The following is a 72,089-nucleotide window of genomic DNA, read 5'->3' as shown; positions in this document are numbered from 1 at the left end:
AGAGAAAAAAAAGAAACAATAACAGAACATTTTCAGAAATTGGATTGTCGTTATCTGTAATAATACAGGAGGCTTATCTATTGTGAAAAGAGCAAGCCTGGTTCTAATGTGGCATAAATATTTGCATGATAATAAGGTTATATATTTTAGATGAAGACAATGTATTGCTCACAAAGAAGAAGAAACAGCTGTGGCCATCCTTGGGAAAACATGACTTTCTAAATGTGACTTTGTGCATGTCCCAAGACTCTACAGCTACTTTTCTTTGAAAGTGCATTTACTGTTACAGTGCAGTTGCCATTGATTCCAGACTCCATCCAAACTCTGAGGGTGGCAGAATGGGTATGCAAGAGTTGTTAAGTAGCTTTGATCTTTCAGAATAAGTAAGGAGTCCCAAATGCAGAACACAAAAATAATGCCTTTCTGTCTCACTGCTTTGTGTTACTAACTGGAAGCCTTAAAAATTAAAAGGGCTTGTAAATCACCAAATGTATAAATATATCCACCAAAGAGTTTTATTGCACAAATTATTCATTTGCATCCCAAAATGAACTAGGTGGTGAACTTTCAAAGATCTCTTTTTTTTAAATGTGACTAAAAATTCCAAAAGAGCAGCAAATTGTATTGGTTCTAAAGCAGTGAAATTAAAGTGAACAACATACTGCATTGCTTATAGTGCTGATCCATTATCAGTATAAATGTTGATTGCTTAGGTTAAGAGGTCCACAAAACAAAGTGGCAGCATCCCCAGCTACTATAAACCGTTACAGGGATGTTTATGGAGTTAAACACTATTTCCAGCAGCTGAGGACCTGGATACTCTTACTTAAATACTAACCTCTGTTATTCTTAGGATAGAAAAGTTAACACTTAAAATCTCTAAGATGAACGCATTAAAAGGATCATTGAATGTTTACATTCCTTGATCTAGATTATTCTCAGAACTTACAGAGAACAAGCCTTTTGAAGGACTATTTGAACTACTGCTTTTGATATACTTCTGCTGGTCCAGGACAGATGGTTTATACTGCACTGCTAGAAATATTTTGTGGTGTACCATGTATCTTATGTTCTATGTAAGTAGCCTCTAAACAACTGCCAATTGTCTAGAAGTATAAAATCGTGCACGGGATCAGAGCACTTACTGCATCCAGCCAAAAAAACCCCCATGTCATTTACAGTCTAGAAACCAGGAACAATTGTTCACATGTCCCATTTTATGAGTCAGCAAGGAAAGTGAGAGTATCAGTCTTAGCAGACTCAAAATTTAGATTCAGGCACACAATCTAAACCTAAACCAGAATAACATGCCTAGCCAGCGAATGAATTGTGGTTGGTTAATCAAAAGCCAATTTAAAGTGGAGGTGAATTGTGGCTCAGTTGCACTTCATGGATATGCTCCCACAAATTCTTGTAGCGTGTAGTCCTACCTTTACAAATCAGCTCTCTGTTGCATGGAAGCATCCTCAGATTGCTAGGCATGACTTGTCCACATACATTCTGGAAGACTGTCTGTGGAAAACGGTGGGCTTTCCAGCACAAATAGTTGGATTTTACAGTGTGTAGCTGGGCTGTTATATGAAAAAATATGCCCACACTCAGCATTCAATGGGCAAGAGTAAGTATGGAGTAGAAAAAAGGAGAGGTTACAGAGTACAGGGAAGAGATAGAAAAGGAAAGTTGAATGAATTTTGTTCTCTCCCCAGAGTGCCAGGTTCTTATTTCAGCAGCTGTCTGCCACTCAGAGCCTCTTTTGGCTCACTTACTAGCATAAAAGCTGTCTGCAATAGCCAAGCTGACTTCATGCAGAAAAAAGGTGAATAAAAAATAACTGTTATGCTAAGAACTATTGCTGAAAGGATTCTATAGGGCAGAAACAGACAAGATGATTCAAGTCAGCCAGAGAGGGAAAATTTAGGAGATGGATACTATGCATTTTCAAGAGTTTAAAAACAAATTGTAGCCTTTTTTTTTTTTTTTTCCCTCATTTCATTCCATGTATGTCAACTCCTTTTACAAGGAGATAGTATTTTTTCCCTGTACAAGATAATCTTTGTGGTCTGTTTTTAACTGTAAAAACAGAAAACCAAACTAAATCTGAAACGCACACACCATATTCTTAGATCACAGTAACATATGCCAGGGAAAGAAGCAGTAGACCATCGCTGTATTTGGATGAAGCTATAAAGCCATAAGCACTGGCTTTGAAAAACAATTATACTTAACATTTCTCATCAGTAAATCTCACTAGACTAAGGCAGAAAATATCATCCTCCTCATTTAATGATGCAGAAATTAAAGCATGGGGATACAGGTATGCCTTGTGCAAGGTCACTGGCAGAACTAAAAAGAGAACACCAATTTCTCAATTCCCAGCAAATGAGCTCTTAACTAGGCCCACCGCCTCCTTATCTAGAGCGAATAAATAAATAAATACAATAGTATAAACAAAGTCCTCGGTAGTTCAATTTTAAGCAATCAGTATGAATTATCCATTAGGACTCTACAGCTAGGAATTATTCCTTCACATTATTTGGAGAACAACGAGAAGCCATGGAAAACATAAGCCACCAGCAAACAAATTTGTAAACATTGCATTATGGAAAAGAAGGCCACATTAATAAATAAGTATTATCCACTCGGTGGTGGTAAGTAGCTTATGAGTTAGATGGGATGGTAAATATGGTCTCAGAAAAGACAAGCTAAAAACTACACTGCTAATTAAAGTGTGAACTGTAGCATTAAGCATTTCCCCACTATCATTGTCTTTTCTCATCAGCCATGTTTATGTCTGAATTGCAGTAGATCTGGTATAACTTTATGACTGGGATTTCTCAGCTGTCCAAGAGAATTGCCTGTCCAGTTCCCTTAGCCATTAGGAAAGCAGGCTGTGTACCACTTCCCTTAAGAAGTTCCACAAAAAAATATAAAAAAAAGAACAAAGAATTACAAGAACTGAAGCCCTTAGCTTTACGATAGTCTCATTTTAACATCTTGATAGTTAAGACAACTATAATCTACCTTTTTTCCCCCCCTTTTTCCCCCACTATCTTGAACAAAAAGGCAAAAAACCCCACACAACAGTGGTGTTAGATTTCCCTTTGATTCACTAATTCTGAAAAAAAGCTCAGAAATTTTGAAAGGCTTTTCCCATCCTCTAACCTCCTTTTTTTTTCTATTGTAAGTAATCATGTAAGCTGAATATTGTAAGGTTCTCCACAGATACTTATTAGTGTGTATGTGTCTCAAGTTGGAATACAACTCAGCAACAGCTCAGCAGAACGCAGCAGATGTGATGGGAGCAGTAAACCTTTGGTAAAGCTTTGCTCACTTGAGTGGATCAGTGAGTTTCTGAACCTCTTCTGAGTGGCTCAAGTCTCAGCTTTAAGTGGTGGTAAGAGGACAAAACCATTTTCTCTCTCCTCTGCCACGCACACTTCGGTGTGAGCTCAGTGAGTGCCTGTATTTGCTGAGATTCTTGTCACTGGTGCCAATCCCAGAAGACCCCACTGAAGCCACTCAGGTGTAAAGCTAACAAAGGTACTCTGCAGCTACACCCGAATCGCTCCGATTTGGCTGTACCCTGACACCTTTAAAAGCCTTGTGTCAGCTTTGCTTTGGTATTACGTTGTTTGTTCTTTTGTGATTAGAAGAGAGTTTATGTAGTCATTACATTTTCACAGTTCTCTCAAAATTTCCTGTTAATTTTAGCTGTCCAGCTAAGATACTGGCAGGTACCAAGTCACTAACAAATCCCTGGGAAGAAGGAAAAAAGTTTGTAGCATGGGAAAAAACTGCCTCAACTCTAATTCTTCTGCCTCTCAGATGAGAGGCTCTCAGAACAAAAATCAAGATGCCTTAAAATAGACTCTGTCATATTATCAGTGATCTCAAGGGGATTTTTTTTCCAGGCTTTTGTATGGAAATAGGTCTTATCTCAAGAGGAGCTAACTGCAACAGGTCTATATACATTAGCTGTGCCTTTTCCAATGCAGACAGCATTCTTAAAATGGCTGTACTGCCTCCTACTCAGAAGATAATTGGTGCCTAACACTTCTGGCTCTGGGGAGCAATGTACATGCAGGGTGAGAAAAGAAGATACAAGGAATCTGTGTTGCTAAGATGCAAATCTATACTTGTTCTGTTGCCATAAAGAATCCTGACGTCGTATTGCAGACACTTTGTAATGTTGGTATAATTTATACTGCAAATACGGATTTCCATTATTTCAATCTCTAAATGGTAGTGCCACCTTCCTTTTTAAGATCAGCAACAATGATTAATTCATTTTATTTTTTAAAAAAAAAAGAGATAAAAAAGATTTGGAAATACTGCAACTAGCTCTACTCTTCCAAACTTCACCCTGATTACTTTTTCAAGCATAGTGCATTACCAGTGGTAATATAGATGCATGCACGAGTAGGGTAATAATCAGAGATGAGAACCAAATTCTGAATACTTCAGTTACCTGAACATCTTTAAAGATAACAGAGGTGCATCTGGACTGCAATTTCATCCCTCCAAATGTTTAACAGCATGTAACAAAAGCCCCTGCTGTACTCAAATGGGGGCCCTCTGTGTTTATGATCTCAGGAAGAAAAGCAGTTTCATGATGTCTTGTTTCTCAAACCTCACTCATAGTCTTGAGTCTATTTGGTCTTTAGAATGACTGCATCTCCGATTGCAGCTTCAACATTTCTTTCATTCAAAATGATCTATTCATCTGTATTCATAAACATGTCAATCTTCTGGTTCAAAAAATCCAACCAACCCTCCAATAACAAATAAACAACAAAAACCCTCTCATTAATCCACCTCCCTCATTAGCTAGGATTAAAAACCTTAGTCAAAATGACTGGCCTTGTGCCCAGAAAAGCTATGAGATCAATAATCCAAACAGACTTAATGATCCTCTTACAAAAGAATAACTTTTGTACTTCTCCTACAGAACACTTTGAAAAAGTGAAGGGAAAAATACAAGAAATGTCACATCATCTGCATAAGTTAATTTATCTGTTGGTTTGAAGCTGTACAGTTCGGGGAGAGACTTTGGGAAACAGGTTTTTTTTTTTTCTTTTCTTTCTGTTAAATGACATTTACTGTCTGCAAAAACAGTAATATGAAAAATCGCAAACTGTATCACTGATTAGCCTGTAAGAGCCTAAGAAGTTTCATTAATATTTCCAGTATCTCATTTCACTCATGAGCAGTTTAAAATTATGGCATTTATATTCTTATACAAGATCAGTATTCTTTAAGACTTTTGTTTAGGCAATTTAACTTGTTGGTATCCTTATTTTGACACTACTAATTACAGCTTCTAACTTTAAAAAGCTTGATTTTTATTTTACAAACTCAAGTGTTGATGGGAAGAAAAACAAAACCAAACTAAACCCTACTGTATAGCTCTCTATCAGCACAAGAAGGTATTATAAAAGGCCAGTGCCTTGGACCGAAGCAGGCTATAAACTCCACAGGGAACATTTCTCTCATGGACAGAATGGAAATGTCTTGGGGTAGAGACTGGCAGGTACTCAGCAGAGCATCTATGTTGCACGTGGGTGTGCTAGAAAATTATCAGGCTGGGCTGACTGCAACTGTGGGAATTAGCTATCTAATCAGTGCTCGTCATCTATCCTCTCTACAGTTACTGGGAAAAAAGCAGGCATATCTGTAGCCCAATTCATGACATATATTTTGTGAGGGAATAAATCACCTTTGAATGGCTTGGGTTTTGCTATTTACTCTAGAGACCCTACACAACCAGTTTGAGTCTTAAATTTTAGTAGCTAATTTTGGCAAGATTAACCTATGCTGAAGACAGCTCGCTGAAATTACAGTAAAGTGTGATGTGATGCCAGGAGTTTCAGATAGCTCATCCATTTATTCTTACTCAGAAATGCTGCTTGCATAGCCAGGGCTGGCACACACGAAATCCTGCGTGAAGCTGAAACGCTGTTTGATCTTATGCTTCTCTCCTCTGCTCAACAAGTGGAAGAGGGAACAGCTATGCAGACCTTCTTCCAGTGTGGCTCCCAGGTATTCCTGGGATCGGGCATCTCATTTCACATGGGGCTACTCAGCAACATCACGGGACGAGGTAAGGGCTGAGCTCTCAGTGTAGGAGAGACATCAACTCCCTTCCAGGCTGAAATAGGTCCTCCAGAGCTAGTTAGGCAAGAAAAGGAGAGCCCAGGGGGACAAATACGAGCGGAAAGGTTGGGGCATTACACGGCGAGGACTTGGAAAGCAGATAATGGAGGTGAGATAGGAACTTATCAAATGCTGGAACCTGTAGGGATGAAATCTGATGGAAGAGAGAGACTGCAGAAAGGAGGCCTACCGACAGGCGTTCAGAGTGGCTCTGCAGCAGACTTGAGAACCCGGATAGAAAGTACAGATCCTTTTGCAAAAAGCGCCATTTGTTTTGTGGGGAGAAAAAAGGAAGACAATTAACCTATTATCCTCTGGGTGTGTTCTGTTGCTAGCAAAGATCTATCCCAGCAAAAATCTATCCCAGCAGATACATGTCTGCCTAGGAACCATAGGGCAATCTGGGCACAGTAGTGTAAGGTTAGCATCTCTCTCCATTTTGCCATTGAAGTTACTTATTGAAATCCAGTTTCTAAGACCAGTGCTAAACTTTACTTCATGTTTAAACAGAAAGATCTCTTCAAAAAAGTATTCATGCACTGGAAGTGTACTGCCCCTCATCTTCACTGGAGATAACTGCATAGTTTTTAACAGTGCTTCAGTCTGCACTGTTACTGTTTCTGTAAAGGTCATGATGTCCACTTTCACAAAAGAAAACTTACAAAGAAAGAAAACTATTTGCATCCCATTTTCCTGAGGGAGAAAATACTTTGCTAACCTGGTTACATAATTTTCACAGTTCAACTTTTCAAACTATGAAGGAAAATTTTTTCAGACTCATTATCAAGCCACTACTGAGGCAAGCAGCTCTCTCCTAACAAGCAGCAGCTTCCAGGGCTGCACAGCTAAAGAAATGTAGAGACCTTCTACACAGCAGCTGCCGACACACTTTCCCTGTTAAACAAATCTCCTTAAGCGTAACTGAAAAAAATCTCCTTCTCTCTCACCTAGACGCACTATGAAAAGAATTGCTTAATAGATGCCAGCTGAAGGGTATAAAAACAAACCTAAAAGATCTACAGCAATAATGAGTTTTAAGTTGGTACTGCCGATGCAAAATAAAATCTAGTCACTAAATAAATTCCACTAGGAGAGCTAAGGAAATGTAAAGCAACAGCAACCTCTGTAAAATATGGCTGTGCTACCAATGCAAACATGGTAACATGCAAACATGTGCACACAAGGCAAACTCTGAGACTGAAACAGTAAAAACCACCAGGATAAAGTTACTAAAAGAATAAATTCCCTATCTCTGTTGTTTGCAAACACTAGAAAATTGAAAACGTTTTTGTAGGAGAAATTAGCATTTTTCTGAGCAAAAAGCTTGTAACTGATTCTGGCTCACTAGAGAATAATAAATAATAATATCCTAGCTGCTAGAGTGCCAGATAGGTCATAGTACTTATTTTGCAGGCAATACTAAAATCATACCTGGAAAGAGTTAATAACTTTAAAATAATACTTATACTTTTCTTAGGGTGTCAGTAATAAATGCTTTTAATTACCCAGGGAACGGAGCCATAATAACACAATCACTACTGGAAGCTTTCAAACAAGTACCTCACTCAAAGATGGATGCTATTGCAGTCAAACGTTCCAAGTTCAACTAATGTGATACCATTTCGCCTCCTTCTTGAAGTGAGACCATTTTGAAGTCTGATTCTTCAGTAGCTCATTGTAGCACTTCAGTTTTAAACCTGATCTAATGAACAGCCATAGATGCTATGGACTCTAAACGTAAAGAATTGACATGTTAGCATATTAATGGACTCAGATGTCACGTAAATGATTAGAAGACAGTTTACTGAATGACTCAGATATCTGGCAATATACACGCAAAGCCTCTTTAGCTCTTAAATATAAAGCAACTTCCTTTTGGCAAAGTCCTGATTAGAACAACATAGATTGTAGTTATTTATAGCTCAAATGCTATTGCTGAAAATTTCTCAGAGTTGTAGATACTGTATTATTAACTATAGTAAAGCTCTAAAAATCAGTCAGCAGAGGCCACTTCAATCTCCGCATGATAATAAAGGATTATTATGTGCAGTAACCTATTTATGAAAAGGAAACAGTGTGCTTCTTTCAGACTCCATCAATTGCTTTAATAAGGAATTGAAAAGCCTGGCCTACTTTATATGCAGATCACCATCCCAGTTGCATAAGGATTTACAATAGACAAAACAAAACTGTTTTTGTTGTAAATAAGGGCTGTTTGTTTAAATTGCACAATAATGTTTGCATCTAAAAATTATTTAGAAGCTAATAAGGCTTAATAAAGTTTGACTGTATACTTGTTAATAAAAATGGTTTCAATATTCTCCAGGAAGGAAATGTAAATTGAAGGTGGTAACATAAAGCTTGAAGTAAAACAGGCCTGGGTTAATGGGAAAGGAGACGACTTACTGCGTTTGTTCACTGATGGGCTTAAGAAAACCAGTGTTGAGAATGGAATTCAGTTAAAACATTTTATAAACTTTAAGATAATGAACTTAGCAGTTTGCTCTAGTAGATTAAAATTATTGCAGTATTACTTTTGCTTCAGAGACTGAAACTTGACATAGTTCAGACCAGTGAAAGTTAGTGTGATGCACATACCGATTTCTGCTACCTTGATTCGGAGGACTCCAGAGACCCAGGTTCAAGTTTTACCTTTGGCACTGGTTCATTTGCCTGTATGTTAATAAATTTAATGAGGTGTGGGATGACCCCTGCTGGTGTCCCTGCTTATAAGAAAAATATGTATCTGGCAGGAAAAGGACATGTTAATTTCAGTCCAAAAAAGTTACAAATATAAACTCTGTCATAAAATGTATAAAAATACCTAATTTAATGCATAAAATGAGTAATGTTCTCTTAAGTATGAAAATAATCTTAAACCACTGAACATTACTGTGTTAGAGCTGCAATGCAATGCATTAAGAAGGACATTAATTGTTCAGTTCACTATGACATTGTGTTAAACGTCTTTTATTAATGAGCTGTTACTCCCAGCTGAGGCATTTGATAACCTCTAGTATGATGCTAAATCCTCTCAGTGAATCACTCTAAACAAACCTAGAGGGAAAAAATACCCCAATAATTTACATTTGAGTCTGTACGGTCCTACAACTAGAGTCATTTAAAGAAGGGCAGCTTTCCTATAAATCAAACTTTCTGATTTAATGCAGCTGACATAGATCTATTTTACAATTTTTTTTTTAATTTCAAAAATACAACACATTAAAATAGGTTCAATTTATCAAAGCTAAGAGCAACAATTAAGTAATAATGTACTTAAAGTGCAAAGGCACTTTAACACAAAAAAGTGACGCCCAGTGGCTATACTTGGTAATTGAAACAGCAGTACTGTATATTATTATTTACAAAAGAAAGTCATAGTCCAGGAAAAAAGATCTTTGGAGATCTTCTACATAATACATTAAGTTTCCACTTTGAAATGAAAAGGGAAAAAAAACCCAAAACAACAGAAAACCCAAAGACCCCCTTCCTCATTTCCTTCCAAATCAAAAAGAATTATGCAAGATCTATTACAGAAACATACATTTGCAGTGACAGTTCCTACAGAAGGGTCAAAAGGAGAGAGAGATAGAAATAACTTAAAGGGAACGTTGCAAAAGCAACACCATATCCCGGCTATGCTGAAAGGGTTCCATTTCTCTCTCACTCCCTCTCTAATTTAAAAAGTGGAAATGTTGGGAATGCGACAGGTGTCATCAGCATTGAGTTCAGACTCAATCAAATCTGATGCTGAGCTCATTTAAAAATTCTCCTTTATCTCCCACCTCCCCCCTCACAGCTGACTGATTGCAGTTTGTTTTTCCAGAACTTCGAGGTAGTCTGGTTCTGTTTGTAGCTTTCCTTGGAGTAAAGGATGCTCGGGTTTAGACTGTTCTGCAAAATATTTCCTGGGAGTTCCATACAAAACAGTTTTATTTATCCTGTCCTGGTTTTGGCGTCTTGATTCATATGAAGGGGCAAACTGCCTTTTGGGTAAGGTGCAAAAGTTATAATGAACTAATCCTCCGGTGGGGAGTTCCTTGACCCTTTCTGCAATATTTTGATACAGAAGCTCTGGTTCCCTCGGCGAGGATTGCTTCTCCAGTAATTCAGCTGCACTGATTGTAAATGCGAGACTGGCGGGGTCTTCCTTTTTGTGGTCAAGATTGCTATAGCTAAACTCATGGAGATTCCTGTAATAGGCAACTGGATCCCCTTCCTTTTGCATGTAGATTGGGTTTTGGCACATCTGTCCAACAGGAGGGGGAATGTAGTTATAAACATGTCCTTCAGTTTTATCGTGGGTCTCAGTGTTGTAAGACCCGTACTGGAGCTGAAATGAACTTATATCTAAATTGTTTGCGCTGCTGGGCATGCTTTGCACCCCCTTCCGGCGCTTAAGGACAAAGACAAACAGGCCTGCCCCAAAACAGACTGACAAAATAAACACAACCAGCAAGCCTAAAATTAAGACAGACAGCGGAACTTCGGTGTGTATTTCTGGGTAGGAGCTGGGCGAGACACCAAGGAGATGGGGTGTATCCGTGTTCTGGTTCATGGAGAGGAGAGAAGAATCTGACAAATTGGGGTTATCTGGGCAGATGGCTTCTTTGCTCAGGAATTTCAGATGCTCTCCAGAGTGCTTGGTGGGAGACTCACATATGACTTCATTGATAACTACGGGGGGATTTGACTGCTGGTTGTTCTGGTCAGTGACTTGCTCTATCCAGTTCCTCAGCCCCAGGATGTCACATGTGCAGTCCCAAGGGTTCTCCTGAAGGTCTATCTGAATTAGAGCTGAGAGCTGGTCCAAGACTCCTCTCACAGGCAGATGTGAGAAGTGGTTGTTTCTGAGGTTGAGTCTGGTGAGGGAAGTGCCGCCAAAGACGTTGTCAGGCAAGGATCTGAGCAGGTTGTTATTGAGAAATAACAGATGAAGATTACTCAGAGCATCAAAGGTGCGTGGCAGGATCTCCTTAATGACATTGTACTCTAGGTAGAGATATTGCAGGCTGTGCAGCCCGTCGAACATGGATGGGTATAGAATCTCAAGGTAGTTGCCATTAAGATAAAGTCTACGTAAACTTGTGAGGTTTGTAAAGGCACCTTCTTGTATCACTGCAATTCTGTTATTTCCTAGATGTAACAAATCCAGAGAGCTGTACTCTGCGAGATCGGTTCTATAAATGACTTGCAGATAGTTACTGGTAAGGTAAAGTTTCTTTGGACTGGTCGGCCTAGGGTGGAGATCGGAGATGTTACTTATCTTTTTCTCTTGGCAGTTCACATTTAAGCCGTTGTCTGAGCTCTGCGAAGTACAGATGCAGCCAGATGGGCAGGTGATGGGCACAGGAGACTTTGTCTGGTAAACCATGATAGGTCCGAATATTTGCCTGTCTTTCGACACAGTCACACGGGGTGTGGGGCGGTTCCTAGTTTTGGGTGGCCGGCTGGCTTTTGGGGCTCTGGTGGGACTGATGGCAGCGTTGGCTGTGGGCGATAGCCTCGAGGTGTGCGGGTCTGAGAGGACAGGGTGCTTCTCCCTCTGGTTTGAATCACTGGAGCTTTTCCTAGGGCAGAGGTCCTGCCTGGTGAGCTGGGTCACATCTTTCCCATGAAGCCTGAAGGGGGTTTCGCAGACTATCTCGCCGACGAACACGGTGATGGTGTCTAGCCAGGCCTTGAGCGGCAGCAAGTCGCAGGTGCAGTTCCAAGGGTTTTCCTCCAGCTGGATTTCCATGATGCCTCCAATGTGCTCCAGCACCCCAGCAAAAGGCATCATCTTCAGCCGGTTCCCCCGCAGGTCCAGGTGAGTGAGGAGCACGAAGCGGAAAACATTGCTGGGCAGGGACAGCAGGAGGTTGTCATTGAGAATCAGCACCTTGAGCTTGTTTAGCTTGCTGAAGGCCCCCGCCTCGATGGCACTGATGTAATTATAATCAGCCTGCAGGTACTCCAGACTCTCCAAGCCCAGGAACGTGTCCTCCTTCAGCACTTCCAGCTTGTTGTTATTGAGGTGCAGCCTCTTGAGGGTGCGGAGGCCGCTGAAGGCCCCTGTGCGGATCTCCTGCATGTCGTTGTTGCCCAAGTGGAGGGTCACGGCGTTGGAGTAGTTGACGAACTCATTGGGGAACAGGCGGGTCAGCGCGTTCCCGTTGAGAAACAGCTGGTAGATCTTGGACGGTGGCGGCAGGAGGAGGCTGACGGTTGTAAATCCTTTGTTTTCACAATTAATGTTCAGCACGTTCTCCTTCTCCTCACAAGGGCAGCGGCTCTTGCTGCAAATGTCTTTGGCAGGTTTGCGACTCTCTGTCCGCGAGATCCCAGCCACTGTTAACAAACTGAGCAACCAAACACCCTTCAGCATCTTTATGCGCCGTCGATCCCCGCTTCGGTACCTACAGTCAAACCTTTTGAGACAGGTAAGGAGAGAAAGAAGAAATCCCCAGTGAAAACGGCCGGGAGCAGAGGCTGCCAGGGGAGGGGAAAGCAGGTTGCAAGGCTGCGGGGGGAGGGGGGCGGCAAGACAGCGACTTGCAAAACTCCTCCGAAATCCCCCCGGCTCCTCCACCCCTCCTTTTCCTCTCGGAAGGCGCCAGCGGAGCTGCCGTGGGGGAAGCCCCGTCGGGGAGCTCCCCGAGAACCGCGCTGCCCCCGGCGCTGCCCGCCGCCTCCGCCCGCCGCAGCAGCCGCCCCCGGCCCGGGGCAGCCCCCGCTGCCGGCTCCCCGTCACCGCCAGCGATTCGAAACCGGGCAGGGAGAATCAACGCTGGCAAAGCCACCCCGCCCGCCCGCCGGCTCCTCGGGGCTCCCCGTGCCTCCCCCCTCCCCACCGCGCGCCTCTCGGCTCGTACCTGCTCTCGGGGCGCCCGAGGGGGCAGCGGGGGCAGGGGCAGGGGCCGCCGCCGAGTGCCGCCGCGCCCCGGGAACCAGGCGCCCGGCGGCGAGAGGCATCGCCCGCCCCACACCTCAGGAGGAGCCCGGCCCGTCGCGTCCCGTCGCGTCCCGTCCCGTCCCGGCGGGAAGTTGGGCCGGGCGGGGGGCGAGGAGCGGCGGCGGCGCCGCTGCGGGAGCGCGGGCGGCTCTGCGCGGGGCGCGGCGCGGTGCCGCGCTTTTGCCGGCTGCCCCGCACGGAGCCGCGCTGACGTCACGACGGGGGCGGGGGGGACACGCTTTTCCCAGCCCCCCCCCCACCCCCCCCGTCCCCCCACCCCCCGGTTCTCCCCTCCCGGTGGCTCCGCTGCCGGCTCGGCCGCTCGTCGCGGGAGCGCCCTGACAGCACCTGCAGCCGCGCCCGGCGCAGCGCGGGCACTCGGACCCGCGCAGGGGGAGAAGGTAACAGGCGGATTTACCTGGCTCCGGAGAATTTTTGGCCCCCCCAGTCCCTAAATCCGTGGTCTCAAAATCGAGCAGCTTTTTCGGCACAAGCCAGGCGGCCAGCGCGCACACACACACCGCACACACACGCGCACACACCGCGCACACGCACACACCGCACGCACTACACACACCGCACACCGCGCACACACTACACACACCGCGCACACACTGCACGCATCGCGCACACCGCGCACACACCATACACACCGCGCACACACCATACACACCGCGCACACACTACACACACCGCGCACACACTATACACACCGCGCACACTGCGCACACGCTACACCCACCACACCCCGCGCACACTACACACTCCGCGCACACGCACCCCACACACTACACACACGCACACACTACCCCCCGCGCATCCCCCGCACACGCGCACTCCGGCCGGGGGCGCAGGGCGCTGCCCAGCCCGGACCTGCCCGCAGCACCGCTCCCCGCTCCGCGGCAGCACCCCCCGCACCCCCCCGTGGGTCCCCGCGCGTTCGGGGCAGTGGAACCCCCTCCCCGGGCCGGACCGGCGGGTCACGGCAGCTCCGCGTCCCTGCGCGCTCCCCGGCGCTGAGCAGCCCAGCCCGCGTCCAGCGGGATCATTCCCACCGGTCCCGCTGCCAAACGGCGACGGCGGGGCAGAGCGTTTGGCCGCCGGTAAAAAGAACGAGCTGCCGGAGGTGGGTTACTGTGACTGCGATTAAGCACCATGCGCGGGGCACACATCTGATGGGAAAGGATGGCTGCTCTTGATCTCTGGAAGGTAAAACTTCGGGGTCACACTGGGGAAAAATAATAATAAAAAAAACCACTCCACAACGAATTTTTAAAGTGCTAATGTGGCAGGGTGCGTTATTACCAGATTTTGACAGGGAACTATACACACTCCACTTAGTCTTTAGAGCGTAGAGGTTCGCTGCCAAAAGGGTGCTGGGCTTGGCAAAGGTGGTACTGTCATCTTGTGTTCTTTAGCCATGACGTGTCAGAGCCCACATTTTAGGAGCAGGAGAAATGTGTTTTCTATTCTTACGGGAGGCTTGAGATGGGGAAAGGTAACACACAGGTGCCTTTGCAGCGCTGCTGGGCAGGAATAGTGCTGGAGTTTGTGTTGGGGAGTGGAGCGGCTGCAAGTTCCCTATCTAAAATTTGGAGAGGTTGGGGAAAAAGCAGGAGCATCCCACACTGGAACATGTTTTTGGTGTGGTGCTGCATGAATTTCAACAAGACTGGGATTCTGAAACGCACTCGGAGCTGCTCCATTGCTAAGTCTCTTTATCCAGCTGAATTCAGGAGTAAAAATTGCTAGGATCAGGAAAGATGTGTGTAGCAGATCTGGGGGTTTACAACACCAATACAACAGCGGCCAGATTATTATTCTGCAAGATTTTTTGCTTGTTTTCTGCTTCAAACATTAAGAATATGGTGTTTGCTCCACTAGTTACAGAACACAGCCAGTCTTATTTTTGGATCTTTCTAACACAGTCTAGGGGCATCAGCCTAAAAAGAGAAGGTAAAAGTAGACCTGGGTTGATTTTTTTTTGTTTTGTTTTTCTGAAGGGAGCATATTCATGCACACCCCTGCCCCACTAACACACGCACAGAGGCACACACACGTTCCTGTAACCTACCTTCAACACGTCTCACCTGAGCAGCCCTGCACGGCGTTGCCAGCACTCACAGGGCTTGCTCCAACACAGCAAAAGCTGAAGGCAGAAGTAAGCCCAGTGCATTTTTCTCTCATCTCGCAGCGTACATTTGTTTCACGTCCGTGAGTTTCAGTGACGTGCAGCTTTCTGGTGAGCAAGTATCATGGCCTGGAATTGGCTCATGGGACAACATATACTGTCCCACTTGCCTGTGTTTACTAGTACGTAGGAAATGTGTTTGTGGTAACAGCTGATGCTGCCTTGGAAGGGAAAGTGTACGCATGGCATGCCTCAGCAGTAATTACCAGATTCATGTGGGATGGAAGGAACAGCATGTTAGGGGATTGCAACAGTAATAAGACACAGAGATGATACTGATTCTATTACACTGCAAATGCATGCGTATAATAACTGCTGTTGTAGGAGGAGGAACAAGGATTTAAAAAAAAAAAAAAATACAGCTTTTTATTTAGGAACAAAGTCATGATTTCTCAGCATGCCCGAAGTGTTTTATAATCCTTTCAATTAAAAACAGAGTATAAAAGAACAGCTTTTTTCCCCCCACCTGTTTTACTGTCTTTTTATTTTGCATGTTGAACGTGGGAACATTTTCAGGCTGTGACTATCTGGGAGCCTCCAGGAATGGAAGGCCAGGAGGCAGGTTGATAGAGCAGCCTATGAGGGTTTGGGAAAACTCAGTGTTACGCCTGATTTGTAAGCATGGTGAAGGTTTCTTTTTTTCCCAAATACTTTGCTGTGTTCCCTCATCCTCCTTTTTGGAGCAAAGTTACGAAGACTGAGTACAGATTCAGGAACTTGCAGATTCATAGATTATAAGGGAACCATTGTGGCTTTTGGATCTTGCATAACCCAGGCCATCAGCTAAACTGGAATTAATTCCTGTTTAAACTAGATCAGACTTCATAGGAAAAAGAAAAACAAAAAAACTGAGAAACCAATAACATCCAGGCGTATTTTAGCCATTTCTTATGATGAAAATCTGCCATAATATTTGGTAAATTGTTCCAATAGCTTTCATCTCCCACAGGTAAAAAATTGTGCTTTCTCTACAACTCTGCATCTGGCTACCTTCAGTTTGAATTTTTTATCCTTGTACTATCCTTGTCTGCTGGCTTAAGAGCCCTTAATTTTCCCATACCTGTTTCCCACGGGAGCACTCCCAGACTGCTGCAGAGCAAGTATGAGCTAAATATTTGCCTGATACCAGCCTTAACCACCTTAAAATTGTCTGTTAGTCCTGTGCTGGTACATACACCAAAGCAGCTCTTGGCTCCTGCATGGTCCTAAAGCCACCACTTTATCTACTGGCAGGGGAAAAAAAAATCCAGACCACAGCATGAAGCATAAGCACACAAAATTTGGCACAGATGATTACGCTTCCTACCTAGCGCACATCATGCTGTTGTCCTCTGTGAGGGTAAATATCAAGGAGCAGAATAAGTCTGGAAAGGTGGAGATCATTTTCTTTCCCCACATTGTATCTGCAGATGGATGCTAAACACTACTTATGCATTTTTACCTATCAGTTTCTGTTTGTGTATAAATGAAGAAGGAGCAAACATATCCACCAAGTCTCATGGAATGAAGAAAAGGCTGCAGCAGGAAACTAAGCAAAAATCTCTGTGAATTGGATGGAGGTCAGGTTTTAAGTTTTACTGATCATTAGAAACTACCAAGGTAGCCTGGGTGCTGGTGGTGGGTAAGGAGGGATTTATTAATGTAGTATAAATAGATGCCAGTATTGATTTTTGTGAACAAAACATGATGACTGATGTGGTGAAACAATGAGAATGTGTAAATTTAGCTATTTAGTGATCTTATGTGTTCTTCATCCTGTGATCCTGAACTACATAATATGAGATGCCTACTCCTTGTCAGCTTTAGATAATCATCATTACTATTCAACAAGTACCCTATATTCTTGTTTTCCAAGGGGATGTTTCTCTTTATGCTCTCGTGTGTGTATGTGTGCCTATTTGTAGCTAGAGACATTCTCTCTCCCTGAGCATGTACTTTTCTGGAATATTTCCTGTACTGTAAGTGGGATATTTTTGTGCCTCACTTAAAAGTCATTATTAAGGAAATAAACAGTTTCCAGATTTAGCAGTGAGCAGTGTGCAAAATAATTGTTACTTATAATCCAAGGTTTTATCTCATCCAGCAGCACTGGGAAGTATGCTGTAAAGGAAGGGGTGAGAGAGGAGGCTCTGGCTTTCGCTTGCTTTCTTTGGGCAAGGGCTGGGCAAGGGCCGAGTGGAGGAGGCTGAGCGTGAGAGACAGGGAGGAAGGAGCTGGGGCTCTGCCCTCCGTGGCCCTGGCGGGGATGCGACAGCGAACTGGTGCAGTGCATGCCCAGGAGAGGCAGAGGAGAGAGGTGTTTGTGATGAAGTCTCGGTGGATGAAGAGCCGGTGGACGTGCCAGTCTGTGGGCAGAGGGGCATTGCTGAGTGCCAGTGCCTTCTGAGTGCGTGGGGTCTGCTGAGTTGCTTTTTGCTGGCAGTCTGTAATTGCCTTTGCTATTACCTGTAATGAATTTCATTGGTTTCCAGATACATTTTTTAGCTCCGTTTCCCCCAACCATTCAAGCATATGGAGAGCCATGGGCTACTTCAGAATATTGTTTACTGCAACTTCATGACTATCTACTGTATAAATAAAAGAATTTAATGAACCATGACTTAAAATCAACATGCTTTGTAATTCTTCCCTCAGTTGCTGCTTCCTGCAAGGGCTCAGACCCTGGCCAAGGATACATATTTTTGAGACCCATTGTCTAATTACAACATAATTTTTTGCAAAGAGGCTTTGCCGTGATTTGTTTCAGTATGTCTGGGGTAATCTGTGTTGTAACAGCACAGCATGGTTTTACACTGGTGGTTCAAAACTCAGCAGTAAAACTATCAATTTCTGATGTTTTGTATCATTAATGCGGAACCCTAACTTTTGAAAAATAAAAAACCAATTTTGTGAGTTATAATAGCAGTAATATTGGTTTCAGCAGGAAATGTGATAGAGAAGCTGTCTGTCAGAAAGCATCCTAGGTAGCCTGTGCACTGGGGATACTGATAGACTCACCACTACGTAATTAAGATTGCACTTTATTTTAGCTTTAGCCCAATTTTTTTCTTTGTTGCATAGAAAAACAACCCTGCCCTCCCCTTGTACCCCCCCCCTTTTAGCATAGGACCTAGCAAAGTACTGTAAGACAGTTGATATTTATGGATGTGTTCATCCTATTCAGCAAAGTAGTATGTCTGATCCAAAGCCCTTTGGTGTCAGTGAAAGGACTCCTACTGATCTCTGTGGGATTTGAATCAGATCTTTGAACAAATGTTCAACTTAAAAGCATACACTTAGGTCTTAATGAGTGGGTTAAATATTTTTCGAAGTGTTTTGTTTCATCGGGTCAATGGGTCTTTGCTAGGAACAGTGAGATGAATCTTCCTGATGATGTTGCTGAACATCAAGAACAACAAAAAAGTTTTTTTCCATCCTTAAAACAACAATGGATTTATCGTTCCATTAATTTCAAATGTGTGAATGTCTACACTAATATTTACCACTACCGTTTATAAATGCAATTTTTCAGATTTCCTCAGGGTCATAATCTATGTGTTACATACTGTGAGTGTTTTTCACTGGAAATGTCCCATCATGCAAGCACAAGTGCAGATGAGCGTTTTTAGTAATTCAGAGAATCTCAATGAAATGATCAGGTTTTCTTGTTTTACTGAATGGACATGCCTTAGTAATGGGGCTCATATTTGCATAATGCAGTTGATGTAGGGGTATGATGAATGTTCACTGTTGAAAGTCTGGTGGGTTGATGTGAGAGGTTTCTTCCCTTTATTTGTTAGTGGTAAAAGAAATGTAGTGAAATCTCTTCATATCATTATTTTTATGACAGTAAAGTTGAAAGAATCCAAATCCCACTGTGCTAATGACATATCTAGCAATATGCAAGGAGCAGGAGCAATGGGTGAAATTCAGTCCTGGGCAGAGGGCCAGCCCAGAGTGATTCATCATGAAAGCCCCCAATTAAGACCTCAAAACAGTGCTTAAGTGGGACTCCAGTGTCCTATGCCTTGAGCTGGCTTTCTGCAATGGTGTTGGGGGGAAAGTTCCTCCAAATGAATTATTCATCATAAATAATGCATTCTATTAGTTTAGCCACTTTTTCTTGATTCCTTGAATTTATTTAATTGAAATTACTCACCAAATAATTTCTATGAATAATCATGGCCTGAGGATTATTTTTGAGCAGTTCACAGTGAGCATTTCATATTCCACATTCAGAATGAGAGCCGTGTCATTGAGTTGTCATTATGCACAGAGGTCACATATTTCTGGGTTTGCTCCAGAAAAAAATGACATGAGTAGAAAAAAACCCAGTATTTTTTCAGACTCCACGTGTTCCCAAAAATTCCTTCTATTAAGTTCATTCCTTGAGAGGTTTGTGAACAGTTGCTGACTGAAGGAAAATTTGGGCAGTCATTGGCTTTTGTGCTTTTCACCTGGTTTCTAACAGAAATGTAATTGTGCTTTTTGTATGTACACAGTATGTGTATATGTCTGGCTGTCAGCCAAGGTCCCCTCCTTTCAGAAATATTTTGAACCAGATTTTAGTTTCCCACTTCTTCAGCAGAAGTACTGAGAATTGTGTCGACCAGATGAAAGGTTGCAGCCTGGCCTCATTGTGTTGGTCTGACTGAGATGGAGTAAATTTTCCCCACGGGACCCTCACAGCGCTGTGCTTTGTGCTGTCACTAGAAAGGTGCTGCTAACACCCCCGTGTTGTGGCTGCTGCTGAGCAGTGCCCCCAGCACCAAGGCTGTCTCACCAACATCCCCCTCACCAGTAGGCTGGGGGTGGGCAAGATCTTGGGAAGGGACACAGCTAGGACAGCTGACCCAAACTGACCTAAGGGTTATTCCAGACCGTATGAGGTCTGCTCAGCGATAAAAGTTAAAAGAAAGGAGGGGGGGGGGGGCATTCATTATTATGACATCTGTGTTCTGTAGCAACTGCTATGCCAACTGAAGCCCTACTTCCTGGGAAGTGGCTGAACATCACCTGCTGATGGGAAGTAGAGAATAAATCTTTTGCTTTCCTTTGCTTCTCTGCACAGCCTTTGCTTTTGCTTTATTAAACTGCCTTTATATTGACCCATGAGGTTTTTTTAATCTTATTTTCTCCCCCACCTCCCTGTCCTGCTGAGGAAGGGAGTGATAGAGCGACTTGGTGGGCACCTGGTATCCAGCCAGAGTCAACCCACCACACTCATCCACTGTTATCTATCAGAAAAATCCACATCAGGGTTTGGCTCAAAACTGAAAATTGTTTTGGCCACTCACCCAGCTGCCTGTCAGGAGCAGGGAAGGGGACGTGTTCTTAAGCATTTGCCTTGTTGTTTGCAGGATCCTGCAATATCAAGTAATAATGGGTTGGAATAGCCCTATGGTTTGAAAATGTTTTCACTTCAGATCCAACACACCATTATTTGCAGGGCTGTGTCATGGTTTTCCTTCTGCACAGGCTCAATGTGAGGCTTCACTATAAAGTTACATAGGTGCAGGGCTGAGATGGTGATTTCTGGTGTCAGAGGTGAAGCTAGTTTATCGCTGGTCACTCAACACAGTGTAGGCCAAGAAGCCACCTTGAGTCGATAGGAAAGAAGAACTTACTCTGAAAAAACAAGCAGTTTATCTCTCAAAAGGGGGTATAATAAGTCAGAACAAAAAAAAAAAAAAAGGGGGAAAAAAAAAAAAAAAGAAGCTCTTAGGAAGAAATAGTTTCTATTCTGATTTTCCAAGGATAGAAAAGTTAAGTCTCTGAGAATTAAGGACTTCTTTCTTTGACTAAAGTAAAATATTCCCTACTTTCCTGCAGTCTTTTCCACATCACTTTAGCCAGAAACTTTGCTGTCTCTGAGCAGTAATCATTTACGTGAAAAATACCCTATAATATTTCTCTTTGTGGTGGCTGTTCAGTTACAAATAATGACTTTGAAGCGTGATGTATAACTCAAAGTGGCATAAAAAGAAATTGATGAGACAATTAGAACTTATGAGAATGGTGGTTGCATTAATATGTTGGGGAGAATCACTTAGAATAAAGAATTCCAAACTCCAGGGAAACCTTAAAATTTATTTGGCATCTGAAGTAGCTCCCTGAGTTGTTAGTGCACAAAGCACAATACAAACATACATAAAATCCTGACCTAGACTTCAGCTGCTGACAAATCTCCCTTTGACTTTATGGGGCCAGGATTTCAGCTGACTTCTACTCTGGTGAGTTAGACACAAACACACACAAATCTCAGGTATCTAATATGACATTTTATGGTGAGATTTAGGGGCTCAGGTAGCAAATAGGCATACTCAGAATCTCCTCCCCTATTGACAGTGATCAAATTCTGATGGTGCTTAAAATTGCTTGATATCTCTATCTTTAACATTACAGTTTGTCTGGGCTTTAAGTTGTTTTCCTGGGTATCCTCAGAGCCTTGATAGACTCATTTCAAAGCAAAACAGGGATGTGCCAAGCATGGCACATAACTGAAAGCACAACGGGAAGGGAAGAAGTTATGGTAATACTTTTGCTTTATATTGCAGTCATTGTGGTCCAGGATGATGAAGATACTTAGTAATCTCCCTTCTGATGTAAATGCCAGGGGATGCCAGGGGACATCTGAAACTGTTGAATAATTAGTGGGTAAGTATGTGTCTGAACTGCCACACGTGGGGGATCGTGTTCCATGTGTGGTTTCTTTCTCGTCCATCAGATTCCACGTGGAGTGGAACAGCTTTGGCAAGAGGGAGTGAACATTTAGCCTAGATCTAAAGTGTGTGTATGCATTCCATAACACTGGTGGCATTTCCCTTAGAAAGCATGTAATTTATGAATTACTGCTCTGGCATCTTTTTTTACCATCTATCAGTCTTTTTCCTGTAAAACAATGACATCATTTGCACGGCAGGAGATTTTAATGTCCGCTTCATGACTGAGCAGCAAGTGAACCTGGTAAAAGAGGACAGCTCAGTCACTTTTGGTAATCAGCTCTGGCTTGGAATCTTGAAAACTGCGGGCAAAACCAGTTATTTGAACACGTACTTGCTCCACGGCATTTTTGTTTTGCAACCACTACATTGGTTAGCATTTGAGCTTTCTGACTAGAAGTGGTGTTGTTGCTTTTGCAGATAGAAGTGTTTGGCTTTATTATTTCTAGCTGGTGATACTGATGCACTTGAAATTATATAGGGATGAGATCATTCCTTTATAGCTATTTGGCTAAGAACTGGTTGGTGGTCCTGATCATCTCAAATATAAGCATTACAATACTTTCTTCTTTAGAGCTTTTGTGACCTTCTGAAGCCTCTCTTTCCTTATGACAACTGCTTGTTGACTTTTGATTATTTATTTTTTTGGCTAATACAAATATCTTTTCTCTTGACAGAATGCTTTGACATCAACAGCTAACAGGTCTCATTTTGCAAATCACACCTTATGCTGTATCTGTAGCGGAACTGGGCTCAATGGCAGATGCATTGCACCTACAAATTTCTCCCCCAAAAAAACATTTTTCATTGTTATTTTTTACCCTTTTTGTCATTAACTTTTGTACTCAGTATTATTAGTATTTTGATGCTGCAGGAACATCTGATAACATGAGTCATGGACCAAGCCCTCACTGTTGTATTCTTAGCTATTGCTTTGCTTATCTCTTTCTTTCTTCTGTAGAGTACAAGTATACCTGTGATAAAGTAGCATATAATTTTTGTTCCACACCTTAAAAGCTTTTGTAATATGAAGGTTTAGATCTAGAATTATAATTGTGCAGGATGCCGTATGCACAAGCAAAATGGTAGCGCTTGCCGGGTAGTTTACAATGATCTACTGAGAATTTCACTATTTTTTAAACTGAATGTGGAGGTGAAAGATGCACCTATCTTTGAAAGACTGACAACTTGTATGTCAGGCTTCTTGCTGGTGTCATTTAAAATAGCTGAAATACAGTGTTGCCACTCCCTCCCTCTATCCCCTGAAATGAGGCTTATACTGGAAATGCTGACAAGACCCTTATCTTTTGAGATGTCACCATGCACGGTTTTAAATACTGGTTATAAATGTTAATGTGTTATCTGAAAGATATTTTTTCCACATGTAGGCAGCTCAGGATTGAGTCTCAGTAATAAATTTAACGAGTTCAGGGGGAACACACAGTATGCTTATGTGAGTATTATAATGATTGGCATTTTTGCAAACAGCATATGATAAGTGGTACAATTTTATTTTCAAAGTTTAATCAATAGAGAGCTCTTTGATATTGCCATGCACTTTGCAAATAGATGCTTCCTCGGGATGACAGCAAAACAACTTCTCTGTCCTGGTGTGTTTATGCTAAGGATTTAATCAATCTGCTTTTGTGATTGTCATCAATTTTGATATTCCAAAAAATAAGTAGAAGTTATAAAATAATTGCACTTCAGAGTGGCATCCTGCTGCTGCTAGCCTGGGTTGTCTGGCTGTACAAAGGGTTAAAAGGGTACAAAGTCCGTCACTGTGCTGAGTACAGGGGCATGGGCTATGTACCAGTTTACTCGCGTGCATTGTAAACCCATGACAGCTGTTGCATAGGAAGTTGAGGCGGATCTTCAAGGTCTTAAGAAGGACTTTATCAATGTCTTGTGTTAGCTTTTGGGAGTGAATTTCCTCTCAAATAAGAGAAGTCAGAAATGACCTCCACCCCCACTACTGGGAGGTCACAGCATTACACTGCAGTCCTTCCCCCCAGTAATTTTGATCTACATGGGTAGGCTGAAGTGATTGAAGCTCCTTGTGTGTGAGCATGAGCAGCCACCAAGGCCAAAAGCCCTGGGATGGTTCCTTCAGTGGGCCCCAGCACCAGTGCTGGTGCTCTTCAGGGAGGCTGAGGGGAGCAGAGCATCCCTCGCCCTTCTCTGGGGCATTTCGAACCAGCACAGAGGACTTTGAGGAGGTGCCCACTGCTCTGGGCGAGCTGTGTTCTTGCTGAGCAGACTCCGATTGCCTGTGGCTCTTTTGTTCTTGAAAACAACAGTAGCAGTTGAAAGCTGAACTTTGAAAGATCATTTCACAAACATTTGAAGGCTGGCTGCATCCACAGAGAGCTGTGGTGCCAGCCCAGCTTGTCCTCCATATTGCAGCAGCCTGCCCAAATTCGTGCTGGCCCCACAAAACCGGTCCCAGGGAAGCCTGCTTGGAACAGACAGCGTTAACGATTTGCTGGATGTGGCAGCATAAGGACACACAGTATGAACTTGGAGATAACCTTTGGCAGGGAAGTCTCTTTGTCTCTCTCATTCTTTCTGATAAAAATATAGTAACCGGTAGGCATTTGGGAAACAAGGAAGCTGGAGCATTTCAGGTGACTTGACCTGAATTTAACGGACTGCCACTAGCACTGATACAAAACCTCCGGAGATGCCAGTAGATCTGTGCCTGGCACCACTGCAGGGTATGACCCAGTCGCCATCGAGAGGGATCCTGGTCTCAGCACAGAAATTCCTTTTGAGGCATGAGGGGTTACAGCAGGCTGACATCAGCGTAAGATCAGGGTTTATGTGTGCTGTGCATACAAGATGAGTTGTTATAGACACCCGTGAAAAAAAAAAAAAGGTCTTTGAATATTTATTTATTTTTAACACTTTTTACTTGCAGCAAGAAGATACTGTTTCAACAGCCAGATGCTGCAGCTTCAGCTGTAGTTCTGCTTATTTTCATACAGACAAAAGGTTCAAGAGAATGACCTAAAGAGAGCAAAGGGTTTTTTCTTTTTTTAATGTAATTTTATTATGTGATTTATGTGTGTGTGGGAGGTCTGTATGTGTAAATATATACATATATGTATGTACCTCTGTTTGTTTAAATAACATGTGTTTTCCTTTGCTGTCCCTAGCCAACATCAATTTCTGTGCTGTCTTTGTGAATATGCTGTAATGGCTGATTCTTTCGCATTCCTTGTGCTATCTTTGCTTATGCTGAATAGCAGCCGACACTTTAATTGGGATGACTGAGCTGAGTGCATTTGCCTTTGGAACTGGACACTTTTCCGTGTGAAGAGAGGGTACCACAGACTGACTCTTCTGTCTCTATTCTCAATCAAAACTCCATTAAATCAGACCTGTAGTTTGTAGCAAGAGATATTCTCCATTGCATTGAAATGCATGGGAAAGGCTGGAGACTCACAGTTTTTAAGGTTAATTAGATCCTGAAAAGGAGAATTAACTGAAATTGTTTTTGCTATCTTTTTTCCTATTTTAATTACCTTCATCTCTGTCGGTGTATTCACATACACTTTTCCCTTTATGGGAAAAATACCATGTACTTTTGAGTTTATTAAAAGCCTTTTTGATAGACAGATTCTACTAATTCTTATTTTAAACAAAAATGAACACAGTGCTGGTACATTGTGTTAAAATTTATGCGTCAGATCTTCCTATATATTAATATGAGCCATGCAGTTAATCTTTATTTAACTGAGTGCTAACATTATTCACTGCTTAGGCACTAAATGATAATTTGGTTTTCAGTTGGCTACATTGTCTTTGGAAGATAAAGGAAGGAATAGTTTAGGGCATGACCATTCAAAAGTTCTTTGGTGGGGGTGGCGGTTTCAGCAACCAAGTTGTTTTTCAGGCTCCCATTACGTACCTGCTCTGGACCTTGCTCTTGATTCAGAAAGGTAATCTTCTTTTCAACTCTCTTTGGAAGGTTGCCTTTGAGAACATGCTTCTTGTATCTCTATAGGAACAATAGTTAAGCGACCTGCTAGTGTGCCAGTAGAAAAATCACTTCTCTGCCCCCAAAGAGGGCCTTCCAAGCCTGTCTAACACTGCCAGCAGAGCCAGTCCCCTTGTAGGAGACCATGCAAAGTTTACAGCAGAGGAAAGTGTTGGCTGAAGTCTTGTAACTTCTTTTGCATATATCCTCAAACTTCTTTCATCTTTGTGTGACTGAAAATAGAGCTATTTTTCATGCTTACCCTTCTTATGTCAGTATACACGAAGAATGGAATGGAATGTAGGAGGGAGACATCGTCTTGTTCTTTTACTCAATTTTAATTGAATTGATTTTGCAGATGGGGAAAGTTGCATTCATAGTCCTCCTCCCCATTCCAGGTTCATTCACTTCCAACCCTTTCCCCCACATCCTTTTAAAGAGTACTGTGTATTTAGTTCTCTAAACCCTTAGCAATAATCCAGGCATGGGGTGGCTTGAGCAAGTTCAAGAAAGGCACTGTCATTTCAGCAGTCATACGGTTTTTCTCATTCTAATGAGGTTCCTTGCTCCATGTTAGATTAAAGCCGTTTTCTGTGGCTTCTTTACTGTTGCTATACAGCACATTCAGTCATAAAAGAGCAATGTTCTTGATGGATTGCAGGATTTTCTTCTTGATCCTTTTTGTCTGTTTCTGTGATCTCTTTCTTCTCATCTCAGCTCTAGATTTTAGATCTGTTGTACTGAATGTAAAATGCCTGGCAAGAACAGGACTGAACAGAGACTGACAAGATAGACTTCCAATCAATGATGTTAAAAAAAAAAAAAAAAAAAAAAAAAAAAAAAAGCCAAACTGGAAGAAGCACAGAGAAGGGACTGCTGTGGGAATGCAAAAGAAAAATGGTGTGAACTCCATTTTAAGAGCCCAGTTTGGAGATCCCGGGGTTATCAGAAATAATCAAACGCTGGAAGTGGAAGCCGTGTCAGTGTAAAACAGTGCTGAAACTAGTTGTCCTGGTGTGATGCTGAGGTGAGCTGATATCTCTATGGTGTTTATGAGCTAGTGTGTGCTGCACTTTGCTTTGTTTCTTGGAACAGACCGAGGATCTCTGCAGCATATGGCAGAAGGGCAGTCACAGGATTCTTCTCTCTTCTGTGTATATTGGGCTGTTAAGAGCCAGGAGATGCCAGTGCTACTTCTGTTCTACTCCTCTGACCCTAACAGCAGTGTGACCCAGTCTTCTGCCATGACTAAGCCCCACGTATTCTCCTCTCCTGTTAAGGACCCTTGAAGCCACAATGTGGTGATTCCCAACTAGGCAAAGGCAAGTGAGCCGAAGCTAATTTAAGAACACAGGTCCCTGCATTTTTCTTGATGTTCTAGTGCTCTATTTGCATGATGACCCATAGGTTTCAGAGTTAATGACCCACTTGAGATGCTGAATTAATACAGTCGTACAGTCAATCAGGCTTAGTTTCAGAAATTATCTTGACCACTACTAGAGCTGGGAGTTTCACTTTTCCATTCTAGCCTATGTTTTGCAAGCACAGATTTGGTGTGCCAAAGAGGCAGACTGAAAGGCTCTTCTGAGCATGTAAGATTTCAGTCCCCCATACAGTGTAGTGATCAGCTTTGATTTGGATCCTTAGAGTCAAATGCCAAGTAGCTACCAAGAGCTTGCAAAGAGGGTCAATGCATGGTTCTGCTGCAGCGTTTTCTTCACACTTAGGCATTTCACACATGAAGTCAACTAAGAGTTCTTCAACACAGCCTCATTTGACACATCCTCAGGCATCCAGGAACATCTGGAAAGTCATTGATTTCAGCCAACTTAGAGCGCACTCTCAAATCTTGGCATTCTTGTTTCCATAGCTTTGGGACTCTGCCATGTCAAAGCAAACAGGCATCAGTTGACACAAACAGATACAAGCAGGTTAAATGGAGGTACAAAGTGGTGAGGTAGGGGTGTTCACAACTAACCAGTGGCTTTAATGGCAGCTGAGTCCTGGATTCTCCCTGTGACTTTGAAACTGCCAACAAAACAAAGTGGTGGGCTTACTTGACATTTAATGTAGTACTGCAGTTTGTATTAGTGCAGTGCCAGGAACCTGGACTATGGCTCAGATGCCCCTTGCTCTAGACATGGGAAAACACAGAATAAGATGGTCATTGCCCCAAGTGTAACTACTGAGATACACAGAGATTCCTTGATGTTGTAAATATCAGAACAGCCTCCAAAAAACACAAAACCAATCTTCTTTGAAATATATACTTTTTTTTGCTGATGTTGGGAAAAAAAAAAAGTTGTTTGGATTCCATACAAGGAAGTCTCTGATAATGAGTCATTTTTATACAGAGAAAGTTAAGATGCTTTATGTAATTGCTCAGTGTCAGAAGAAAGCTATTTTAACAGAGCTTAGCAAGTTACAGATCTAAACCCATCCTTTTCTGGCATCTCCTGAGTTTATTACCTTGCTAGCAGGCATATTACCTTGCTAACAGGCAAAATGCCATCCAAGCAGATGAGCTGAGGTAGGCAGCCAAAATACCATGGCCAGGTTCATCAAGTATGTTTGTTGAGGTCAAAGCTCCTGGAAGCCAGAGTAACAGAGGTGCTCTGTCCTGAGCTTCTGAGGCTGCCACCTGCTAATTGGATAGACTGTCTCTGTGTTAGCTCTGATCAGAGTTAATGCCTGAGATCAAAAGTTAGCTCAATGAAGATAAATTTGCAGCATGAGAGAATTCATCGTGTAATTAAGTTACTGAAATACGGAATAAGCAAAGCATTGATACTATGTAGGTGTGAGTAAGAGTGTAGTGAGGCAAGATCCTGAGGCACTCACAGAATCTGAAGTTTGCCATACAGTTTAAAGAAAATTAAGGGTCCTAATTTCTGTTTGAAGTTGTAGTCTGTAAAGAGCAGAGGAGGGAAGACTCCTGCAGCTAAATGGCATCCTTGCTAGCTATTCCCAATACATTAAAATTCCTCCCTCAAATTCTCTAGAAATGGTCCCACATCCCTAGAACATACCACAGGACTTTCTGATTGCTGTGTGATCTTTTCAGAGATCCTGAGGGAATTAGCACGTCACCATAAGAGCAAGTAACGACTGTTCCTATACGGAGGCAAAACTGCCTCTGCCTGCCATCTTTTGTGATATGGAGGACTCTGGCTGTAACAAAATCAGAGAAATTCCTGCCGGAGGTAGGAATGGCAAAGCACGTTGTTGGGGATACTACTCTTCCCCATTAAGCTTCAGCCTTGACTTTCATCACCAGTGAAAATTTATTGTCTTACAACTGAGTACCACTTATCTGTATCCTGAAGGCATCCTTCACTCAATAAGGGTGAGAACTTAGGAATCATGTAAGCTGCTGAAACACCTACGTTAGAGTAATTTTTCCTTTTACAGTAGTCAGCAAAGCTTTTCCAATCCCCTTTCTTTCTATTCAGATGCTTTGGGATATGTGGCAGGTGAAGGCTTTTGAAATAGAGTGCAATCTAACCTGGAAACATGGGGGAGCTTTATTTAAAGCAGGTGTATGCACATACACCTCCTACGCGTACAACCTCCTTTTTGCCTGTATGAAAATAAACGCTTTCCCAGAATTTGCAGCCAGTGCGTCTTCTTCGCATACGTTACACATTCAGGGCATCAAACTGTGATCAGCAGGATAAGGCTGGAGAGGCCAGAAGCTTGCTTTCTGCTGCAGAACATCCTGGTGGGATGTAAGACAGCAAAGAAACCCTCTTGGAGACTGCTGAGAAGGTCTACACTATACAGGTAGCACACACCATCCTCTGAAAGGCAGCACAGTGCTTATACAGAGGGTGAGCGCCACCTTTTAAGGTAGATAGAGTCAAGCTAGAATCTACTAGGAGCATTTCATGGTATGTGTGTGTTCTGCTACTTCATTAGCAGTGCTCCATGTAGCTTCAGTGCTCTGACCCTTGCTGGCCTGTGAGCATGAGGCTTCTTCCAGTTTTTAGCTTCATCTACTTCTTCTTGATCAGGTGGCCTGTAGCAGTCACCCACCACAATGTCACCCACCATGGGCTGCCCTCTAATCCTGACCCATAAGCTGCCAGCTGGCTCATCATCTGTCCCAAAGCCCAGGTCCATGCATCCCAGTTGCAGTTTCCCATCAAGGGCAGCTCTCCCTCCTTGCTGTCCTGGCCTGTCCTTCTCGAGGAGCTGAACCCATCCATGGCAGCCCTCTACGCAGCTGACTGCCTCACTCCCCGCAGCTAGAGCACTGCATTGCTGTGATCCCAGCGAGATTGCAGCCCAGCCCAGGACATCTAATGCCTCCCGTTTGTCCCCACGCTGTGTGCCGTAGTGTAGAGGCACTTACTGGGAACCATTATGAACCACTATGAACCAGCACCGTGCCCAGAGGCACCTCCCCCAGCGGCAGAGCGGGTCCAACAGAGGCCTGCCAGACCCATAAAGACTTCGTTACTTGCAAAGCACTTGACATCAAGGGACAGATATCTCACAAATGGCTCAGAGACACCTGCCCTGGCACCTCAGTAGCGACGTGCTGCACTCGGACGGTGACGTGAGCCGAGATGTGTTTTGGTGTTGTGGTCCACGGGTGTTCCAAGTGCACAGAATTTAGCAAAACTATGACCTGAGCCCTCTGCATAGCACTCCTTAGCAGCGGGCTCAGCCTTCGGCACTGTGTGGTGCATACTAACGACTTGTTTTCATCGTTGCAGGGCACGGGAACGGCTTCCGCACAGGCCGGCGGCCTCAGCCATTCCTCGCGTGGCGTTTGGAGCCTCCACCGTAGCAGCTTCACCTGGCACACTGGCTGCCCACGCTCGGGCTCTGGGGCAGCCCTCAAGGGACCCACAGAGGTTTTGGTATGTTACAGGTGATCACATTTACAAGGGAAAAAATAAAGAAACTATCACTTGTTCAGAAGACTGTGTACAGGCTTGGTGATAAGTACGATTTTGCATTTCTTTTTCTTAGCGTGCTGACACTTTTTCCATAACTTCTCTTTTTCCTTGAGGTGACAGGCTGCCCACTATGCTGGCAATATGACGCTATGGAGCTGTCAACCTTTCTTTTTCACAGCCCCACACTAAATGCAGGGCAAAGAGGCAGGGGAAAAAAAAAAAAATCATAGAATCGTAGAATGGTTTGGGTTGGAAGGGACCTTAAAGATCCATGGGCAGGGACACCTTCCACTAAAATCTGAAAAGGGAGAAAGTTGTGTCATTCTGTTTTCCTTTCCCCCATTTTCTGCCTGCTCTTTTCCTCAGGTCTTTTGCCCTAGTACAAGTGCAGGTAAAACCCTCCCAGTCTCAAGTAGCAAAATCAAGAGAGACACGGGCTCAGTCAGTACACATCAACTCTAATTTCTCTTTTATCTCTCCTCGTAATCCAGACAAGTCTTGCATGTTTTCTGCTCCATTCTTTGGGTCAAGAACACACTGCTTAATAGCCAATTATTTCATACCCTAAGGAAGTTTTGGGAAATAAGTTCCTGGGAAGAATCAACTTGTTTCAGGAAATGAGACTAATATTCAGTAGGTGAGATGTTTGCCTTTGCTTTCCTTCTTAATACTGCTCCATCCCGGCACAGGGCTGAATTTATTGCTATAACAGATATGGTTCAGATAGAGCATAATAGTTTCCCTGAGTTTTTTTTCTCTTCTTCACAAAAAGTGAAGGTTTAGCCAGGACATCATGGCAAAATTCCAGTTAGGTAATTAAGTTCTGCTTACTGAAAATTCCCCTTTTAAAATCTGTCCCAGAATACAGTCTGCTTTTCCTGTGAGCACTTTAAAAGGACTGATTCTTTTTAACTTCACAGCTCTCCAGATTCTGAGGCCTGCTGAAATTATCCTCCACTGCCTAAACCAGAATGTGCAGTTCTACCTGAGGTATCTAAAGGTACATTTTTGCATGCTTAATTATTGTTGTCTGAATTCTTGTTTAGATACAATTCACGTAGACTCAACCTTGTGGCAAATAGGTCAGATTCTGCTGTCTAGCAGAAGTAAACAAAATTATTTGCATGGGAAAAGCAAGGGCTCTTTAAAACTATATTTTTATTAACACGTAGAGTACGCCATTAATAAATTCAATTTGTGCATCGAGGGCCATTTTGCATGTGCAGAAATACAATTGTGAAAAAAAAAGGCTGAGAGATAATCTGAGGCGTGCAGTCTGGAAAGCAAGACACAACAGATGATCCACAGTATAAATTACTGCGATTTTTTTTTTTTTTAATTTACTTGTGCTACTTTAATTTATTATTGTTTATTCATTTGATAGATGGCATTTAATTTCAGTATGAGAGCTTCAGGATGAGTGTTTGATGCTACTGGTTGGAATTTATTCCTGGGCAGAAAGCCAATGTGCCACAGCCATGTTCCACTTATGCCCTCCAAGCTGTATTTAAGTGGCCTTCTGTTGCCCTTGGGGTATGTTTTACACAGGAAGCTTAAAGCCTAATGTAGGCCTGCAGCTCACTTGCTGGAGTGAGGGGAAGATGTCTCTCCCTCTCTTCTGTTCTCTTCAGCAAGAAAATCAAATAATTGGATTACTGGCCCTTCGACTGTGCTCAGCACAAATGGTTCAAAATCCCATTGTATTGGACTTCTGAGATGAAATGTAAATTGATAAAGAAAACAAATGTATTGAATTGGTCTAATATGTCAATAGTATGCTATTACCTCATTAAGTGGAATGGCTATGACCGGTCTTCTAAACAGCTAAATATGCGTAAGACATCTGCTGCTAGACTGGCCACATGAAAATAAGCAATAAAACAAAAAAGGTCCACCCACAGGAGCCTATGAGAAGCATAAATTAATGCAGGTTTTCCTTCCTTGCCTATTTTTATCTCTGGAATAGAAAATCAAAGCAAATAGATCAATCCAAGGATCTATGCAGTGCATGAAACATTGGGGCTGATAGAGTAGAACCTGACTGCTTTGTTCTACTTATACCTTCATATGCATTGACTTGAACTTTGAATTTCCTACTCTGCCAGGTTTTGTTACTTGCACATGTTTAATGTATTTAGGGCTAAATTCTATTTGTTACATTGTGTTTTTAACATAATATCAGCTAAGACTGGGAGAAAATCCTAACAGATTTTAGACTACTTTATTATTGTCATTATTCTGCATACCATTATCGAAAATATTTTGAAGCAAATCATTCAGTTGTGCAAAATAAGTAAGTCCATGTGAAAGTATAGCTGAGGAAAATCCCTATACTTTACACAGTGGAGAAAACTTCTTTAACAGCCAAGGATTTGAGTCTTACATTTTATGTTAGACTGGTTTCTCTACCTGTTTCCTGTTAATATGGTTATCTTACTGTCCTTTTGTATTTATGTGTCTTCAGAGCAATAAATAGCTATTGAAATGAGGCTGTCATCATCACTGTGTGTGCATTTATTTCCCTTCCCAATTTTGATGCATACAGTCTGTACAGGGAGCAGAGGGCTGTAACCTTAGATGATGTAAATTGGTAGCTCCTGTGTTCAAGTGAATTTTTTGCTGGCCAAACGTCTGAGTAGCAATTCTAATGACTGGGGTTTAGAATAGGGCCTCCAAAACTAATAAAATACACGTTAAATTAGAAGCTGAGATATATTTTTGTAGCTTGCTGAGATTCTAGCACATATTTGTATTAGTAAGATAATAAATGCATAATGGATGTGACACTTACCCACCTGAACATTTTCGAGTTAAAAAAAAAAGATTGATAGACAACGCATTCCATTACTTCTCTCTTTTACAACTAATAAACTTCCAGTTCATTAAGTTATTACATGCCATTCCTCATCTCACAAATAGAACCCATAATTCAGTTTTTCCCAGAGCTGCACATTCTTTAAGTCTACAGACTACATCACCAGAGCACATTTTGTCAATAAACCTTCTGTTTGGTGGGGGAAGGAGGGGGCAGTTAAGTAAAGTAATATGAAATGCAAGCCATTTTTGTGTCAGAGGTCATTTATTTGCTTCAATATTGCTTTTATTCTATTTATACTATCGCTAAACGATGATTATTATGGCAAGCTCATGGTTAATCACTGCATTACATTTAAAATATTTTACATTCGGTTGCAGACTCTTACACTTGTGAATCTTTAGAGTTATCTTGAACAGTAAACTGTCCTTTTGCAATGAATCCCTGACAGTCTATTAGTTCAACTATGCATTTACCGAAAGATAAAGAATTTCTTCTGTGAGCAGTGCGAAAGCCACAGAGGCAAACGAAAATCATCCATATTCTGCAGTCCTAAACCAAAAGACTTGTTGCTTCCTCAGCCAGAATTGCCCAGCGCAGATGCAGGCAGCAAGTGAAACCTTCTGCATGGGAAGTTATATGGGACTAATTTGTGTCCTATACCAAATTTCCAACACTTCTCTTCTCACCAGGGCTTGAAGTGGGATTACTGTGCTCTGTGTTGAGTATAATATATAGTATCTATTTGTAAAAAATACAACCTAGTGATAAAATGCTTGCCTAGGGAGTGGGATAGAGCAGTCCGGGCTCTTCGCAGCTTGCAGTGATTTAAAACCATTTCTGGTGTCCAGAAAAACAGGCAATCGTGATGGGGGAAAAAATGCAGTCTACCCTTTGCTCTCGCAGCCCTGGCATTTAGGTGGATGCTCAAATAAGGGTCCCAATAGGTTGTAACTAACCTCCCCCAATGAGACAGCACTCTGTGAGGAGGGAGTGAGGGTGAGAGCCAGGGTGGGGAGCAGGGCAAAGGGCCATGCTGCAGCGTGTTTAGCTCTATCTTGGGGTTAGGGGAGGGCAGACCCTGGAAAGCATTGCAGCACCTTCCTTGTGGAGGAGTTGCTATAATGCTGGGGAGGCTTAGAGGCTGCCTTCTTCCCTCATCTCCCCTCTTCTGATTAAAACCTGCTTGCTTTTTTCCTTTCAGTGGAAATTAGCAGCCGTGAGCAGTCATAATTTTCACCAGAGGGAGAAATCATTCCCTGCCCCAAACTGTCCCAGGGGGGTAGATGGTTCAATTTGTTGCAAGCGTGGTAGCAATTAGCATCACCTATACAGGGGAACAGGCGCTAAATCAGTGCTAAGTCTGGGTAAGGAGAGGAATGAAAAAGATTAGCACTGAACAGGAATATTCAAGCCTGGACACTGCTGGGGAGGGCGTGAATAAAAATTTAACTGGTCTGGATTTGTCCAAAACACTATCTTACTTTAATATCAGCTAGTACTCCTTATTAAATTTGTAGTTAACAAATACACAGGTGATTGTTGGCAACTGAAGAAATAATGGTGTCACTGGAAAGCACTTTTTAAAATGAAGAGTTGTAAAATGGTGCGATGACAACAATATAGCGGGGTTACTGTGCATGACAATTACAGACTGTGAATTATATATGAAAGAACAATGGAAAATATATTTTTTAAAAAAATGGAAAAATGGAAAGAGGAGCAAAAAGTTTCTAATTGATCCTTTTCCCAGAGATCACTCAAAGCAGATCTCATGCAGAAAGACCTCTTTGTGGAAGATGCAATTCGTGTATGTTCAGTCTCTGCAACAGTCCCTCACAGCTACAGCAGAGTATACATCTGCAGATCCGTGTTGTTGCTCACTCTTGGGCTTACCTCCATCCAGACTTGAAACCCCACTTAGAATATGTCCTGACTTCATAGTACGGGAATCATGCTGTCTGGGCTATGTTATTGCTTTAGGCTAACCCCTGAAATGATGGCTCTCTAGACTGTTATGGAAGTGAGTTGATAATGCTTTTGCCTTATCAAAGCATTTATAAAATCAGATTTACCTAGATAGCTAGATAGTGAAATATATTCTAATGGAGTTTCTTAATCTACTGTCACTGTTTACCATGCAGTTTGATTAATCATTTATAACTTTAGTACATAATATATGAAAATTACCAATGAGCTGAAACCACTGTAAGTGCTCACAAGAACCAGAAAAGCAGACTGGGCTCTGTGGGCCTTCTGTCCACAGAAATCAGTAAGTGCTGGCAGCTGAAGTTTAGCCTCCAAACTTCTAGAAAAAAGTAACTTTATTTACATGAGCTGACACCTCTTGAGAGGCCCTTGCACTGAATTTATCCAGTACTTCGGAGCTCTTGCTTTATGTTAAAAAACCAAACAACCCTCTCTATTTTTAAGCCTGTTGCTTGTTTATCAGGGAAAGTTTTAACGAGAAAGGTTAACTCATCAATGTTAAGTTTTCTTAGGTGAAAGGTTTTTTTTTTTCTCTGCAAGCAGTTTCTGTTATCTGGCACTCCTGAACTAGTGGGTAGCATCCATGAATAGTGCTATCCTGCTTGAGTCTTTTATTAAAAAAAAAATCTAAGAAGTTATTGACTACTGTAGCATTTGTACTCTGTGGGCACAGTTAAAATAGACACTTAAGAGCTGCATGTCGTTTCTGTAATTCCAGAATTGAAATAGATATGCTCAGCCTTTCTGCTGTAACGTAAGCTGTTTCAGTAGCCAGATAATTTATGATTCAAATTAATACATTTGACAACATGGGTGGTCTAGGTCACATCTAGTAACTTAAGCATGTATCCTTGCTCATTGCTGTAGAAAAAAGCAAAGCTAGTTAAGAGATCAGCATTCATTCCTGGCATGCTGGCTGTTTTTATTTTACAGGCCTATCATGAGCTGATATGGTAGTCACTTTTTTTCCTCCTGAGTGAATAAATTCCAAGGCCTGGAGCAGTGCTTGGTACGCTGTAATTCTTGGCCATAAGAGCTATGAGATATGTTTAAACTGAATGATCCACTGCTTGGTGGAATGATGGCTTCTTTTATAGCCCTCTTGTTCTTGTAGGCAGAAAACCATTGATACAGACTATGAGGATGAGGGCACATTCACCATATTCTGGTCTTTTCCTGACTCTTGCATGTACTTTTGTCGTGCCTGGGACTCCACACACCTCACGCACTCAGGACCAACTAGGTCCTGTCATTAGTAGTGGTGTTTTTTCTCCAGTCTATATTTTATTTTAAAACTCTGATAATTTCTAGGAATGTTTGTACCTCTCTTTAAAGTATTTCACACTCAAACCCATTTTTAAAGATGTTACTGTTCCTCCTAATAGTACTTTCTCTACCTGCACCAAAAATGTTTTTCTTCCAGACAGACTCTACTCTTCCTACCTCCTATTTACTCAGTCACCTTGGAAATGTAGAGCATTACTGTACAAAGCACAGCTTTTTCACTGGCTCTGTGACTTTGACAATTGCACTTATTGTAATTTTTCTTCTCTTCTGACCATCTTGAAAGATCCAGCAATATTATTTTATCCATTATGTGACCTTCTTACTTGACATTCCTTTGTCTTTGCTCTAAAGCCAGACATGAAGAACTAAACAAGGCTGGGATATATGGGAAAGGAGAGGCCAGGATTGTTTCACGTAGATCACAAATAAGATATGTCTGGGAAGTTCTGGTCTGTAACACTGCATTAAAGACAATTGTGTTGCAAGTCTGGCTAAATGCTAAAGAATAACACACACGCTCATGACTTCATATGTAAAAAAATCTTTCATTTATAAAAGCAAGGCGACACATAACATTTTTTTATACTCATGCTGGATATTATTATTGAAAACCCCCCACCCTCAATACCACCACCCCCACCCCAGACTTCACCACGTTTCTACTAGTGAGTAGTATCCTTCATAATTTTGTGTGACAAACTGTTTTCATGTATTTAAATATAATGTCTGTCTAGGTACTGGTTTTATTTTCCTGTTTAAATTATTCTCCAGATTCTCTGGCCTTCAGTCAGTGCACTGGCTAATTAAATTATTATTCCCAATAATGAGATTTGACACAATCTATGCCAGTTACCTATGTGACCTGCTAAGTAGGTTAATTGGCAACCCTGAATAATTATCAGCCACCTCATCTTGCTGACTGAGAATTTGACAATAAATGAAACATAAAGATGCTGAAAAAGACACACAGTTTTTCATTTCCATTTCTGAATTGTTTCAAGGAAACCTTTTAACTAGTAGCTTATTAATACAATGCAGCAATCAAAAAAATATCTTGTGAACGTTTTGGTTGTATAAAAATATAGATGTTTGCTCTTGTGCATCATCATGGCTTCCTAGGAGAAAAAGAAGTCTGTGCCATATTAGATAAACAGGCCTCTCTATTCTCTAAATTGCTTGTATAAATGAATTGTTGCATCCTCAGAGAGCAAGCTCAGAAGCAAGGAAAGTTCAAGAAGTCCAAGTGATACTTGTGGTGACATCGCACGAATCATGTTTTAATGTTTTTCAGTGAAACCTTGAGAATTAGAAATTAACTTTATTGTTCAGTGAAAGCTGTGATTCTTCTATTCCCATTCCTCAGGAAACAGAGTTAAGAAAAATAAATATGGTACCTGGTGACACTGGCATGTATCTATCTATCTTTTCTACCTTGTTCATTTCTGAAAAACCAAAATTATATTTCCTTCTGCCCTAGAAAATAGAAGATTTTAGAGAGGAAGCAGAATGGACTCCTAGGGATGAGAAGGTGAGGAAAAATATCTAAGATTTAAACTTGTGGTCTTTTCACAAGTTTTCACAAAATATGTAAGATTTAAACTTGTGGTCTTTTCACAAGTTCTTTTCACAATCAGCCCATATTAGTGGTTCAGAACCATGGACTTAGACTTCTCACAGAGTCATTCCTCTGCCCTGGTCTGAAAACCCACCAAAACTTGGGGTAGAAAGAACAATCAAAGCATCCATTTCTTGTTATCAGCAGTTAATGACTGCAACATAAAGTGTCTTCACAGAGACACTTTGGAGACCCCCTCTTGTGCTCCTGGGGTGAGAGGAGGAGCTGCTCTGCCTCATCCTCGGGCATGCTTGTGGCACAGCTGTCTGCCCCGAGCCAGTCCTTCTCCACTGTGGCCCTGCAGCCTGCGAGCACAGGCACCTCTAACCAAACCACACAAATAAGCATTAAATGCATAGTAATTTTGGCCAAGTTAAATCTGATTATCTTGTTGTGCCACCTCTCACAAAATATTAGCACAGTTTTCCAGAAATTAAAATCTTGCAGGGTCCTGATGTCACATCCCCTGTCTGCCATCATCATTCTTCTTCCTTCAGCCTCTGTGTGTGCAAAAATAAGTTTACATTCTAAGCACATGCCATAATGGAAAGCAAAGTGTGCACTTTTGTGTGTCCAGAAAAAAGATTCTTCAAGTAGATACCCAGTCCAAAGCCATTGGGTCTTTCAGTTAGTTGGCTTATGGGCTTTTGAGTGGTACAATTCAGAAGAGGATCCTGGCTACGATGCAATCACTTAAACCTGAGCCTGAGAAAGTAAGCAGAGCTCAGATTTTGAGAGCATGACTCACATGTAAAACCAAACATATGCTCAAGTGTTTTTCTGTATCATGGCCATATTGAACTATAATGACCTAAGTAGATTGACTCCCCAGACAAATTTACACTTCCCTTTCCTCCTACCCACACATATTTGCACCTCAGCCAATCACTTACGTCTTGTAATTCCTACATGCTAAATATATTGAAAACTTTATAGCTTGTTTAATATCTTCTAAGCGTGGCTTTATTTCCTCTCTTGATTTCCTTTACGATACATCAACAGGGCTTTTTTACCCCTACCCAGAGTATTTCAATTTTACAGTACAAATTTAATCAAAGCAAAATTGTTAAGGCTTATTAAAGAAGATGCACTGTCTCTCTGTGCTCCTTCATCTTGCCCCCCAACCCCCCACACCATGAGAAGATGAAGAAGGTGCTGAAGATGCACATCAAGTAAAACTACTGTCTACAAATGGCAAAAATAATATCTTTCAGCTCTCTGCCTCTGGGGTTTTTTTGCCACTATGTGGTCCTGATGTCTAAAATTATAGGCATTTAGATGTCAGGTAGCAGGAGAGGAAAAAAAATAAAAAGGATGAGGTATTATAGTAAAATAGCAAAGAACTGATGTCTTGGTGATAGTTATAAGGTCTTTTATTCCTTAAAAATAGCACAGCTTTATAAAGTTTTTATCATACCTGATAGAAAATTAAGGGCTGCTGATATTTTACAACTCATTACTCATTGCTTGTTGATTACATAAGTGTTTTTGAATGAAGGAGCACTGTAAGGTCCTGTCAGAAGCTAAGCTGACATGACTTCTGTCTTTCCTTTTTATTACGATAGTCAATAGCTCAGTTGTAAGGAATAGAATTGCTCTTTGTGACTGTATTAGACATTCTTTTGGGAGAGCTAGCTAAAATTTGAGAGCAGAAAAGCATTTCTGGAAAAAAAAAAAAACAACCCAGCATGCCAGACAAAGCAATAATAAGTGGACGGAGCTGAATTTGAGACTTTTGGGTTAGGTTAGAACCTAAATCAAGACAGTATTGACTCTGTAAACCCTGTATTTTTAGGGGTGGCTATATCAAAATCAATACTGCCTTCTTGCTTTATTTGTAATTTTGCATACATTTGTGCAGACAAATCCATTCTACAATTATATGTCTTTTCTTGAGCTAGAGTCTTCTATTTGGTATGTGTGACCTGTGTACTGTGGCTCTATGTAAATTAACAAAAGGTGTATTGTATGTGATATCCCTTGCCAGTGCTCTCTACTAATGACATTTATGAAGGAAATGAAATATCTATGCAAATTCTTCAATGCATAAATTATGTACAACTCATATATATAAGTTCTCTACAAGCTGTTCACCATTATCTCAGCAATAATTCTTTTATTTTCTGACAAAAGGATGCAAGCATACATTGATCATCAGAATGTGAAAGCATAAACTGTGGGCATTAATGATCTAATGCTTTGCATTTATGCAGTTTCCCATCCAAGATCTTCTTATTGTATCCAGTATATCTGATCTTATATTATATTATTTAAACATACCACACCTTTGTGAAAGGTAGATGTTTGTATACCCATTTTGCAGATAAAGCTGCAAGGGTAAATGCAAATTTACCTGTCTGTGCCTACCTGAGTTAGGCATGAATCTTGTGATCCTGCACTTGGGATGATTCTGACTGTTAGGAAAGTTCAGTGGGGCTTAATAGCTTAGGCATAGTTATATGGTCCCTGTTCAGAACTAGTTTGTGTTGGCCATTTCAGAGTGTGCGTAGTGAAAGCCTGTCTCTTTGTGCGCCTGCCTACATAGACTTGCCTGAAATAAACTTGAAAATGAGACTTCTGTATCTTTGAACATTTAGAATGAAGATGCTTGCTATAAAGCCACTCAAAAATCTGAACCTAGTCTCCAAAGTTAAACCATCGAGCACACCATCCTCAGGTCCCTGTGTTCTGCAGGTTTTAGAACGAAAAAGCATTGCTAATATTTTGATTAAAAAACATTGCTTATATTTTGATTAACTGTTTTGTAGAGCAAAACCACTGCATTCCCAGGAAGCTCATTATGCTAGAGAAATGCATCTATCACAGTAACATTTGCTATCTCCTAGTGCCTCTGATTTTCGCTTGTGCTACCAGTCTTCCCTTATCTATGTCGTAAGTACTCTGTGTGTGGTATTTATGAGATAATATCCAGGTATGATGTTTAATCTCTTAGCAGGAAAGAAATAGCACAATGCACTTACTCAGCAATTCCTTCTGAATAGTGCTTAGATGATCTGGTTTTCCATCCCTTGATATCACCAAATTATTACTTCAACAAAATTGGTAGCCTGCAGTGCCAACACACACACAGCTGAAGTGATAATAATAGTTCATTTTACACATACATATGCATGTCATCCAAATTGCATTCCAAAGAATAGAGGTTAGAAAACCTATTTGGTAACATGAGTGTGAAAGGGGTTTTTTTGTACAATCACTGTACACATACTGTTTGATGCTTGGTATTGATTGCATCTGCTTCTATGGGAGATAATGTATATTTAAGTATATAAAATAAGCATATTAAATACTAGCCCTGTGTTTCTAATAAAATAAAAGCTCTGAATTGATAGAAGTGTTTTCTATTATTTTTTTGGTACATTTTAATGTCTCAGAGTTAACATCAAAATTTTTCCTGAGTTAGAAGAAATAAATTCACCCTTCTGGGTAAAACATTCCCTATAGAACTGGTGAAATTCAAACTTTAAATTTGTATGCATTGTAAAATATATTTCACTGCAGCATGCTAAAATGTTTAACCAAACATAGGTAGAATACACGAATGCTTGAGGGACTGGAGACTAACTCAGTAGTGTGTGCTTGTAATTGTGGTTTAGGTAAGTTGTAAAGGTAGAAAAAAATTAAGTGGTTTCTAGGTATATAATAATGAAGTTCAATAACGAAGCATTCATTGCAGTAGAGGAGGTCAGAACTGTAATGACCACATCTTTTCCTGATGGATTGTTTTATATTTATAAATATTTCTGAGAGTATGTCATATCATGGGATGTTTTCACCAGGGTACTGCAAGTGCAGAAACTCTCTTCACAAAGAAAAACCGCATTGGCAATCATCCTAGTTTCCCTACAGCTTACTCTCTAAGACTAAAATTTGCTTAAGGAAAAGTTCAATAAGAAGGCATATTTGGTGTCTGAGTCCCACAGAGCATGGGGCTGGGCAGAAAGATCTCTTCAGCTTCCCATAGCTTACTCTGCCCCACACTGGATACCAGTTATTGCCCTGTGCTGTCTCTGTGTTTTGTGGGGCCACTTTTATGAGGCAGATCAGTGGATTGATCCCCATTAGAAGTAACCAGTCAGAAAGTTCAATTAACACACTAAATTAAGTAATTCCATTTCATAAAGTAAAATAAATCAGTTTACACCATCAAAGGAACTATTAAAATCTGATGGGCTTGAAAAAAAATAGACTTTAAGAGTTCTGATACTAATCAGCAATGATTTCATTAAATAACAGTAAACAATTGCTATCTCTTGTTTGCAGTTTAGGAATCCATTCCTGAGAATACAAACCAAGCCCAATAGCTAGCAAGGTACCTTTACTATGCTTTACATATACAGAAACAATCTGGACTGAATAGGGCACTGTCTAGCTTTATATAACAACCAATAAGAGTAGAAAATAGCTGTAACCCTAATGAATGTGTTTTGACTACAATCAATTTCTTCTTGTGAAGTCTACATGACAGATGAAGATCAAATTACTGGTACCCATAACAACCTGAGAAGCAAATAGCCCCATTAAAATATTTTGCCAATGTTCGTAAGCCAATGCCTCCCAGAACTCCATCTCTGTCAAGTAAATAACTTCTTGCTTCCTGTTAAATACAGAGAGTACAGGTTACTATGGTGATTGACAGAACACAGAATAAATTCCGATTCATCATAATTGCCACATGCTAGGGGAAAAAAATATCTGAACATCATCTTGCAGTTTCGAGCTGGATCTCTGAAAAATATTTTGAGAATATAAAATGATTTGATGATGTCCAAATAACAGTGGATGCAGTAGCTCAAAAATGAAAGCGTTCTCCCTCCAATAAAAGTTTTCAGGTCTGAAACATCTTAAAACTCATGATCACAAACCTTAGGTTTTTTTGTCCTTTCATTCTAATCAATGAAACATATAGAAGTGTGACAACTGCAAAGGCCTACAGAGAAATACTATGGGTCACGTTGTCATGCACGTACATCTTCATCTGGGTCATGGACACCCTCGCCTTTGCCTGTCGTGTACTTTCAATGCTCAGGTGTTTTCAATCCCATTTACTCTGTATTTTACATTAAAAGGGCTGAAACATTGACATTGGGTAGCCACCGAGCAGGGACTGCTTTCATGTCAGAATTTTGGAGGTTTCTCTCTTTTGATAAGAAGGACACCCGTGCTTTTACTTGCACTTATTTGCACTCACTGTTGACTTTGCATTCCCAAGGCTTAAGAAAGTAATGAAGTAGCATTTACATCTCCTTTCTCAGTAATGTACGCTTTAATATATGTAATCGACACACTAGTTTTTCAAATACATTCAACAAATTTCACACCACAAAATTAAACGCCATGTTATAGTTATTTCCAGTCATTCCCAGTGTTAGTTTCTTGTAGTGAAACACAACTTTATCATAGTACAAGGCCTTCCTGTTGATCTTCACAGTGCCATCGAAGCGGTTTGGAAGCAAGGAAGGCAGAACTAGACAATACAACTGGGTGGACCTAGAAAAAAGCCACTTGTTGTTGCATGGCTTTAAATTGTATGCTGTTTGTTTTTAAATATTGCAGCTTCTTTTAGCCTCGGTGCTAGATCAGATCTACAAAATATCAAAATTAATTAAAACAGAAAGATCACCTAGTAGTTTGTCTATGACCTTAAGAGCTCAACTCTGCCAAGTCACCAGAATCGCTATTTATATTCATTAAGACCTGAAGAGCAGCTTTGAGACGTGTGTCTGTTTTTTCCTACTGTATCCATTCAGTCTACTAATAGGATCTCTTCCTGCTACCCCAATAGGTTTTTGAAAGGGATGATAGCCTACTTTTAATTGTAAGGCTGCACAGGGGACTTATTTAGTGAAAGTGATAAAAAAAATTATCGTCCATTGTAAGATACTTCTAACTACTGCCCACTCTGGAGGTTTGGAGCCCTACACAGTTATTATCTAGCTGGTCCCTTTCTATCAGTTTCATCTCTAGTCCCAAGCATTCTCTCCCCAGACATTCATGGTAGTGAATTTAAGTCTCACGCTGCTTGAGTTTTGTGTAAGTCTTCTACAGTCTTTATAGTTCAAAAGGACGTGCCTGTGGGTTCACATATATATGAAGCCTTTCCCTCAAAAGGATTAAAAGCAGGAGGTTCAAAGGCTAGTAAAATCCAGAGCCCACAGCTTTTGTCATTTGATGATGTTACAGAGGATGTTTCCTTCCCAGCTGAATCTTGCTTACCACTAGCATACAAGTTCTCAGTTGGGGTAGCTCTACTTTGATACCTGTGAGAGAATTGCAGATTCTCTCTGACATGGTGTCTCTTCCATATATCTAAGGCAGGGGGGAGGGGAGAGAGAGCAACAGAAAGAAAGAGGTTGTATCTTTCACATTTCACATTACTGGCAGCCTTTCCTGAATTTCTTAAGGGCTTCAGGACAATGTAAGAATAAAGTTGGGATTTTTTTCTTAGAAGACATACTGTAATTCAAACAAAAATCAATTCAGCAAAATGCTCTGATCTATGCCTCAGATCAGACTTTATAATCTAGCTGTATAATCCATAAAACTGGTAATTCACAAGGTAACAAGTGTTGTTATTCTGCATGTGTCCATTACAAAGTAGCTCTTATTTCTTAACCTTTAACTAACCGGTGTCACTCTGGTGCCATTCTCTTAACCCATCACTTCTCCCTACCATGGGTGCCTTTTGTCTTTAAAATGCCATATCAGCATTTGCAATCTCCTGGACAGAACATTTAAAATCTAAATAGTTGTAGCAAATATATAGAGACACTAAAATCAAACTTATTCAATGAAAATCTGTATGGATGAACAGCTCCTGCAGTACCAGCTCTTCTCTAACCTGAATATCATTCTATATTATGGCCTGGCTGATATGATTGCATCACAACTGAGCCATAACCTCTAAAAGCACCAGCCATTTCAGTTGCACCTTTATTTAAACAGAACAAAAAACAAAACAACAAACTCCCCATAACTTAGTTGCCCACTAACAGCTTTTCATAAATGGTTCTGTATTTATGTGTATGACTAATACTTGTGTATGACTAATAACTTCTGTGTCAACAGTGTAATCATTCCTGCTAACTGTGGTTTTTGAATTGAAGAAACACCTGGATTATGGGGACCTGAAGAACTGCTGAGGCTAAATCTCCTCTGTAGCTCACGAGCATCAGTCTTTTATGTCATGAATACGCCCCAGACTCACATAGTTACAAATGCCTGTGTAATGGTCTGGCTGTGCCTCCCTAAACTGTATTCTGCATACATATTTATGCCTTCTTATTTTTACCTGGCGTGATTGTGGAAAGCAAACGTAGTAATATGAACATGCCCTCAAACGACTCAATTTTCATCTCAGAAAGCAATCTAGTAATTTTTCCCATGTTACTCCAACATTAGTAAAAGTTCAGGCAATCAACAACTGTCACTTGTACCAAATTCTAGACAGAATATATACTTAAAACCCTGAATTAAATTTTAAATCCAGTTCTTAGTTTTGATACTAAATTTTTTTCTCTGTAAGTTTCACCAAGAGATTTGTTCTTCCAACTCTGCTGCTCTAAACAAATAGGAGATTTCCCAGCTCTACACGCATAAATGACAGGAAAGCAATCAGGCACAATGGTAAGTCAGATGCAAGGGCTACTAACAACCACCTGGATCAGTTTGACCACCGTATCTTCAGGGGCTGTTGTTACTAATTTTTGTTCTGAATTATGTTTTCTAGTATAAATTATAGGGGAAGGAAATAATAAAGAATACTTATAAAGACCATTTAATGGGGCAAGTCAGTGCCCTAGTGAGAGATTTCAATAAGAGTGATTTCTTATCAAGCAGAAGCTTCAAAGCAAGGGCTGTGCACACTGTTTCAGGTGGAGAAACTGACACTTTTTGGAAAGAACAAAAATCTACCAGCTGCTGAGGTTTGAGCTCAGGGTGGTTTTGCTATGAATGGAGATAAAGGTAGACAGACCAAAGTTTTTAAGCAGACCCACTCAGCCTTTGTAGCTTTCCCTGTCAAAGCAGGCACTGACACAGGTCCAGGATGAAAATGTTTTAACAGTGACTTTCCATGCAGGCACTTCAGCTTAAAAGTCACCCCCCCCATATAACTGTGAGGATAAAATGCAGATGCTGGTGCATCAGACCTTGGGGTTTAGCTGTTCCACCCAGAGCTGGATGTGTTCAGCATCACACTTCCCTCGGGCCAGGATGGGAAGCACCTGCCTCTTGCAGCCCTCCGGCTCCACAGGCCAGCAGCCTGAAAGAGTGTTTACTTCTCCTGCGGCATTGTCAGCCTTTCTGTCCAGCCACCTCCCTTTTCTGAGCTGGAAGATCACAGGCTGCAATTCTGTCAGTACTTCACTGGCTCAGGAAAGCCTGTAGCACCAAGACAAAAGGGATGGATTTTTGTTTCCCTGGTCATTCGGTGTTGCTTCCTTGATGCACTTGGAATGGGTGTTATTTGAAAAGGCAACTTAGCTGTCTGGCTGTGCACTGCTGGGACCTCAGGAATCAGTTAGTGACAGCTGTTTTACTAGTGCCAGTCAGCTGAGGAGACACGTTTTTAATTTGAGTGGTAGGAATGCCTTTTTTGCTCTGCCTTGTTTGTAAGTGCCTGGAAACTTTTCTCACACATAAATTTTATTCCTTATTTCCAGTATGATCTCTTTCAATGAGCACTTGAACTTCTGCCTGCCTTATGAATCCAAAATCATGCCCCAGGTTATTGTTAAGGCTCACTATAGCCTGAAGCAGAGGCTGTCACACCAACCAGCATCCTCTGTATCCTATAACTTGTAGCTCAGGTAGAACACCCCCACCCCCCTTACATCTATACTTTCTTTTGTCTTTGATTGTTTGGTACCAAACATTTTCTTAGGTAGCAAAGGAACATTTTTTTCTTTCGTTTCACCATTCCTAAGGTGCCTCTATTAATCAGGAACTCAGTAGATGCTATCAATATTCCACACTGCATATAAATAAATAAGCCACCAGTTTCCTAGAAACCAAGAGATCTGAAGCACAGATGATTCGGGTATGTCTGCCCAAGTCCATTCTTTTTACCTTTGAGCACCTACACATAAATATTATAATAAAGTGCCATTCCCAGTGTATGGGGTAGCTGAAATATGGCCACATAGCACACTTGCTGCTCTGCAGCCAGAGTAAACCCAAAGAGTTGACTTCTCTTTCATGCCTTCCCCACAGCGTACATACCACAGAGCACACCAAAGGGGCATCTTCATGGATCACTTTATATGCTTTAAGCTTACTCCTTAGCAACTCCTTAGCACTGTAGAGGAATGAATGCACTTAGGCCAGTTTTCTTTGGAGTGCCCTGCAGCCTAATTTTGCTAATATTGCTTAATAATCCTGCTTGCCCTGACTGTTCTGTGGAAGCTTACCAAGGACTACTGTGTTCATCAAAACAAAGCAGTTTTCTGTGGAAACTTACCAAGAACTACTTTGTTCGGCAAAAATAAGAGACATGTCCTTGGAAAGCAGTTGGGTTCTAACAAGCTGAGTCTTTGTAGAGTACAGATAGCCATGTATGGACAGTAGAAACTAGTATGCTGGTGCTTTTAGGTAAGATAGAGGGAGTAAACCGGCTGGGACCACTCTTGTTCAAGAAATTATTTAGGAGAATCTGCACATGCTTCAAGGAACGGGATGAAAAGTAGAAGGTGAGGAAGACTGTGAGCCTTCCTCCAGAAGACCCCCAAAGATGCCCACCAGGAGGCAATGTGCAGGTGCAAAGAGAACATAAACTGCTGACACCAGCCTTTCGAACTAACCCAGCCTTACTCATGCATATGTATGTTTGTGTTATGTATCCGATGAATATGTATATCCACACTCTATAAATTTTTGGTAAAATGTGCTGTTGGGGTGCAAGCTTTGTGGAGAAATCCCCTTGCACCCCGATGTCGGAATGAACATATCTACTTTATAACTCTCCCCGAGTTGTAGAGTTTGTTTCCGCGCATCGAGATGGTTTGAAAGTAGCCCTTTCATCCCACTTCTAACATTTGACAAAATCATCCTCTTTTCACTTCTGATACACAAATAACTTTTGTTGTATTTCATATTGTCTTGATCAAGAACGAATGTTAATTCTCTAAAATGTAATTTAAATGCAATTAGAGAGAAATGCTATTAAAATCCTATTAAAAATGACGGAAGTTCCAATTTTACATTACCAATTTTAGAATGCTTAAATAAAAAAAAATAGCAAGTGCAAAAACTGTACCCAAATAAATTACATTTTAACAGTGTAACTAATATTTCTATTTAGTTTTTAACATTAACTCACTAAGGATGAATTTCACCGTGAGTGAAACATTCTGCAATCATGATGTTTTGTATTAAAATCCAGTGAATACCTTCTTCCTGCTTTGTAATAACTGATGTTGATGCAGGAGGAAAAAAAAGAAAGACAGTTTGTGGCGTGATCTGTCTATATGGAGAGCTGCATTTAATTAATTGGAAACTCATTTATTCCTGAGCTCCTATAACAATTCTGATAGGATTATAAGGAACGTTCCAATAAACACTCTATTGTGCTTGAAGCAGGAAATAATTAGCTTTCAGTTTGCTTCAGTTTTGACCAGAATAAAGAAAAGCAGTCCTGCTAGAAGGGAATCTAAATTTCTACTTCAAAACACTGTTATATGCTTAGCAAAAACTGGAAAAAAAAAAAAAAAAAAAAGGGAGGTGGGTGGGCTCAGAACTTGAGACCTCCTCAGACTGTGCATGAACAGACTTTTATAGTTGATTCATTGCAACTTCTTAATCAGACGGTCCAAACAGGCTGTCTAGAGCTCAGCTGTGTGTGCTCACAAGGTACTAAGCAGCTCCTGTATGGTCCCAAATTGCTGGACCTCATTGCTGGAGCCCCTGGGGGCAGGGAAGCTGCCATTCCAACCTCTTCTCCTCTCCTGGCTGCTGTGGACTGAGGCATTTTCACTCTGTTTTCCCAAATTCCTTGGCAAATAGCTCCGAAGTCATCACTGAGCAGGGACGTAGCCACAAAAGTGCCAGTTGTCTTGCCTCCTGCCTGGTACTACAGACAAGCCTCAGACTGAGCCTCAGACTAGTTCCAGCCTTGCTCTGCTTCTCTCTTAGGCAAGACAGTAGAATAATATCCAGGATTATTTTTAATGAAGACTGGGCAAAATATGATTCATCCACCATGAAGTCTATGATTTATGTGCTATCAAGGAAAGTAATCTATATTAAGATGTCCTTTTTATATTCCATTGTCACATATCTGTCATTTATTTATCCAGGTCCTGTAAGATAGACAAAAGCCTACATAAAAGTATGAATCCATACAAAAGTAGAGATCTTCCATAATTGTCTTTAAACAGAAAAATAGTAATTTTTGAAATTGCTATTTATTTCTCTTCTAGTTTTGACATATTTTCCATTTGGTAAGGAGGTAAAGAAGTTTCAAAAAAAGTCCTATACATATTTCCTAAGAGTAACTTTTCTTCAGTACCTGGCTTGGTTTTATTAAGCATTACATCATTTCAGGACATCTGAGTTGCGACAGAGCAATTTCACAGCCCTGATCCAGATCAGCCTGGTGCGTGTCACACACTTGGCTGTAGCTCATCATTGTGACGTTCTGACATAGCTCCACAGGATTTAGTGCTTTGAGGACCCTGTCAGAGAAGGGATATTTATGCCCAGAGGAGAGGGAAGGTTGTAGATGAGAAGGTTTCTAACACATGGCTTTCACTCACAACCCCAGTCCGCTTGTATTTAATGTCTCTGGGTGGAAATGTTCCTGTGAAGGCACCTTGCACCTGAGGGCAAATGAATGTGTCATAACAATGCTGGAATTATTCTGAGCAGCCAGGAGGTCAGAAGGGAGGTCTTCATTTCAGAAAGGGAAATACGATTATACTCCTCATTGGATGACTTCTTTGATTTCTTCACAGGACCTCTGGGAGGCCCCCTGTTGCCAGGATCTTTCAGAGGCCTTGGTCTCAGTAATGCCACTTAGATGACAAGACAACTTGGAAGCAACTGTTGCTCCTTTGACCTGAGCATTCAGCCACACATTTAGGATTTTGCAGGGTGTTCTGCTTAGAAGAAATATGATGAAGACCAGTGGCTCTTTGAAGCAGACCTGTGATTTTTTTTTCAGAGACCTGTTTCCCTGAATGCTGGATGAATCAAACAAGAAGCAGCAGTGTCTTTGTTCACAGCTTCTTCCTCTAAATGTTGGTCTGCCAGGCTGAAGAAAAACACCTCTTGTGCTTTTTCTCTCTCTAGTTTTCTCAAGGCTGCACTACAGAGAAGTAGAGGTGTGGGCTCCCTCTGTCTCATGCACATACAGGTACACAAGCGCATTGCTTCACAGTATCTTCTGCCTCTGTAATTAATGGTCTAGAGTGACTCTCATGTGGCTTTGTTTTGGGCAGGAAATGTGCTGACAGGTTATTCTGACACCTTTCATCACTGATGGTGGTTATGCCCTCCAGTTTTAACTCAAAGCTGGTGTAATAGTTATTACAGAAACTGCCCTGGGTCACTGTTGCAAACCTGTTGAAAGTAAGTCCTCAAACTGTGAAATTGAGGTGGTCCAGCCTTTTTGAGCAGAACGTGCATGCATGTTTTGCAGAGTGACCGTTTCCTTCAACTGGCAGGATTGTCTTCAAGACCATTCAGTTTCTTCCCACACTTATTTTTATTTGTTAACAGCTAAATGTTTAGCAGCATCTCATTATGAAAAAGCTGGAAAAGCCAGCTGGGTTTGAACCCCCTTATGTCTTTCGATTAGCAAGTGTGAGATAATGTATGTTTTGTTTTGTTTTTAATGAGAAACTAATAAAGGTTCTGCACATTCTTTTCTGACTTTGGTACAGTAACGAGTGTACACAGCTACCTGAGACTTCACTGCATCACCAAAATAATTTTGGAGGCAAATATAATTTTATTAATATAGGGGGTTTTGTCTGTACAATATTCTGTGCTATACAGTGTTATTAATACAGTGTGCCTGGCTTCACAGGTTGAAGCAGCATGTTTTCCATAGTTTTATCTGGTGATGTAGTATGGCTTTTATTTCTAAATCCGTGTTTGAAGGAAACACTAGAAAGAGGTGTTTCTGTTCATGGCAGGGCATTGGCAGTTTTGTTAGTAACAAAGACTATTTACACTTACAGTTTCTGAGCTGTTATACAGAAGTCTGAATCTGTCATTGATTCAAATCCCCTCAATTCTACTTTCTAATTTACCCAAATTTTTATACGCAGCTGTGGTAAGAATGGGTTCCTTTTGGTGAAAGAGAAACAGGAGGAACACATTTATAGCACTCTTGCCCTCCCAACAGATTGTACCAGTCCATGGAACAGCTATTTATACATTTTCCTCTGAGGAAAACACTAAAAGAAACTGCAACTTCTAGTGGTAATCTCAACTCATCTGCTTTCCTAGCTTTCTCTAGGGCAGTGGAGTTCTGGTGGGACCACAGCTCCAGGTCCACCTCCTGTGTAAATGGGGTTTCAACAGACACTATTTGTTAAAGTATAACTCAGCACCCCAGGCACACTTTTCATCTAACATTGAATAGACAAGACAGAATCCCTATTTGAAGGAGGAAATGTTAACTTTTTGTTCACGTATTTATTCAAGAAGTATCTGATTTGGCAATAAATCTGTTAACTGTCTTTACTCTGCAACACTTCAACTAAATTTAATCAGTCGTACACCAGAGTATCCTGAGTGCTCTTTGGATGATTGGTAATACAGAAGGATTTCATTTGCCATAAGTTGGTAGTTAAGATTTCTTTTTTCATCAGGAAATCTCAATGTTTGCAGAGGCATGCCTCTTCCCAGACTGGACAAGTGCTGGGCGTACTCAAAAGCAGCCTGGCTTTAGTTTGTCCTATGAGTCCTATTAAACCCCTGTCTGGTGAGATGTCAACAGAAACTGAACAGTAGCACCAAGGGTTGGCTGTAAATAACTGCAGAAATTTTTACACCTGGCAAAGGCACCTGACTGGAAATGCCACCTTCCAAATTTTTTCCAGTTCTCACTTAATTTCCCCTGAAAACTCAGGGCAGATGTACTTAACTTAGTTTATAGTGATGAGATTGTGAAATTCATGAGAATTCATGCATTCTGGAGAAAAGAAAGTTACGCATTAAAAACTCTCCCACTATTTTTAAGGTCTTTCCCCATCCTTCCCCTCTCCAGGCATCTTACAACAGCTACAGGCCTGCAGCTCCTCTTCCTCAGGCTACCAAGCAGCTGACAAGGCTTGGACATGTCTGGTGCTCCTCTGAGATGCCTGGTCTCTGTTTTAGTCCTTCCAGCTCGGGGCAGTGCTCCCTCTGCTCTGCCCTGTCTTTTACTCTGGACTTCCAAGGAAGGAGTTATAGTGGTGACAGTCATTTCTTCCATAGCTCATTCATACGTGGGAAGTGCATAGAGCTACATGCCAGGGTATCCATGTGGTGTAGTTTATATGTACAAGGAAGTTTTTTCTTTGTAACGTTACAGAGTGACAGAGTGGAAGAGTGGGGTAGGATTAGTATTCTTGGCCTGCACTTGAGCAGAGATGGAATAATTCTTCATAGAATATAAGGGATGGGATTTAGTGGATGGTTGAGGGTATATCTTAATTAATCTCTCTGCCAATTAAAAGATGGAAGTTCTAATTAAGATGACCCCAAAGCAATTATTCAGACTTGTGTATTTACATTAATTAGAGTACCAAAACATTAAGAGTAAGATTATGACTTTGCAAAAGGCACAAAGTCCATTTTCCAGGTTAAAGTACCTCACTACCTAATTTGTAATGAGGGAAGATGTCACAATACCTGCACCGTTTCTACCACACCATTTGTTTTGTCCCTCAGGACTCAGCTCTAAAATAAAATTAAGAAGAGGATGCTTGTGTTGAAGCGATGGGTCACAACCTTCTCCTTGATGATGGGGAGGATTAATTTGATGAGTCATTTATATTTATTTGTCATGTGAAGTGGAAATCTTCTCCCAGGAGACAACTGCTTATTTTCACTCCCACTTTAGTATTCACCAAACTAACACCTAATCAAGTATGATATCACTACTGATATTTAATATATGCATTTGTGGTTTATTCTTTTCTAGAGAAAATCTAACTTACTCATAAAACACTTAATTACCTCAGTGATTACACAGTGGAATTTAACACTGTAAATACTGTTTAAAAATACCTTGACGGCCCATATCGGCTGCTTACCAAAGATCTGCTGTTGGTGAAAGGTCTCTCTGCCTTAAGGAGCAACCTTGAGAGGTGACCCAGCTCAAGGGGAGATCCCTGCCTTGCAGCCACGCTGCTTAGCAGGGAGAGCTCAAAGAAGGCTCGCTTAGGCTGCCATATTTATGGAAGAAAGTGGCTGCCTTGTAGCCAAATTACATGCAATGGAAAAAATATGCATGAGACTCCCTGTACCCACAAGTTCCTTTGATCCTTGGTAAATGAGTCTTGGAAAAGCCACCCACTACTGATGTGTCAATCGCATGATCGGTGTTCCAAGCTCATATGCATTGATGCTCACTGTCACTCTGCTGCTTTGTGGGCTTTCAGAGAACAGATTGGTACTAGAGAAGTTCTTAACCCAGTTAAGGCTTAGGCCTTTACCTTCTTTGGAGCCTGAACCAAACTACCTCTAGGTTGGTTAAGGCGTCAAGTTCATCTGTCACACTGCACCCCATGCCTACAGTTAATCCACTTTATCAACTCATACCGTGGTAGTACGGTTACCTCTTGCCTCTGTCATAAATGTGTGGCATATTGCAGATCAGTGGTAAGGGTACAATTATCTAATAAGCTGTTTAGTTTAAGTGTCACATTTAATATTAGTTATATACCATTTCACATACAGAAACAGTTGATTGTATATGTTTTACATGTTGGATTGACACAATTTGTTTCACCTTTTGCCAAATACTGATATACAGAATGATTCTAAGCAATGAACATAACAAGGTCAAAACTAACAGAACTATATTTGCATGCATCATCAAATTAAAAATTCAAGTTGCTGTTTGTGACCATCCAAAAAGAGTTTCCCATCAGTGATGTTCTCCATCTCTCTTCGCTCTTTCTAGGATGCAGTGTATTGCCTCTGAATCATGCTGTATGGTAATCAGGGTTCTTTGTCCATTGTTCTGGATTCATTTTAACAATTGACTCAGGTCATCATGTTTTCTTACCAATGTAAGATTCATTCCAGTGGGCGTAGGTAGCAAATCTTCATACCATGTATAGTTAGATTATAGCAATTAGTGGGGTGTTTCAGGAGCTGAACAGTTAAAGTTGCATCTCATGATTTTGGTAAAATTACAAATACAGATATTTGAGTGATTATTTGTCTCTACAGTGGTGTTGTCTATAAATACAGAATCACAAGGGGTTCTCATACAAACACATCCATTTCCAACATATACAAATACAGTTTCAGGGGTTTCATCAGGATGTATTTCAAAATGACAAACATTTTGTTCAGTGTCAAGACAAGTGTCTTGGGCCTTAATGGTATTGCTTTCACAAATAAATCACGGTTGTTCCCGTACAACACATGCATCAGCACCAATGGTTACTATTTGTTCCCATTTTGTTGGGCTCATACTCTGTGTTCTAACAGATAGAGTACAGTTCCGTGGTGATTTAATCCCAGCACAGTGATTGGGTATGTGGTGGATACTGAAGCACTGGGTATTGTCAAAACAAAAGTTGTGTCATTACTGTCGGTGGAGTCATAGGTTAAATTAACCAGATGCCACCAAGACTGGAAATCCCTTTCAAATTGAGCTGCATTATCCCAAATTACCTTTTGAATCGCAGTGGGCAAGGTGCCCTCATCACCTTCCTGTATAATTGCTGTTACAGTGGATTCCACCCACAAATGAGAAATGTGTGTGGTGCGGCAGGTGCTGTAGTTACCATATTGATTAGCATAAATAAAAGGAGTAAGGGTCTCCACCGAGGGGGTTGGGTTTGTTGACACGTGAACTGAATTTGATTCCTGCTGGCAGTTACTCCTGTGAGAAGGATAAACCATCCTCTGATGGTTAACCTGATCTCCAGGAGAGGTGTGCTGGTATCATTCCTCCTTCCTGGAAAGGGAAACCAATACAAGCCTCAGCAGGGTTCTTCCAGCTGGGTGACCCCTTAGTGGCTCAACTTGTTTAACTGGTCGGACTAAAGTCCCTTTTCCTGCTTGGAATATCTCTGCTCTGTCTCTTTAAATGTGGTCAACCTAAACGTTAAAGGCCCTTTTGGCCTGTTTGGCCTGGTTTGGAGTAGATTGCAAGAAGTACCATGTTCTGCAAAACCCCATTCTGCTATAATAGTGTCGCGAGGGTGTACTGCCCCCAGTAACTGACATGTCTTTAATTCCTGTATTAGGATTTTGACTGCCTCTTCATGTTCTGGCTTCCATTTCCATGGTCTTCCCTTTCATAAAACTGAATACAGTTGATGAGCAATGATGGAAAATCCAGGTCCATGTTTCCTCCAGTACCCAAAGTTCCCAGAAACTGTTGAAATTCTTTCCCAGATTGGGACATCTGCAATTGTTCCATTTTATTTAGGGTGTCCAGTGGAATTGCTGCACTATCTGCCGTCCACCAGGTGCCTAAAAATTTTACCTCTCTACTTGGGCCTTGACATTTTTCAGGTGGAACTTCAACTACGGCTTTAGTTAGTGCTTGCCACACTGCTGCTGCCACTTCTCCCAGTTTTTCAGGGGAGATCCCGCCGATTACAATATCATCTATATATTGGTACAGTTTCACATCTTGAGGGAGTGAGACTGTAAAAGTTCATCAAGTGCAACATGAGCAATTGTAGGTGAATGTTTATATTCATGTTAAAGGTATGTTGTATTCCCTACAAGTAAAAATAATTTTCTTTTTATCCTCCTCCTGCAAGGGGACACCTAGCACTGCCAGCCATGGGTGTGTGGCTGCTTGTAGTGTGGCTGTTAAAGTTGCAATATTGGGTACTGCAGCAGTTAGAGAAGCTGTGTTGGCATTTAGGCACCGATAATCAATTGTTAGACACCATCTCCCATCCGACTTTTGAACTGGCCAGATGGGTGAATTGTCTGGGGAGGGGTTCTGGAAGTAATGTGCCAGTTTTCCAAGTCTGCTATTACCTCAGAAATTCCATTTTGTGCTGCAGCAGAAATCGGGTATTGAGGTACATTAGTAATCTTTGAATCAGGGAGTGCAGGGGCTGCCTGGACTACATGAACAGTAGCCTCCTGATTTTTATCAGAGTTGTCAGGGTCTACATTTGAACCAAAGGATCATATGCTGCCATCCAGCAGATCCAGGTTCAGCGATTCAAACCCAGAATGTTTTCATTGTGATCTTTAACCGCAAAGCAAGCAGACAACATGTGCTTCTTGCCCGGGAGTCATAAACTAACTTTCATGGTTTGGCAAATACCACTTGCTCCTTTTACTCCAGTGGCTTTAATTCTCTGCTCTCTGGGTCGCAAGCCCAGTTTTTAGTGTTCTTCTCAGTTAGTATTGATTTTTGTGCTCCCGTATATATTAGAAATTTTATCAATTGTTGTTGAAGGTCAATTGGAATTAAAATGTCAGGGCCTCCTTCATTTAGCCATTGGTAGGTTTCCACTCACCAGATAGGCAGGTCCAGTTGCTATCCTGATGCTATTCGCTTTTTGACTTCAAGGTTTGCAATTCCCTACTAAGAGGTTTAAAAGTGATTTGGCTTCCCTATGGAGTCTGTGTCAGTGGTCGGGCATTAGGGGGACATTTAGTTCCTCCATTTCCACTCAATTTCTGGAAAGATTGTATTAAAGCTTAGTATTATACTTGCTGGTTGTCCCTATATTGCCACCTTTGGAACATTTAACGCTAATGCTTTTCTCCATAACTCATTTATTCTTTCTCTAGATTCTACTTGTGGGTCTTTGTTTTTATGTTCCGTTTGTCTGCCTCCCAATCCTTGTGGGGGTCTTTGTGTTGTGGGTCGCACCGGTGGTTTTCCACTTGGGGTCTTGGGTCTGATCTCTCAGTCGACAGATCGTCCCACCCCATTTCACAGCCCTGGTTTACAATACTGTGCATTAATTCTGCCCATGTAGGGAGTTGTCTGTGAGGATTGTCACCGCCTAATTCCTCATTGTGATCTGTGTCTCTTTTAATCTCATCCCCTTTTGTAATTAAATAGGGTTTGAGAACTGCTGAGGCTCCCCTAGTTAGTGGCCTTAACACAGTGTAATCTACAGCAGAGGGTAGTGGGGTATCACCAGATTCTCCTTGTTTGTGCACAGCTTGTGTGCAGGCGGCTTTGGTGACAGCAGTGGAGAGCTCACTTAGGGAACAAATGGCAATCATAGAAGGTTGCCCTCGATCCGAGGCATCTATTCCCCCAGCCCAGTAGGCTCCCCTGCTGGTGACAGAATGGGCTTCATCTACCGGGCCGGGTCCTAGGTTTAAGAAAACTCTCAGACCCCAATAATTGTTTGCTTTCTCTCCACCTGACATTATTTGGTCACCACTGCCAATGCAGACACGCCACAAATATTAAGTTTCAGTTTCACCTGGCTTTCTGCCATATTTCATTGTAAATTTTGCCAATTGTAAAGCATCCCATGGAGTGCTTTGCACAGTATATTGCTGACCACCTCCCCGAGGCCCTTCAGAGTATTCTGCTTTAATGATGGGTCTAGTCGTATATTCAGAGAAGTCTGAAAGGGGCAGGGGGTTAACATTTCCCTCATCATGGTCATCAGGATCACCCCAAATATAAACATCCCAATCCTCTGGGGACACTAATAGTTTCCTAATTTGCATGGGGTTTGGGGGGTGTGGAGCCCACATGAGCATCATCTCAATCTTTTCTTCCAACTTTTGTTTTTTCTCCTTTTCTTCCTGCCTGTAACCGCTTCTGTAGCTGATCAGTTTGCAGAGACAGTAATAACTCAGCTGCCTTCCTAGCTTCTATTTCCTCTCTTAGATCTTGCCTCCCTCTATTATGTTTTTTACTATACTGACAGGCGGCTTCTAGGCAGGTGCGTAACATCTTACAAATAATTCCTTTTCCTTTACCATCTTTAATATTTCCTCTTGCTACTTTTAATTGTTCTTCAATAGCCAGTGGTCATGAGCTGCTTCTTCTGAGAATCTGGGACACAGACTTATTCCATGCTTCCATAAATATTCAGTGATACTAGTTGCCATCCTGCTGACTACACCAGCTTGTCATGAATCCTGATTTAGGATCTTGCTGACTACGCCAATTTGTTATGAATGAGTGATTTAGATCACTTAAAGAACCACTGTCAAAGGTATTAACAAAGTTCAATGGCAAGATTCACTCTATTATTGTACTGTACAATCATTTGAACAATGATTCAAAACTACCAAGGCAGAGTCAAAGTTACCAAGACAAAATCAAAGTTACCAAGACACAAATCCGTGTTACCACAATACAAGGTTATGCACAATATCGGCTGCTTACCAAAGATCTGCTGTTGGTGAAAGGTCTCTCTGCCTTAAGGAGCAACCTTGAGAGGTGACCCAGCTCAAGGGGAGATCCCTGCCTTGCAGCCACGCTGCTTAGCAGGGAGAGCTCAAAGAAGGCTTGATTAGGCTGCCATATTTATGGAAGAAAGAGGTTGGCTTGTGGACAGATTACATGCAGTGGAAAAGCTATACATGAGACCCCCTGTACCCACAAGTTCCTTTGATCTTTGATACATGAGTCTTGGAAAAGCCACCTGCTACTGATGTGTTAATCACATGACTGGTGTTCCAAGCTTATATGCATCGGTACTCACTGTCACTCTGCTGCTGTGTGGGTTTTCAGAGAACAGATTGGTACTAGAGAAGTTCTTAGCCCAGTTAAGGCTTAGGCCTTTACCTTCTCTGGAGCCTGAACCAAACTACCTCTAGGTTGGTTAAGGCGTCAAGTTCATCTGTCACAGTCTCAAAGTTCATTGACAAAAATAATCGGGACCAGCTATTTCCATATCAGTCTGAATCAGTAATTTCAAAAAATTATGCTACTTTTACATGGATGAACATTTCTAAACCATCAAATTCCTTGAAAACCTTTCAGAGTGTTTGGAGTTGGTCTTTATAATTGTTAACAATGTTGTGTGATGCAGCAGAGGTGAACCGTATTCTTTTAAAATGTTTTTGCCTGTCAAACTTATATTTTGCCTTCTATAACACACTGAGCTTTTTAATGGTAAGGCAGTCAAAACAATCTGTAACTAAATTATTGAGGGAATGAAAAATATTGTAGATAATAAAATTATTTTCTACAGAACCACCCGAGTCAATGTCATCTGTCATTTAAACAATTTTAAAGAATATATTATTGCTCTTGAAAAAGAACAAGATGAAAATCGGAATGGACTTGGACATCCACTGCCATTTTTGCACTCAGGAATGCCCAGCTGACATCCAGGGGGGAGGTGGGTAAGGAACCACATAGACATTTCATCTCAAAAACGTGGAATCTACCTGCAGGCGCCACACAAATACTAATCTGCCTTTGCTTTCCACACCTCTTAAAGTCTCTGCTATTTAACTTTTACTCTGCAAAATTTCATCAACCCATATGAAACCATGCCTGCTTTTCATCTTCCAGTCACTCTAACACTAACATACATTCTCTTTGCTGTTTATCCTATGTCCTGGCCTAAATAGCTGGTTTGAAATAAGGTAAAATAAAAGTAGCTGGAGATTGGAGCAGCCTTACTGATTAATCTCTGTATGTTTCACTCCCAAGTGTTCTGAAAAACAGAATCTAAATCTGTTCACATTTAAAATGTCACAATTGGACTATGTTCAAGATATTATTAGACTATGGGTATTATATCAATGACAGAGCAGGAAGAGAAGATACTATTTTAGCTAGAGAATGCCTGGAAGGATATGGGCTGTAGTATCTCTTTTGATCCAAGTAGCAGAATCAATATTTAATGTTTTTGGGAGTATTCTGGTTAAGTAGGAAAAAATGGTGGAACTGTTACATTTCTGTTTATTTATAAAAATGTACAAAAACCCACCTTCTTGAGTGTACAGAGAAACAAGTGAGGCTGGTTTTTATGTTTACAGCTCCAAACTTTGTTCAGCTGCCACGTTACCTCAAAAGCCTACTTCTTTAATCTGTTGTCAAGGTCAAACCAAGGTATTGCTCAGGCTGTACAAAAACATCTGCTGCCTCACTCTTTCATGTAAGCAGCCTGTAATCTGCACAGACACATTCACACATACCCCTTCCCAAAACAGTACAATACACAGAAGAAATTCTGAAGCACAGTACACTGAAATTTTTGGGATATCCTACAGTTACCTTTGGCTGTAAAAGGGACCATGTATCTCCTACAAATGTCTTAAATGAGAATTAAACCCTGCAATTTTGAAAGTTTTAATCCAACCTGTAAACATAGAACAAACAAGAGAAGGAGGAGATTTCCTCTGCAAGCTATTATTTACCAAAACCAAAGCCAGAATTAAATTTTCTTCTAAAGAGTTAGATTGCCAAAGTTGGATGCCAAATGCAGTCACTGAAGTGTAAAGAAAAGGGATTTTAGTACTGCTTTAACTGTACATTTCAACCAACCATCTTTAACTGTGGCATCACTTCTGACATCTCCATAATGTGTGAGCATGGGTATAAGTGTATATACAAACTAATCACTTGCTGAGTCTAGACAGTGGAAAAAAAAATTCTCTGATGGCATGAAATGCTCAGTTGGATAATGGAAAATTCCACAAACAGCTGGGATTTGCTCTTCAAAAATATCGCACACTCTATTCAAAGACACTTTGTCAGTTTTTGAAGATAATTTTTCAGTTTTCTTATTTTGCACTTTCCTAAGATATATGAATCTCTTTTTTCTCCTCCTCCCTCCCATTTTAAAGTTCTGGTGGCACATGCAACTTCCTACCTTCTTTTCCTAGAGGTGATGCTTTCACCCTGAGCATCTGTGAGTAATGCCAAACAGAGAATTATCAAGGTTGCATAATATAGGGACAAGCTATTTCACAGTTGAATAGATCTAAGCTCTCCAGGCAAGAAGATAATAGAAGTCATGGCCATGAAGTGACTGGGTTCCTCTTTGGGGGAAAAAAATCCATCTTTACTCAAAGGTGAAGCAAAATACAGCAGGATACAATTGTATATATATTCTTCTCATGGAACTTTTATTCCTAGTGATGCAAGGAAGGAAGTGGGGGGAAAGGAGAGAGAGAAAATAAATGTTTTTTACTGGATCATATATTGTTTGATCTGCTATGGTGATCTTCCAAGAAAGAAGTGAAAAATCAGGTTTGCAGTGATTCACTATAGAAAAGAATATTGCCTTTATCCCATAGCCAATTTACTTACCAAAAGTAATGCACAGGCACTCTAATTTCAGATCACACTGAAATCTAGTAAGCTTTACTGGTATTTTTCTTGCACAGTCTGGATACATAGACTGTAAATGGCCTTATGAAAAAAGTACATTGGAATGCTGCATTCTGTACGGAAAACCATGTGGCTATATAGCAAGCGTGCAAAATATATTCACCTAGATTTTCTTTCTGGTAAATTAATGCAAGTCTTTGATTTTAATTCAGTTGTGTTGTATCATATCTGATGAATCTGTCTAGGTATGGTAAAGAGGTCCAGGACTGGTAACTCAGCCTCTGGAAGGGCTGTTACCCGTGGGTTAGCATCCAGAGACAAGGAGACTGAAAACAAGTCAAGGGTCAGACGAAAGGCTTGGCACAACAGTCAGAGACTTCAGTTTTAAAGAAGCTAGAGAGCCACTATGGATGTTGTCTTGAATAGAGCTAGTTGCCTTAAACAGAGTTAATAGTTCTTTGAACAAGAATAAGGCAACCACATGCCTGGCACCACAGCCCCCCACAAAGAACTTACTTGTTCGGTGGTGGCTGGGAGGACACGGTCCCAGGCCCAGAAGCCCTGCCCTGTTCTGTACAAACACACCAGCGATGAGGTCTAACCCAAGCGACGTACTTTCCCAGATGACTTTTCACATTGTGGCACCTTCAGCTTTAAAGGAAAACATAAAGAAGGAAATACAGGACACCATCCTGTCCCCCCCTCTGCCCCCTGTAATGTCATGAGTATTTTCAACAAGCAAAAAATATCCAAACTGATCTGTGTGTTCCACTCAGAGCTAATCATCATAACAGGAACTATGGTGCATTTGTCATTTTTCTTGAAGTTTGAAGCACATAAGTATCACTTATATCTATGCTATTTCATACACCAGCTCTCAAACAACCACTCACCACTGAGATACTCCATTAGTGTCATGCTGGGAATGGAATATGTTTCTGTGTTTTATAACTTGACTTTGAACCAGAGCCTCATAGCTAGTCTTACTCTCAAGATTACAGTTCATCTCACAGTCAGAAGTAAAAGTGGCTGTGATGCATTTCAGCATTTCCCCTGCCTATGCAGTTAAGCTAGCTCCTGGCTGACACCCGCCTGCTTTGATCCTGAGTGCACGGTGAAATAGTCAATACAGTCAGACCAGGGTACAAATTTGACTCAGTCAGTGTTTTTCCCTTGCTTGCATAAGGAGTGAGTAACTTCACACCTGCTTGTTAAATAGCTTACTGCCTGTCATGGATACAAAGAAGGAATTATCCAACTCTGCTTCTGTGACCTGCCTCCTACCTGAGCCCATGTATATCCAGTGGGCTCAGTGACAGCGTGACTGAGAAGCAGCCTAAGGAAAGGCAATTCCTCTCCCATAAACACCTCTTTGTTCTGCCAAATGGGTTATGACAATACAATCCAAAGTGAATATCAAGTGGCTGTAATAATTATTATTTGCGGGTTCTTGTTTGCGGGTGAAGATACTCTTTTCAAATACTGAATGCACAGAAGGCCAGGATTGATAACTGCTTCATGTCTGAAGTGCTCTACTTCCCTTTTAGTGTTCATCTGTCATTTTCAGAGACTTCAGTGAAGTGTAGGACTACTAATCACTCATCAAAAGGGTGAGAGTCAAATCAGAATCTGGATTTCAGTCTTATTGCTTCATTTTTACATCTGGAAGATGCTGTATTTGTTATTCATTCCTCTGTAGTCAATCTTAGAGGAGAATGATGACCTTACATCATTTGATTAATGCTCTGGTTGTTAAACGTTTACAGATCAACATTTATCTCCATTCCCTTTGACCACTGAGTCATACAGCTTATATTTTTTGAACTTTCTACATTTTTTCTTTTCGTTTTCAGTAGAATCTTCTTTTAGGAGTGGGGTAATTAACTTCAAAGGGACTGACTGTGGAGATCAGTGATTTACTGTCTGGGGAGGCAGGGATGTAGTTGGTATGGAGACAGGGAGAGCAGCAGGGCCATGGGGCTGTAATGCCATGTAGGCAGGAAAGCTGAACTGGCTGCTGGTAACAGGAAGGAGGGACTAAATCTCACTAAACCATTTAGTAAATCTGTGCTGATGAACCGAGTAAGATGAGTAAAGAGCAATGCCTTTATCGACATTTTTCTTTTTTTAACATGCACCCATTTGCTCTTATTCACACAGTGATATAATGGATCGCAGTGCCAGGACTGAAAGGAAAAGCAGTAGCACTACAGGCTATCGTTAGCTGCCATTGCTTCCAAAGACTTTGTGTATATTCTGGTAAGCAACAGAGCAAGCTGCCTGCCCTCAGAAATGGCTTCCTGAAAAGGTGACAATTCAGAAATCCTCAGTCATATCAGATTTCACTGACTTTATGTGGGAAGAAAGTATTATTCAGTATGGCTATTGTTATCAGAATGTTGCCCATAGTAAATCAGAAGGCAGTCTACTCTTATTAATAATGAGGAGTAAAGACATGTCTAGAGTTTGTGTCAAGTTTATCTGATCCATCAATGACTGATCTAGCAGTGGGGATAAGCCACGCTACAATACAGCCTTATTTCCATGTTACTGCAGAGGAGCGCCTCTTGGTCACCACTGAGACTTAGCTCCCATCCCCTTCACTTATCCTGTGCATGCCTACAACAGTGGGGATAAAAAAGCTATGAAATCCAAAATGCAGCACTATATAGCCTCTTTGCATTACTGTAAGTCATTATACAGAATAAGAGCAAGGTTGAGTTGGGTCCAAATTAACTCAGAAAACATTGTCAAAACATATTCTGCACTAATAAGGACAGAGAAAGAAAAAAAAAAAAAGACTTTTTGTTAGTTCCCATTTATTTAATGATGATATAAACTCTGAGCTAGCTATTTGGTGTGTCAGAAAGTAATCATGCATGACCAATTTTTGCTCTTGGAAGAATTTTACCTTGTGGCTACATCCTGTTTGAGATGATTTCAAGGAATACTTCTATCACCTACAAACTTCTCAATGGTTTGTTCATTTATTGAACAAGTGAGGGAAAAGAGACAAAAGACTACGTTAATATATACAGTAACCTTCCAAGAAAGACAGGATTCATATAGGAGGCCTCTTCAGTGAGTATGATGGCATCCCATGCTTCCCAGTAATCTGCTGAAGAGCTCCCAGACTCCTGAAAGATACTTCTGCCTCACAGACACTTCCGTTATTAGTTTTCACATCAACTCATTCAGCCAAGTGGAGACACAGCTTGCTATCTTTTACATATCCCAGAGAAATGGACTGGAATGCCCTAGCCCATGCTACAAGGACTATCAAATACAAAAGTATGAAAAGTCTAGACTTAAGACAGTTTTTAGACTCATCCTCAACTCAAGCAGACTAAGTTAAAATCAAATAGCCCTATATTTAAGGTGGTTTCTAGCAGGTTCTGCTGAACTAGTACTTTTATATTTGCACATCTGTTGGATATTATATTTGCTCCTCAGTTCTGCAAAGATGGTCATATTTGCTTTGCACTGTGGTAGTTAGTGAGGTTCATGAGGCTCAAAGTATGTACAACCAAACACTTGCTTGCAGGTTATACAAGCTTAGATTACCTGGCTGTTCAGGCCTGAATTGTGGAGGTGAGGCACTGGTCTATTTTCAACTGCAGAGACTTTTTCTGTAGCTTTTTTATGCCTTAAGACGCTGCTTTTATTAATTATCAGTGTAGAAATTATTGACATATATAATACTCAGTGTAAACAACCAAGATTAACATTCATGTAAATATCTTGAAAACTAACCCAGGTTTCCCACAATGGCCAAATCTGTAGGGGGAAAAAAACCCCAGTGGTATGCATTTGTTATTTTATGTTTACTAGTTTCCTGTACTGTACATCTGATTCAGTAGACAACTGACATTTCAGAATTAGACCTTCTGTAAAGCAGCAAACAAAATAATTGTACCTACACCCAGAAATGCATGTCTCACATGGATCACATCTCATAAAATTAAAAAAATCTTACATTAATCTCATGTATTTTCTCTTTACCTGTGCAGACTAAATTAAGACAGAGTGGGAATCTGTAATACTTTATTTGTGGGGCATTGAAGCTCAGGGCATTGCTTTAAAAATTAATTTGTAAGATACAATTTGTTAATGCACAATTTTTCCATTATACATTTTAATAGCACTCAGATAATACAATGTGCTACCTTTTGTACTTTGCAGCACTGACCATGTAATAATACTTAGAATGTGAAAACCATGTCAGAGTGAAAACCATGCTGATCAAAATTACAGAAAGATGACCCAGGATTTTAAATAATGCAGCAAGTACCTAGGAGCCTTGCAATTACTGAAGACAATTACCAGGCTAGTTCTAAGGAAATACTTTCAGTTCAAGTTAGATAACAATAAGGTTATTTTATCTTTTCTTTTCACTCCTGACACTCAGAAATTCTCTAATGACATATCTCCAAACATAAACAAAAATGTAATATTTCAACTGTGTTGTACTGGATTGATGGGAATTTTAGATATTTAGCAAAACCAATAAGCCCAGGTACTACCACTCTATGCTATATACTATGACTACTATGCTACTAACGTATATGTCCAAACAGTTGGTTGAGACTCTTTGTATTTAGGTATTCTAAAAGATCACTTGAAAGTTTAACCTCTTACTGAAACTGAAGTTTTCATTAAAACTGTTCAAAAATAAGCCTTTAAAATGCATATAATTCCCTGCCTTGTTCCCATTCCTTTTCCAGAGATAAATCAGAAGACAGGAGCAGATATACAAAGGGAAAGGTGATAAAACTGAAAATAAATTAAAAACATAACTTCCTATTTTCTTTTCACCAAAATTAGTTGTATATTTTGAAGACCACTTATAAAGGCTAAAAAAGGGTGTTCACATGAAAATGTAAGAAAGGAATAACGTTTATGCTAGATTCTACTTTTTGTTTTGGTAATTGTAAATGGGGAGCAAAAGAGCTGAGAAACGATAGAGGGAGGAAGGGATGCTGTGGGTTTCCATGAGTCCTACTGCTGGGTGTAGCACCAGTTCTTGCCTTTGCCTTTTCTCTATCCACATCTCCATGAACTCTGAGGACTCTGCAAGCTGCCATTTATTTCTTCTAAACCAGGAGAACTGACCGCAATTTCTATTTCAGCTCACCTTCAGCCTCTGCCAAGGGAATGAACACAGGAATAGAACAAATCCTGTCCATACTAATGTAAAATTCTTTATATATATATATATGTTTTGAAAATGGAACTATAAACATCTCAAAATCCCTGCTCTGCCAACACATTCGCGCATCTTGTACTGACTGACATCACCTCTAACAAAAGCCAGTTAGTAGGAAAGGCTTTAGAAACCCTTCTGAATAATATACCTCACAAAACTTCAGTAAGACAACGCAAAATAAACCAAAACAGAATTCAGGTGAACATGGCACATACCTCAGTATATTTTTTTTCATGTGGCTATAGAAATCCTGTCGGGTTGGCCATTGGGGGACACTTCTTTCAGCAGTTTGGAGCATTTCTCAGGGGAAATACAATTCTGGTTTATTTCCTGATATTTTGCTATGAGACCCAAGAAATTGTTCTGAGGTATTTCCTTTCCCACAGGCAAATGGAAAGTTAATATTTTATATGAAGATGAGCACACTCCTCTGATGCATCTTAATGTATTTTTTGCAATTTAAATATCATTGTATTACCAGCCCAATGGGTCAAATTTGCCTAAGGGGAGTTGATGGTGACAGAGTGATAGGAGGGGTGGGACAGGCTCAGAGCAAGGTAAATACGTTGAACAAATGGGAACTAAGGGAATGGCTTCTCCAGAGGAAGTAAACACATCTCAAAGCCTCCTTTAATATTTGAATGTTTAATCTGGGTAGGCAAATGGTGAAATCAGCTATGAATTGTATGACACACATTTAATGTAGGGACAATGACAAGCAAAGTTTGAAGAATCTGAGCCTCTCTGACTAGACAAGCAACCCTCTTTCACATTTTCTTCTATGCCTGCCAATATAGTCAGCTGCATTTCTTTTCCCTTTTATGTTTGCAGCCAGTTCAATCCAGGGGCAGCAAGTGAATGAGAAGCAACCATGAAAGTGCACAGAGAAAACGAAAATACAAAGGAGAAACACATATTCTTTTCTTTCTTCCCGAACCAAACTTCAAAAATCCCTAAGGCTTCCTGGAAGTCAGCAGATGTACGTAGGTGGTGACAAGGAGTTTCAAGGCCAAATTTGCCACAATAAATGGGGGTGAACTCTTGGCCCTTTGTGTGCTCAAGGGCTGTTAGAGATGGGGAAGGCTCAGATCAGCCTATTTGGGCCTCATGGTTTCAACCAGATCATTCTAGACCGATGTATCCAAGAGGCATGAGGAACAAAGACAGGTATAATTCAGGCTGGCTGAATCTGGACATAACTTTTCTTCAGGTATCTGAAATGCATTGTTTTCTTTTGGTGTCAAGAGACTATTTTTGTCTTTTCTGCTAGTACAGTAAACTGGTCTTCAACCTCACTCAACAGACCCAGGCATGCACCTTTTCCAGGTGAGAAAGGGGTGAAAGAAGTATCTGCTATTTGCTTTGCTTGCTTATTAGAATATAAGTTGGGGTGCTGGATTTTAAACTGCCTTCTGATACGTGTTGTCAGGCAGGCAGGGAGAATGCAAAGCAAATGTAAAATACCGTCTCATTCAGCTGGGAGAGTGTAAACTGTATATTTATACACTGTTGAATGTACGTGACTATGCAAGGTGCTAAGCAACAGTAAATTTGTCCTGAAATCTTTAATCTGCGCAGATATAGTATTTAGGTATATAGAAGGCAAATTAGATCTGGGTAGAGACTGCAATTAATCTCCCCAAATTCTGATTTCTGTTTCACTGATTCTTTGCAATCCCTATGAGAGGATAGTACCATATTTTGACTTTAAAGACTAACTTTTTCTGTAGGGCTATGTGTTTTAAATAAGAATTTAGTTCATGTCAGGGAATTCAATGATTTAATAGCCATTGCAAAGAAAGTGTAAGAACTGTTTCTGGGCTGAAAGGAGATGAATTTAAAGCAATCACTGCTCCTTTTTCCTCAGGAATTTGATTGTATAAATGTGGATTTGTAGAAACATACAGTTGAGGTGTGGAGGTGGGAAAGAGTGTGTTCTTGCCAGGGGAATAGATATGGTATAAATATTTTTCTCATGAATACACCTATTCCTGTACCATTGTGTCATATTTACCCTTTTAAATGTGTGAATTCTTTGGAAACTGAAGTAAATGGTGCACCTCAGTTTCCTGAGGGAACTATTAACTCCTTAGTATGCCAGTTGTATTTTGAAGTCTGGAGATAAGAGAGTTTCTGTTAGTACACAGGTGTTAAAAAATATCTCACAACCATCTCTTCATTCAGTCTAAGCAATAATAATGCTGCATGTTATTAATATAAATTTTCTTCACAAAATTAAATCAAAGTTTTTATTTTAATTTTGTAATTTATAATCAGCTGGAGATGCAGGGGGAGGAAGAATAAAATTTCTGGGCTGGACAATAACATGTCTGAGAAGCCCTAGACCTTTGACGTCAAGGGTCAAGTCTGTGAATTGTTGCAAATGCTGGAGACTTCATGGTAGTCACGGTCCTGCCTCCCTGGCCTCGTGAGTGCTACTGGTCTAGCAGTTCTATGGTGGGGGTAGACATCCAGTCTCTCCCCCATAAACAGCCCAAATAATAACGGTAAGACATTCTGTTTGTCTAAATCAATTCTTCCTCTATGAAAGTGGGAATAAGGCTGCTCAGCCATAGTGGAGCTCTGAGGCTGGAGGGGTACTCGGAGGACTGTCTGTGTACTTAGCTAGATGAATAGTGAGTTAGTGGGGCATGGGAAAATGGCTGTCACATTTATCTTCTTCATGCTAGCAACTGGGTGTCATTACCAGGATCCTAATACACCAAAGGATACTTTGAACAGAGATGATCCTCATTTATTTGTCTACACATACTTAAAGTGTTGCTTTGTGGTGTAAGTTACTGGCACAGAAGGAAGAGTTTGGGCCTAAATTATTTTAGGGACTATTTAAATGCAAGAGATTAAAGCTGATTTGTTCATTTCCAGTATCCTCTTTTTCATTGTACCGTAGGGAACCTGTTTTTGTGAGCCAATCATCATTTGTCTTAAACATATAGAGAAATTATAAAGGATAATTATATCTCAGGGGCACCTTAATTGTCCCAATTACTTGCCCAGTTTTGACAGTCAGATCTGATGAAGAGAGGGAGGAAGGGAGATCTGTAGACATAAAACAACATTTTATGTGGTACTTGAACAATAGTCATGCTACAGCTATGATAAAGTATCTGTGTTTAAAAGTATACTGTATGCAATATAAAACTGGAGAGGAAAAGGGGCCTTGGTGAATTTTAAGAAATCCTTTACCCAGTCAGCCTTCTGCATGAGTTATACAGCATTAGCACTAAATCAATTATAATTAAGCTGCATGTAACCAAAATTGGCAAATTCAATTTCCCCCACATTTCATTATAGCTTAGTTGCTATAATGATGGATTGAATTAAGCCACCTTCCACAATATCTTCCAGGTATAGTCATTATCAAATATAATTTCACTTCTCACTTTTTTGGAGGAAAATTAAACAATATATAATTGTCCTAGATCACTGATGAGGTTAGTTGTTCTGTTACAGTAGGTGATATAAAATCCCTGCCATCGTACTAGGGTGCACAGATATTAAAAAGCCATTTCATTTTTTTTTAGGCATAATGGACATTCTTTGGTGTTAAAAGAGGAAAGCCAAATATTTGAACTCAAATGCTAGTGCTAGCTTGAATCAAAAAAAAGTTATGAAAGTGCTGAAATTTCTACTCCCTGCAACTTCTGAAAGTGAAGCAGTTAGCCTCTTCTGTTGGAAGGCTTTGGTGTTAGTATGATTTCAAGAACATGGTTAAATTTGAGCACATCCTTATATTCTGTCATGTAGAGGTGCTTTTCTGAACTGAGGTCATGGTTAAGTGTATAAATATAAATAGAGGCTTTCCACTTTTTCTGTCTGAAATACTGTTACACCTTGTCCAAATCAGTAAAATGTGATTCTCATCATTCAACTGGCAGTTGCATAAAAGTAATTGGATCAGATAGATAGAAAACTGGTGCTCTTTCAAAAGGTTATACTTTGGGGTAATCAGGGAGGAGGCAACCATAAATGAAAGAAAAACTTTAACCAAATTCCCTGGTCCCTAAACCTCCAAGTCAGTTATTTAAAAAATTCACCTTTTTTCCAAGAAAGGTACATGAGGAGCTAGTAAAAATATCTACGTGTAAAATGCACTTCTTTAGAATAGCTCTGTAAGATAGAAGTATGCAGCTTGTTCAGCCCAGAGTTCTCAGTAAAAAGTAACCAGAAGAAAAACAGGTTACCTTTGATAAAAATAAGGAGTATTGAGCATCTCTGAAATCAACAGGGACGTATCTATGCCTGCATTGAAACGCAGCACAAAACACATCTCCATGATGAACTACTAGTACTAGGCATAATCTATAGCCCCTATTCCTAATAAAAATTTATTCATCATGCGAAAGAAATGTGGTAATACAGTCAAAGGCTTGCTACTGAGCCATTGTTGCCAGTGCACATATCTATCACACTGAGACCCACTGGCAGATTAGCTCTTGAAGAAAAGATCATCTTCATGCAAACCCTTACATTATTATAAGCCACTCTAGGCAAGCAGTGGGGTGCCTGTCCAATCCTTTTCTAACAGATTTGTTTTACTGGAAAACAAAAATTATTAAAAGCAAGGAACATAACAATCAGGTTCAAGGTCCAGCTTACCTCTGTTTTCTGCTCTGATTCTGGAGATTAGCCTCTTTATTTCTACAGAGAGATTAGCAATCAAACCTAAATTATATCTTCATTGGATAAATAATTTACAAGTAGTTTAGGTCTTTGGTCTTAAAGCTTCTGTGTGGCTGAACAAAATTCTCCTCCCATTTCAAGGGCATTCAAGTGGAATCTATGTGTAAGATGGTCCTATCACCTACAAATTCTAGCCTGTTGGAAACTATCACAGATAGATGTAAAAACTGTTAT

General features: G+C 40.9%; 1 protein-coding gene and 1 long non-coding RNA gene across 3 annotated transcripts; one reads left to right on the top strand and one right to left on the bottom strand.

Moving 5' to 3' along the window:
• Window positions 1–9,107: 9,107 nt before the first annotated feature.
• On the bottom strand, window positions 9,108–13,699 carry SLITRK2 (SLIT and NTRK like family member 2). Of its 2 annotated transcripts, none has more exons than XM_074835132.1 (2): window positions 13,506–13,699; window positions 9,108–12,563 (listed from the first exon to the last, which is right to left on the bottom strand). In XM_074835132.1, the coding sequence occupies exon 2, from the start codon at window positions 12,518–12,520 to the stop codon at window positions 9,947–9,949; it is 2,574 nt and encodes an 857-aa protein (XP_074691233.1). In that variant the 5' UTR covers window positions 12,521–12,563; window positions 13,506–13,699; the 3' UTR covers window positions 9,108–9,946. The 2 variants fall into 2 exon arrangements, with proteins under 2 accessions (XP_074691233.1, XP_074691231.1); XM_074835130.1 differs by lacking the exon at window positions 13,506–13,699 and adding an exon at window positions 13,008–13,225.
• Window positions 13,700–21,812: 8,113 nt separating this feature from the next.
• On the top strand, window positions 21,813–51,445 carry LOC141927834 (uncharacterized). The gene is made up of 4 exons (XR_012624592.1): window positions 21,813–21,914; window positions 30,683–30,829; window positions 31,789–31,868; window positions 50,547–51,445. It is a non-coding gene; the product is annotated as an uncharacterized LOC141927834 (long non-coding RNA).
• Window positions 51,446–72,089: the final 20,644 nt, after the last annotated feature.

Source organism: Strix aluco, chromosome 10 (assembly GCF_031877795.1).
Source record: "Strix aluco isolate bStrAlu1 chromosome 10, bStrAlu1.hap1, whole genome shotgun sequence".
Classification (NCBI taxonomy): domain Eukaryota; kingdom Metazoa; phylum Chordata; class Aves; order Strigiformes; family Strigidae; genus Strix; species Strix aluco.
Note: the sequence above shows the minus strand (reverse complement) of the source record. Positions and strands in the feature narration are given on the sequence as shown.

Bases quoted from the DNA above. Each gene is read 5' to 3' on its own strand.
- SLITRK2 (XM_074835132.1), bottom strand. From the start codon at position 12,520: ATGCTGAAGGGTGTTTGGTTGCTCAGTTTGTTAACAGTGGCTGGGATC.